The 72,089-nt window shown below is 39.1% G+C and overlaps 1 protein-coding gene and 1 long non-coding RNA gene across 2 annotated transcripts; one reads left to right on the top strand and one right to left on the bottom strand.

Annotated features, from left to right (window-relative positions):
* Nucleotides 1–10,380: 10,380 nt before the first annotated feature.
* On the bottom strand, nt 10,381–53,921 carry LRIG3 (leucine rich repeats and immunoglobulin like domains 3). Its single transcript, XM_064142237.1, has 19 exons — nt 53,644–53,921; nt 46,481–46,552; nt 46,106–46,180; nt 31,053–31,187; nt 30,266–30,409; nt 27,928–28,071; nt 27,477–27,620; nt 26,934–27,077; nt 25,518–25,598; nt 24,808–24,879; nt 24,353–24,424; nt 21,749–21,912; nt 18,086–18,406; nt 17,059–17,340; nt 16,030–16,482; nt 15,662–15,820; nt 14,453–14,596; nt 14,084–14,365; nt 10,381–12,515 (listed from the first exon to the last, which is right to left on the bottom strand). Exons 1-19 carry the CDS (start codon nt 53,814–53,816, stop codon nt 12,271–12,273), a joined length of 3,306 nt encoding a protein of 1,101 aa, XP_063998307.1. The 5' UTR covers nt 53,817–53,921; the 3' UTR covers nt 10,381–12,270.
* A 516-nt stretch (nt 53,922–54,437) lies between these two features.
* LOC135175095 (uncharacterized) lies at nt 54,438–56,402 on the top strand. The gene is made up of 3 exons (XR_010302233.1): nt 54,438–54,544; nt 54,627–55,032; nt 56,260–56,402. It is a non-coding gene; the product is annotated as an uncharacterized LOC135175095 (long non-coding RNA).
* Nucleotides 56,403–72,089: the final 15,687 nt, after the last annotated feature.

The following is a 72,089-nucleotide window of genomic DNA, read 5'->3' on the forward strand; positions in this document are numbered from 1 at the left end:
TAAGTATCTATTGAGCAAATGTAGGTTAATCTGGCAGCTTCAGAGAAAAGCCATCCACTCTATTTGTGAAATCATGACAAGTTGGAGGAAAACAGGAAAAAAAGAAGTATCTTGTGCACAAAGTTTGACCTGAGTGGTGAAATGACCTGGAACTAAGGAATAATACTCTGCAGGCAGCTCTGAAGTTGCCTTTGTTTGCCAAAGGAATGACCTTTTCAAAGAAGAACCTGCTTTTGCTTGCTTGGCCTTAGCTGCACGTCAGAGCACAGACTGAGGCAGAGAGGCATTTAATAAATACCTGAACATGGCAGCATGGCAACCATTTCCATTTGAGGTTTGTAATTCAGGCTCAGAGAAAAGATCAGGTTTCTTACATGTGCATCTCAATTGAAAACCAAAGGGAGAGAAGAAAAACAAGACCACTCCATTTTGAAGGGACTTCAACTCTGTGGAAATACATTGAGAAAAACAACCTTTTCTGCCAAACACACCTGGGATTCAGACTAATGCATATGTCAGGCCACATGTGGTCAGTGCTAACTTCGTGGCATTTTCAGCCATCTACCACTTGTTTTGGGATTCATTTCAGTCAACTTTACCATCTAGCAGTTACCTATATGCTCCCTATGACCATGGAGGCTCTCTGTGAAGGCAGGAAAACTGATTAGCCCAATCTCCTTCTGGAAATGCCAGCTGTAGGAAAGACCCAGAGGAGCGTCACTCCCATTTCTTACCATTGTCGCTAAGGAAATGCAATAGAAGTGCCATGAGGCAAATTTCAATGGCATGCAAGTCTAGGGTAAAAATCCAGTCATACACTGCTTGTCTAAAGACAAAGTTTCCTGAACCTCTGCACAGTCTGCAGGTGAAATGCTTTCCTGCACTCTTCAACTTAGACCCAGGAGCTAGACCACCTCTCCTACGAAGATAGGCTGGAAGAATTGGGGATGCTAGGCCTGGAGAAGAGTAGATTCAGTGGAGACTTTGTAGCTACATTTCAATGTCTGAAGGGGACCTAGAAGAAGTTTGGAGAAGGACTGTTTAGAAGGGTATGTGGTGATAGTGTAGTAATCATTTGCCTGTCCTGAGCAAATCTTAGGCTGAAAACCAGACACTCCTACCTTTGTGAGCAAGCAGGCTTTAGGAGACTTTTCTACATGTATTGGAGAAGAAAAGCCCAGACAGCTTCTTCAGAGGAATATTTTCTGCAATAATTGTTGTATTAGTAATATTGGCAAAATGGACTGAACTCTTGACTATCCATAGTCCTCCTGTCCACCACCCCTATTATGAGCATTTTAAGTCAGCAGAAAAGAGTACATTAAAGATATTAGCTTCAGCATCAGTCACACCACAGCTTACACTTATAAAACTATTGTGTTTTATGCAGATTTTATAAACCCATTTGGGGCTTTCCAAACTCAGATGTTGGTGTGTTGGTTTTTGTTTCTTGGGTTTGTTTCTTCTCATTCCTAGTGAGGAACAAATCTTGTTACAGTACAAGGCTTACTCACCAACCCTTACATGGCTAAATGTTAGTTAGGCTTTTAGCTAAATCTGGTTGTCTAAGGTTGTCACTAGAAGTGTGGGCATCCTTGAACAACAGTGAAGCTCCTTCTCAGGTGATTTCCAAGAAAAGCATGGAGAAATATCTCCTGATATGCCACTTAGTTTGAAGGAAAACAAGACAGTTACCAGAGGCTACAATTCCAACTTACCATCAGCTAAAATGACGGAGGAAGAACCCAAGCCATAACTACTACTTATACCCACTTGTATGAGTTAAAACCTCCACCAAAGTCACCAGATTGAGCAGCATGAGCCCCTCGTGGTGCAAGTAAACATATAAGCATGTCTTCAAGGTTTGTGGGTTGGATGGTACTAGTACAAGGCAGTGAAAGTTCGTAATGAACCATGGCACGCCAACGTCCAGCCTACACAGACAGCTGCTGGGTTGTCTGGACTTTCTCAGGGCTACCTAGGAAATTATCATCTCTATATAATCTTCCAGTTGAATTTACTGAAATAGTCTCCACATTTTTGAAGTCTAACAGTCCTTGTCAGTCGATGATCCTGTTGTATATAAATAGCAGACTACTAGAAATAAGTTTAAGTGAAAATACAACATTACCATGCTTAAGAAATTGTGTATTTTCAAGCAGCTAAAGGCAGAAAGAGCACAAAGATGCTGATTATGCCAAACACTCATTTTTACCATTCTTTTAATGCCAGCTTTATGTGCAGCTGAATGGTAGTCACTGTATCTGTGGACTGTATTATTGTGTACGGTAACTTGGTATTTTGTTCTAAATCACATTTCTCTAATGAGGATTGAAGCAATAGCTAAGAAAGTAGTTCTTAGGCTGAGCTCATTACTTGGTTCTTTAGCAGTAATAATTCCCAGCATTGATTATAAGAAGAGGCAATATTCATAAAAGCAGTGTTCCAAGAGCCCAACTTTCCTTTCAGTAGTTCAGCAGAACCAGCTCATTAAATTCTCTCTAAGATACCTCTAAATGTTTTGCCCTCAGCTGTTGTGTGGCAATTCCTGACTAGTCCTACATTCATGGATTCAAAGGGAGCAACCAGAAACTATATATTTTTCTGGAGAAGGGTGGTCTAAGTCCTTATCAGGCTCAGCACATGTTCAGGCAAAGTCCAGTTCCTTCAGGGCAGGTAGAAGGATCATCATGGCCAGGCAGGCTGGATGGGGGCAAGCTTGTCAGCATGGACCTTCCAGTCAGATTTGCTGTATTTCTAAATATGGCCATATCTTTAAATGACCTAGGCACAAGAGAAAAAGTGAAATATCTAAATGTTTTGCCTCTTGTAACTGGTTCCACAAAGAAACACAAATGCAAAGGTGCTGGGATGAGGCGCCTTTCTATTCTTGCCTAGTGCACACCACAGCATTCCAGCTCACTGCTGATTTCTCTTGAAGACAATGTGCAGCTTGCCTTAACCTTCTGAGAAGCAGAAACTCATAGTGGGTAAGTGAAATGGCATTCATTGTTATCTGAAGTGCTGGTGTGAAGTTTGGCATGGCTCACAGGGCTGGCTTGTAGTTGCAGAAGCAGCAGCCTATTTGCTTCAATTTGAATGCACACATGCTTTCTCTAAAGCTGTTTTAGAGAGGTTATTTTGATTTTAATGAGGCTTTTTGGATTTTTTTATTTGTTCAAGTAGCTGAATTAAATCATGAAAGTTGTGAACCACCTAGGCAACTGTTCAGGAAGAATAAGCACATGCTGCCTCTAGTCCCCACTCGCTATGCACACATATGTTCATGTGCTCACATATTCGCATTCATCATTTATGACTTTGTTTCCACCTGCACTCACATGGCTGGGAATTTACAACAGCACTGAAAAAGTTACAAGCAGTATCTCAGAAATTCCACATTTTACTGAGCAGTGTTATTATGGTACATTTGTCAGGTAGCCAAGTGCTATGTCAGACCTGTAATTGATTTACAGCAACATCTGCAAGGATATTTGGAGGAGGAAAAAACCAATGTTCACTTTTGAATCCAGTGCTTCAAATAAACTAATGGTAGTGGGAGATTTGCAACCAGAAAACACAGAAACAAACAACGTGTTTAAAGGCTGTATGTTTTATATATGCTACAAAGGAGGGGGGGAGTGCACTACTTTTCACACAGAAGAATAACAATAGCCTTTCCAGGCATGTTTTAAATTGACTATATAAAACACCTGGCCCTAAAAAAGCAGACCTCTTTCTTTCTTCTTTTCTTTTTTCTTTCTCTTTTTCTTCCTGAGGAAAGCATGAAGCTTAAACAGGAAGCCCACATAAGCTCAAAACCCCTTTGTGAAAGACCCCATTATTAAAAAGCCAAACCAAAACAACCCCCAAAAAAATCCCAAACAAGAAAACTCCAAAGAGCAGATGTATATAAGAGTTACTTTTTAATTACTATGAACCATATGAGCAAATCTCTATTCTTTAAGAATGTTTTGTGAAGAGCAAAGAGATCCAACACTGTGAAAAAGTTGGAAAGGTTTTAGTGAAGAAAAGAGGTAGGAATACCTTTCTCAGGTCTGTCTCATCATCTTCTGCATACACACTTGCTTTTCTGCTTGCTTATCAAGCATTTCCTTGAAAGACATTAAGATGTCAAAGAAAGCAGGGAAGATAGCTGATGAGATTTGGGGATGCTGAACATGATTTCCATCATCCAACATTCCAACATTCAACACAGTACTGTTTACATTAATGGGCTTTTTTCAAAAGTTTACTTGGTTGGTCAAACATTATCAACTTTAAGAGGTTCCCTCAGCTGCCTTGTTTGAGAGATGATTATGTAATGTAGCCTTTTATTTGCGCTTCAGTTAACTTGGAGTGATGATTTGGGCAGTGCTCACACAGTATGGAATTTGAGGCTCTGTCTGAAAACATTTGGGCCCAGTAGTTAGCAATGATGAGGTTTGTGAGACAGCAGTAGAAAAAAAAGGCCTCAGTTTTATCTAAAAGGTGATTAACCAGGCTGCAGTCTGCTCTAGGTGAGCCCACTTTAGCAGGGCAGTTGGATGATATCCAGAGGTCACTTCCAACTGCCACCGTTCTGATTCTGTAGACTTGAGGAGAGAAGGAGTTTAGAAAGGGTTATGGAGGTTAGTCCTTCACATCTATGTGAGCAGAAATCTGCTGGAGCAGGGCATCTCTGTTGTGGCAGTCACCATGAGAGTGGGGCTGTCAGTGCAGTTCCTCTGCCTGCACTGCACACAAGGGCACCCCTACAGAGTCCACGCAGTGCTTGTTCAGAAGCAAACCACCTTTGGTTATGCAGAAAGTGCAGCTTCCTATAATTCTCAAAGTGCAGCAAGAACAGAATATTTCAGATTACACAGAAAAGTACAGAGCCTGACTCTATGACTACAGAAACTTGAGTCAAAACTGCCAGGAGAAATATACTCTGGCAGCAAAGAGAATCAATCTGCAGGGACCTGTCAAATGATGAAGTGGATTTTGGGAAGGGAGATGTGTGGTGGTGAGACAACAAGCCCAGCTTTGCCCACACCATCCTCTGAAACTGGTCTGTGTTGCCCTGATAACCCAAAGCACTCTGCAGTCTGTATTCTGGATTGAACCAGGCTCTTCTTGGTGATGCCCAATGACAGAAAAAGGGGCAATGGGTGGATGTTGAGGCATAGGAAGTTCCAAGTGTGAGCTGGAATAGGTGATCCTGCTCTGGCAAGGAGGTTGGACTAGATGCTGTTTCAGGGTCCCTTCCAGCCTGTAACATTCTGTGATTCTGTGGTTCTGTTTCTGAATGGAATAATGAGAATTTTAAAATGGAAATGAAAATATATTTGAAACTAAAAGCAATATAAAGGTAAAAAAGTAAAACATTTCCATATTTTCAGATTTTTTTTTGTGTATTCTAAGCAGATGAGTAAAATGAATTCATTGGCTCAGCATCACAGAGCTTCTTTCTGATTTTTTTTTTTTCCATTTAGACCTACTTTGAGAGAAAATGCCATTTCAGATGAAGCTGCTATAATGTGCCAGTAGGTGAAATGACACAGTTGTTACAACCTAGAGAACAATAAACAAACACCTTTTTAAAATGAGGCACTTAAGACCTTCCATTTACATTTAAAGCATGAATTTATTCATTAGGTTAAGACAGCTTTCTGATTAGTCATATTTTCCATCATCACCATCAGTTTACTACTTTACCTACCGTGTGGTCACAGTTATATGAGACTTAATTCATTCTTAGTATTTTACACATAGCTTTTGTCCCTGTGCCAAAAGCAGATTAACTTTTCCCTGCTTACAGCAAACACCTACAAGGCTGCTGTGAGTGCCCCTGACACTTTCCATTCTTTAGTTTACATGGGAGGCTGTGTAAGCTAATTACGATGGGGCCATGTTTCCCCTCACCCGAGGGAAGGTTAACGGAGAAAGAAGTTTGTGCTACTAAAGAACAAGATCAGCATGTGGCAGAAGCCAGGCTCTGGGCAGTTGGCTGCTGTAGCACTGATGCTCTCTTAATGCTTACTGGCATACATGCCCACAGCAGGTAGGAGAGCAAGTACAGTTTAATTTAAGTCAAGAGAGTAGCTAGCTTCAGTTATATGAACCCTCTTATTTATGAGTGTCTTCTGCTACTTTAACTCAAATAGCAGGTTCTTCTTTGCTCTGCTAGTAAGCCACAAACTCAACTACTGAACAAAAGCCTCATTTGGAGATGGGTTAGTTATTATGTGGTACCAGTGGATCGCATATTATTGTGTGTGAACTCTTAGGTTTTCAACTGTGTCAGGCAATAGTCTGCAAAAATCTCACTGCATGTAGCACGGCAGGACATGAGGTTGTAGTCAGGTGGGGGTTGGTCTCTTCTCCTAGGCAACCAGCAACAGTACAAGGGGACACAGTCTCAAGTTGTGCTGGGGGAAGTATAGGCTGGATGTTAGGAGGAAGTTGTTGCCAGAGACAGTGATTTGCCATTGGAATGGGCTGCCCAGGGAGGTGGTGGAGTCGCTGTCCCTGGAGGTGTTCAAGAAAAGCCTGGATGAGGCACTTAGTGCCATGGTCTAGTTGATTGGATAGGGCTGGGTGCTAGGTAGGACTGGATGATCTTGGAGGTCTCTTCCAACCTGGTTGGTTCTATGATTCTATGAGCAGAGGGAAGGAACTCCTGATGCTAAATGGAGGATCAAGTCTTTCTGCTTATTTCTACAGTAACAATGAAAGTTGTTTCACTCAGCAAACATTTCTGGGGAAAATGAGCTTATCTCTTCAGATGTAATTCTCCCTAGCACTTGAAGAGCTCTTTGTCAATAACATGTCTGCTATATGTGGACTGAGAATCAGACAAGTATCTCACCACGTATCTCCAGCTGAAATGTACTCTGCATCCTGCAGAAAATAGCACAGTTGCCCCAGTCAACGACTGATAAAGTGGCAGTTCTAACACCTTGATTTGCTTATTGAACTGCAGAGATGGGCTTCTGCAAAAGTCATATGATTCAATAAGGCCAAGTAAAAGATCTTGCACATGGGTAGGGCAATCTCCAATATCAATACTGGATGAAGGGATTGAGAGCAGCCCTGTGGCGAAGGACTTGAGGATACTGGTGGATGAAAAGCTGCACACAAGCCAACAAGGTGCACTTGCAGGCTATAATCTGGGCTGCATCAAAAGAACCATGGCCAGCAGGTTGAGGAAGGTGATTCTGATGCTTTGCTCTGGTGAGACCTGGTCTAGTGTCCAGATCTGGAGTTCTCAGCACAGGAAATATACTACTTGTTCGAGTGGGTTCAGAGGGATGACCAAATGATCAGAGGGATGGAATAGCTCTCTTATGAGGAAAGCATGAGATAGTTGGCATTGTTTAGCCTAGAGATGGCTCCAAGATGACCTTACTGCAGCCTTTCAATATTTAAAGGGGAGTTAAAAGACATAGACTTGTTACTAGGGTCTGTTATTAAGGCCTGGACAAAAGATCTTCTCACCTTGGTCAACCAAATAAAACCTTATTTCCAATACCATGAGATTTCACAATTCCAAGGTTTAAAATTAGGCAGAATTCAGTTCAGGATGTAGCATGTAGAGATGTTCAAACTGGAAACTCATGCATTCCATTCCTTGGTCAACAGCCCATGATCAATAATCAACCTGAACAAGTATAAGAAAGTCACTTGAAAGGCACTGTAGTGATGATTAAGGAAGAGTTATCAATTGAAGTTATAAGAGTAGTTCATAATTGTGAGTCATCTATGCTTCTGTTCTGTTGCATGGAAAATAAAATCCTGGACCCAAGTCACAGAGCCTGCATTTTTTGTTTACAAGCAGTGAACCTAAATTACTACCAACTTCACTCTTAGGTCCTGTTGTCCCATGGCATTGTTCAGTCACATTGATCACAGGCATTCTGACACATGTGGACCCCATGGACCACACGACTGGGAAACTATGCACTGCACCAGCAGTATTTAGTCTTGAACTGTACAAACACGGAATAACAAATGTTTCTTGTGTACCAGAAGAAGAGATTTTTAGATGCAGTAAGACACAACTCTCCAGCTGACATGCTCTTTGGTGCATAGCTGCTTTTGGCATTTTAGTGCACAGAGGATAAGTGGAATGAAACATATTAAAATGTGAGAAGTACGCATGTATTTTCTTCTATTTTCTCTCTCTCCTCAGTTATGCATTTACTGTATATCCATATCAAGAGCTTCAAGCTGTGACTAGACAGTCTCCACACACTTGCACCCTCCTCCAGCACATGACCACTACTGACTTCTTGCTTTCAACTACAGCGTGCTCTGCGTACTGAATGCATTTATTCTAGCCTGCAACCACATGGATAGGGCAAGCAAAGAAACCAACAGAGTATTGTGGGTTATCAAAGAGGGTCTCTAAAGGACATGTGAGTAGTACTGAACCATGAGAAAAAGCAGCATGAGAAAGGGGAAAGGCCTCCTGTGCCTTTTGGGTGATAGATAGGATGTACACATTATTTCAGTAGAACCACTGACTCCTCATACTTAGGCACAACAACCATGAGCAGCACGTTTCTGCCACATAAGGGATCAGACTCTATGGCTTTTATTCCTTGATGTAACACTTCTCTAAAATATAATAAAAGAAGGCATCTGGAAAGCTCTTATCTAAGTAACATCCTTTGTGCACCTTGTTACACATCGCTTTCCACTCCTTGCTCTTATTAATAATTTCACACAGCTGCTAAACTAGCATCCAACTAATCAGGCATTTTCTATGACAAAGCAGTACACAAAGTGAAAAAATAAGGGAGACTTAACTGAGAAAATGTAATTCTCTGTGATCTGTCACATCTGCGGTAAGAAGTCTTGCAAGCAGCAAGAGAAATTCCTGCTTGCATTTATACTAGGAGAAGAAACACAATCCCCTAATTATGGTCCTGCCTTGGCAGGATAAATCTCTGTTGAGTTTAATACTCTTGAATCTTAAGTCTTAGCTTAAAGCCTCTTCGAAGCAGTTCAAAGAGTAAGACCTAGGGTGTTCAAGAGTCTCCTAGACTGCAGTAAGAAAAAAAGAGGTGACACTAATGAGTCCTCAGTTAGAAAGATAGTCATACTCTACTGCAGAAACTTTGGGCCTGACTCTTTGCCATTGTGGCACTGTCAAGATCCATTTCCAATTAAGAATTCTGAACTACAGCATTCGGTCCCAAAATACTGTAGTGCTCCTAAGGTTTTGTGTGCTTGAAATAATAACAGCTTTCAATTAGGAAACTATGCAGGTACCCCCCAATGTCATCTGAAGACACACATTGAGGTTATTCAGTTAGGAAATGCTCTTTGAGATTCTGATATATGCTAACTCCATTTGTCTGTCAAAAACCAATAAAAATATTATTCAGAGCTTGCAAAAACTGTACCTCAGCAATGGTTTGTATGAGTTCATTGGGTAAAACATTTTGTTGTGTGAATCTTTAAGAAAATACTGCTTTTAAATTACATTTTACAAGTTTCAGATGAGCTCATGACAAGATTCCAGCTGCTACTGGTCATAAAACTGCAAAATCTCTCTTCTGGCATTCAGCAACACTTGTGTCTCATTCTAAGACTCTGCAGGGTAAGCTTTACCCAGTCTTAGCGGCAATTTATTTCCCCATCAGATCGACTCATGATTTAGCTTTCAGTTGTGTAAATACCAAACTACTAGCTCCTCAACCTCTGAATCTTCAGAGGGAAAAGAGGGACAGGGAAAAAAAAAACAAGGCAAGTTAACTTGCAAGCCTGTAAAACAGATGTTTGGTTACTTTTGTGGTCTTAAAAAAAAAAAGCTATTAAGATACTGCATTACAGATTGCTACTGTTTTTAAGTACAATCAACTTACTACATGAAAACTCACAGGCTGAAAAGAGAACTGAGGAGCACTCATTTCCATTTCTGGATATTTAAAGCATCAAATCAATTTTTAAGTCATCTGTATTTTTAGGAATGCTAAATGAAACTTGATGGGAAGCACTTAAAATTCAGTCATTGATCCTGTACTTGAGTACAGAGATCCATGGCCTTGGAAGATTAGGATCTTCATACTCTTCAACAGTGAATCAAAAAAAAAAGTACTTAAAGGGATAAGATGAAAAAGGAACAAAATTACATTGCCACCATTCCCAAACTTCCCCCACTACAGAAAATAAATTTAAAGCTTGTTTTTCATGATGGACCTCCTTTAATATGTGAGTTTTAAGGATAAATATTAGTTCTGAAATGAAAGATGTGCTTTTTTAACTTTGGGGCTTTTGGTCAAAAACCACTGTGCAGTTCCAAACGCAAGCTATCACAGCCTCAAACTCTTCTTCCTCTAAAATCATCAAGGTCACTTGGAAGGGGGGAGGGAAGAAAAAGGAGAGGTATTGAGTGAATCAAATTTATTACTTCTTGTCTTACTGACTTACAGCTTTGTGCTTAACCCTGGAAAAACATTAATCTCTTTCAAAATGTAGTTAATTATAATCAAATGCCCATATCAATGTCTGTCACCACATGAGCACATCTGGCAGCAATACAGACAAATTAACAGTGAGAGTCAGAAAATCTGGCAATATGATCAACTAAAGCATGCAAAATCCATTCTCTACACTTAGACCACCAGTGACTAAGAATGGATTAACTTCCTGTCTAATACTGGTGCCTAAATTAAAGGGAAATTGCATCGCAATCTGGGTACCAGGTTTCTGGCTACAAACAACAAAAAGCCCTTAGCTCAGCTACACCAGGCAGTGAAACCATTGCTCTACCTTTAGCCATGATGTCTGTGATGGCCTATTCTAACAGCTGCTTTTAATTTAGTTTAAAAGAAGCAATTTGGCAACATGTAAGCTTGCACCTTCAAAGTAAGCAGATTTTAAAAGCTGATGTCCTGTAATATTAACTATTTTGGAGTCTTGCTGTTTTAGTGCAGTGATGGCGACAGGATTCACACTTTTCTAGAATAGCAGGCATCTGTATTTAGAAAAACAAAGTAGAATGTTTTCACTTAGTTTTAATTACCATTTTATAGTATGCAACCCTCATTCTCTAACTTACTATAGTTAAAGGCATTTGGTTCATTACTGCAAATTTACTCCAGCAAGAACTTACAAATTGTTCAACTTGACTGAGCAGCTGAATAAAGCACAGATCTCATGTATAACCAGAAAAGCACAGCCGAGTAAGGAGCAGAAGCATGAGTTAAAGCAAATAGAACATCATGTACTTGGATTACCCTCTCATGTTGTGTGTGAAGTGGCTGCAAAGAAGGAAAAAGAAAAAAGAGAGGGAGAAAGGGTATGGACTTGGGTATGGACTGCATATTTGGAAAACACTTAACACTAAGGCACTTGGAAAAGAGTGGTGCTACCAGGCAAGATATCCAGTACTTACTTTCTTCTACTAAATAGCTTAAATAGTTTGATGTGGATTTTGCACTTGCTGTGCATATTCGCCACCAGAAGCATACATACTATTTGCACACAGGCAGGGGCAGACTGTTGGTAATACAGCCCTGTGTGCATGGAAGCAGAATGCATGCATCTGACGGTAGGCACCTGCAAAGTCAAAGATTTGCATACTGACTTTGGCACAAATAGCATCAATTCACTTTACCACTGGTCGTGGCAGAACCACACCCACTCTTGGTAGTTGAACTTACTTAACACAGTAAATCTAAAGATAAAAGTTTTAGCTAAATAAAAGTGCAAACATAACAGAAGGCATCCACATATGTAACACTATCTACTAAAAGAATCCACACTTTTCATTCCTCATACACTAATGTTGGTCTGAGACCACAAGGCAGCTTATTTTATTAAAAGTAATGTGCAAATAAGATGCATGATACCTGCAAACAGCAAGGAGTTGCCATTTGTGAAAAGGTACAAGTAACAGTACAAAATTAGAATGTTTTTACTACTCATTTCAATAAAATGAAGTCTGACGTAGAAAATACATATGCTGTATTATTTACACCATTAATTTACAAAAGATATTATTTGCATAAAACAAAGCTATAAAATAATTAGAAATAGAGCATTATTATATGGAATGTTCTCCCTGTATTAAAACATAAGAGTGTTTTGGCAATCATGTTTTATATGAATTAAAAAAAAATAATTCCTTTGTTTGTTCTGAATTCCTAGCATCATGTGCTTGCTTTCTTCCCCTCTTCTTCTCCTTAACCACTGTTTAAATAAAATTCCACGCTGAGGTAGTAGTATGCAAAGTGTTTCTTTGGTTCCAGCAATCAATGGCAGGTCCAAAAGCAGCTATGTATCCAAATCACAGGATTGGAAAGCAGAAGTCCTAAAGTTTTCAAATGATTGTTTGTAAGTATAAATGCAATCTTCTCCTTTAGAAACTGTCCTTTCTCTTCTATCTTCGTCTGCTTCTGCACTGAAGATCAGTGAGGCATGGGGATTATTATAGGATGTTTTTGGTTGGTGGTTTCCTGGCTGTCTACGGCTTGAAAGTGAGTCCAGCCGAGGCCTCCATAAAGGCTTCCCAAATGTTCCTGAAAGACAGTAAATGTACAGAAATACTTATGCTGACTGTTTTGCCTCACTCAGGGCTGCACACTAACAGGCAAGCCAAGCATCAACACAGGCAAAAGTTCACAGAATCATTAAAGCTGGAAAAGACCTGCAAGATCATCAAGTCCAACTGTGAACCCAGCACCACTATGCTCACTAAATCGTGTCCCAGAGTGCCATACCTACACATTTTTTTTAACACTTCCAGGGATGATGACACCACCTCCCTGGGCAGCCTGTTCCAGTATCTGACTGCTCTTTCATTAAAGAAATGTTGTCTACTATCCAATCTAAACCTCTCCTGGCATAACTTCAGCCACTTCCTCTCACCTTACTGCTGGTTACTTTGGACAAGAGACTGGCCCTCACCTCACTAGAACTTGTTTTCAGGTAGCTGTAGAGAGCAGTAAGTCTCCCCTCAGCCTCCTCTTCTCCAGACTAAACAATTCAAACTCCCGCAGCCTCTCCTCATAAGACTTGTTTCCAGTATGTGGGTTTGTATGTGTTCTACTCAAAACCATCAAACTAACACACAACTTTTAGGAAGTGTCAAAGGTGAAGCAATTCTCTTTTCCTTTCCCCTACCTCTCCCTGTAGTCTGGATCAAAATTCTAATGCCTCAATTAAACTTCAGCAATAATTTTGTCAGCTGTCTCAGCCTGTCTTTGTAGGAGAGGTGCTCTGGCCCTCTGATCATTTCTGTCGCCCTTCTCTGGACACACTCCATCAGGTCTATTTACTTCTGTCTGTCAGGCCTGCATGTTCTTTGTAACTGAGACATTAAAATCTCCAGGTGATCTAAATATGCTCATCATGTAGTTTTACTGTAATCACTTTTCTGTTCCTGAACTTCAAATATTTGGGATGTTGTATCTAATGGTTTTTAGAAGTCAGGATTCCTGAGAAGCAGAAGAGTGCTCACAGTTATACGTGGAGGTGGACCATCTCAACGGACTGACACAACTGACCTCAGAACAACGTTGATGTATGTCAGTTCTGCTTGTGACCAACCTCAAGATGCTCCCTTTGTAACAAAGGATAGAGCCTGTCTCTTGGCTAACTCCCAATAGGACCCAGAGGGCACCCTGAGTTCTGGGGTATCCAGCTGTCCTCATGCACTACAGTGAAGAGACAGCAAGCCTATGTGTACAGTTCAGCTGTGTGATACTGCAGTATTGCAAATTAGAGAGAAGAGAAGGGAAGAAAGCAAAAAGACAAGAATACAGGTAAATGTCAAGGACAACATAAACAGCCTTTCCTCTGCTACTTTCTGTCTCTCCTCTCCTTGTTTCTAAGGTATTTGTATTCCACATCCTACATTATCTTACTAAATTAACAGACACTTGCAAAAAGAAGCTCATGCAACATTGCACAAAATATTTTTTTTCACAACTCTATCTCTATGAGCATCTAAAAACTACTACAGAATTACCTATTCTAAGAGTGGGAAATAAAAAGCTGACAAATCAGTTTTGCTTAGCACTGGGAGTAGAAAATGAGAGAGTAAGGATACCAGAAGATTGAATAAAAGCCAACAGCCAGAACATACCCATGAAAGTGCTGTTACTGATAACAGATGAGGGTTCCAAACATCTGTTTAATTCAAATGTGTCTGAGTTTGGACTTTTGCTTTTTAGTCCAGTTCCTTCATTCTGAGTATAAACGGAGTTAATCAATTTGCTACTTGCTGCCTGCATCCCAATAATGCCAACACACTGGTCAAAGGGATCTTCCAGTGGAGGTGAGTATTGATAGCACTCCTTTTTCTTTAAATATCCAGACTCATAAGGGTCCAGGCATACTGTTCTTTGTTCTTGGTCAGGGCTGCAACCTGAAGAAAATGAAAAATGGTTTTTATATACATTCATGATATAGCACAAGATCAAATAATGAATTCCCCATCCCACCCTCTACTTACCTGCACTGTATGCTTCAAAAGCCTCAGAGCCATATGTGTTTCCTTTTAAGTACAAAGTCCCTGAAGTCCCCAGATAGTGGCAGAGGAATGGATCTGCAACACCATCCAAGTCTGTTTCACTTCCATTATCTAGATGGCAAATGCCTTAAAAATAAAACTGACATGTCAGTGTATGGGCTTTCCTTAAACTTCACCTTATAGTTTCTTGCGTAAGTTTTGTTCTTTTAAGAACCTCATCTGTTCCAATGAAATTTCATAGTGTACTTAGAGTTTAGTTAAGTTTAACTTAACCTTTTGATGAAGATTCTAATTCTAGCAAGTGTTCCGTTAATTAGCTTGACAGAGAATGAGTCACACTGCTTCATTATACAGTCTCCAGCATACAGAACAAACTCAATCCCATCAACTTCCTCTAAAGCACTGGAAGCTAGGCTTATGCTCTGCCACAGAGCCATCTTTTGGAGCACTGAGTGCTAACAAGTGGAAAATTCTGAGGGAATTACTGGTTGCTCTAACAGCTATACTTACGTTCTCCTCAATAGTTATTGAAAGCTGTGGACATGGTCTGTGGTGCTTGCTTCACAAAGAAGCTGTTCCTCACTACTCTGCAAGGCAGAATTATCTCACCAACTGCTCCATTCTCACCTGCTCCAACTCCTGACAGCACCTCAATCACAATTCCTTCCCAGAGCAATAGGCCTTTTCCCACATAATGTAAGAATGTTCTGGATTTTCAGGGTCTAAATGTATAAATATTAAATACTGAAGCTTTCTAACTTAAATCCTTAACTGACTCTGATCCTAATGACTCTTCTAACAGGACAACTTAATTAGTTGTATTATACTAAAGCTGAACTAGTGATATCACTCATTACTACATTCTATTAAAAGCATCCTTTTCAAGTTCTAACAGAGGAAGATATGCTATTGTAATTCCTTTTGGATACTCTTGTTCTAGAAATGTGATCATCAGTTTAAATTTATCCTCGAGAGTAAAGAAGATCTTTACGATTTAAACAAAGCCATAATGTCATTTGAGTGAACAGAACCAAGTTCCCATTACTATCTTGTTGAAGCAATAACTTTAACATCCTCTTTTAAACTTTGCTGAAGACATTTCTTTAGTGTGATTTCTGAGTCAGAAAGATAATAGCCACACTGTGGCTACTCAACCAACATGGAAAATCTGCTTAATATTTTTACACATACCATTACTGTCCCTCTGCTGCAAAAAATATCCTCCCATGGAAGATGTGAGGAACTGATGATGACTGCCATTTTCAGATGAACCACATCCATCCTGCCTTTCAGCCAGTGTCCCCTGGGATGACAGGTAACTTGGGATGTCAGCAGGCAAATTTGTTTCATCTGCGGGGACCCAAAACAAGCACAAATGCCATCAGCACACCTTAGAGCTTGTAGAAGAATTTTTTTCACTTGTCAGCAAACTGCAGAAGGTAACAAACAGTTCATCCTTCAGACTCTTAAGTGAAAGCACACAAATGTTCCCATGATAAAATAGGCATCCTAAACCTTTTCTTTTTTTACTTTCCAAGGTAAACCTAACATTTACACACCTGTATTTGTGATGCTGCAATCTTCATTTCTCCTTCTGGTGTGGTAGATGATGACCACCCACACCAAGGAAGTGCCCACCACACAGCAAACTACAGCTATGATCACAATGCCAACTGTGGCCCATCCATCATCATCAAGTGATGGGGCAATGTTTTGAGGAGAATCACAAGTGGTAGCAGGAATTACATTAAGGCGGATGTTGCCTCGCTCCGTTCCAAGGGTATTAGACATTTCACAAGTGTATTTTCCAGCATCTTCTATGTCTGTATCCACAATAATGAGTAACTGATTGCCTGCAGCAAAGAAATGCCTTTCTGTTACCACAAGAGAGCTGTCATCCTTAGTCCAGTTCAGTCGGGGTGGTGGACTACCACCAGCAATACACTGCAAGACTGCAGTTTCACCCTTTGTTACAGTTCGATCCAGTAATGGCCGCAAAAACGACGGTGTTTCTGAAAGAAAACATAAACTTTATATTTTAAATAACCCTGCAGGAATGGGAACACATCCTTTTCCTTCACAGCTCAAGAAGAAAATTAAATGCATCAGTAAAGCCTAACGAAGCTTACTCGCATTCTCAGAAAAACACATTCAAGGAATTTGAACTTAGAGCCTACTGTTTACTTGTCAATTGATCAGACATAGATTCTTCATTACCTTAGAAGGTAAAAAGGCCAAATCACAGCTCAAGATTGCAGAGAATTAAATAAAAAGGGTTAACAAAATGCCAGGAAATTAGTAGTTAAAAATCTCCTGTCTCTAAGCAAAACTAGCAGCCCCTTTTCCCACTCTCACACATCAGATACTGTGTATGCACTGTGAAACACAATTAACTTTTATTGGTTTGCATCACAATAATGATATTTTCAACCTGTAACTATGTGCCAGTACAAATTATTTCAGAATATTTTCATTTCTGCACTACACTCTCATAACATTGTTATTTTTAGCAGCTCATCATTTTACAAGTTCTCAACAAATAGTTCTGCTCAAGGAGATTATGCCATTAAGAGTGGCCAGCATCTTACCTAGTACTGTTAACGTTGCGTTAGCTGAAATGCTCCCAGCAGTGTTTTGAGCTGTGCAGCTATAAACACCTGTGTCCTCAATCTTTACATCAACAATAAAGAATACATCATCTTCAGGCATGACGTGCATGCGCCTCTTGCGTGCTGCAGGAAAATCTGTTCCACCATCTTTCTGCCAAGCAATCTGTGGGACAGGATGCCCAACTGCAGCACATTCCAAACGTGCCATTGCTCCAGCACGGATGGTTAAGTCCATGGGAATCTTTGTAAATGAAGGTAGCACTAAAAAAAAAAAATGGTGATACCAAAATGAGTAAGTGAAACACACGTCTTTCTTTTTTTTTCCCCAACATTTTCTGGACATTAGGAAAAAAAAATTCACAGAAAGACTGGTCAGGCTTTGGAATGGGCTGCCCGGGGAGGTGGTTGAGTCGCCAACTCTGGAGGTGTTTAAAGGTCATTTGGTGCCTGGGGATATGGTTTAGGGGTGAACCTTGTAGATTTAGGGCTACTGGTTAGACTTGGTGATCCCAAGGGTCTTTTCCAACCTCAATGTTTTTATGATTGTGTGATTAACATTCTTTTTGGGCCTAAAACTCCTGGTGAAGCATACAACCTAAATTTATCAGTAACCAACAAAGAGGCAGCTGTGAAGTAAGAGAGACTGCGTGGGTCAAAACCTCATTTCTGCTAACCACCTCCTGCATGACCCTTCATAATACCTTGAAGCACAATATTCCTCTTAATTCCTATGAAGAGAACATTGTTTTTCCATCATTACATAGACTGTCAGATTTGTTACAAATTTGGTCTGTTTGGTTTTTTCTTATACTGTGTTTCAGCACAATGAGGCCAGATGTAAAACTGACTGGTAATCTTGGAAACAGATATATTTTAAGAAGTAATCTCAGTTTATTAAGGGATCTTCTGAAAGACACAAATGATAAGAATAGAAAAAAACTATGTTTATACATCTTGATTAAAATCATTCTACTTTGAGTTCACAAGCAAAAATTAGAATACTTACTGTTTACTGTAAGTTTGGCTTTGACAGAGTAGGATGAACCAAAATGATTTGAAATAACACATTGGTATTTCCCTTCATTACTGAACTCAACATTGCGCAGCCAAAGGATGGTAGTGTATTCCATCACTTCACCCCCCTGTGCCCGGAGGTGGGCATAATTCTCCATTTCAGCATCTTGCAGCAATTCATTGTCCTTCTTCCATGCAAAAGTCATTGGGGAATCACTGCTGCTGGCTGCCGAACACACAAAGCTCAAATTTGAGCCTTTGATTGCTGCCTGGGTTTCTGGCTGGACAGTGATCTGTGGTTTAGGAAAATCATCTGCACAGATGGGAGAAAAAGTAACACAGACAAAAAGAAAAAAATATGTGAGGCTCAAGGAGTCTTTTTAGAAAGAGTTTGTAAGCCTTGCTTTATCTGACTTCTTGCAGATACATAAGTATTTACATAATGGATATGCAATGCTTTTGTTTAAATTTCTTTAGTCTTGAGGCTATCAGTTTATTGTATCACGTCATCTCTTACTGAAAAGCAAGCACAGGTAAAAGCAGACTGTGTGTACATTTTCTTCAACAGCAGCACTAGGGAGGAGAGATCCAACCCCTGACATCCACAAGAACTGGTGTGAATGTCAGTCATGAAACCTACCGTTCACCCTTACAACACCTCAGGCTGCTCTGAGTTCTTTATAGAGAGAACAGTTCTTCTGCCATCAGAAAGTACAAGGTAAAGTCGAGGGGTTTCCCCAAACCCACACGAAACAGTGATATACAAAAGTTACTGCTTCAGTAATCTGAGGCTCTTTGGTCCACCTTACAAAACCAGCAGTGCTAAAAATCCCTTATGCAGGGGAGTACACAAGAATTTCAAAAGATGCATGCCTTTACTATGGGAAAGTTATCTCCAAAGTGCCATATTGTGAATTAGCTGCCTTCTGAACTATTAATTCTGTCAATTGCATGTACATTGCATGCACAAAGAAGTGGCTAAGTGCTTAGTTTCCAAGAAGGAAAAGTTTTAGTGTATTCCCAGGTTTAAAGATGTCCTGTAACTCCTGACAAAGACATGTGCCCAAACTTCATAGAGACTAAGGGAAAAGCCCTGGGCCCCAAATACTTCTTACTTCAGATCCTACCTGCACTACGAAGAGTCAGGTTTTACGTAGCCACTTAGCCTCCCTACATTTCAATTGTGTAGGAGCAACATCCCAAGGTCAAAGTGTTATTTCTTTGAAGAACCTCCAGAAGAAAAAATACCAAAACAGGCAGATAGCCTAAACTACTTAGAAGAAAGAAACTGAGGTGCTGGAGTGTGTCCAGTAAAGAGCAACAAAGCTGCTACAGGGCCTAGAGCTCAAGTCTTTTGAAGAGCGGCTAAGAGAACTGGGCCTGGAGAAAAGGAAGCTGAGAGAAGACCATCTTGCTCTCTACAACTACCTGAAAGGAGATTATGGGGAGGTAAGGATCAGTCTTTTCTCCCTAGTAACAAGTTATAGGAGAAGAGGAAATGTCCTCAATGTGCACCAAGGGAGGTTTACTTTGGATATTAGGAAACATTTCTCCACTGACAGGGTTGACAAGCATTGGAACAGGCTGTTCAGGGAACTGTGTGAGCCACCATCCTTGAAAGGATTTAAGAGACGTGTAGGTATGGTGTTGAAGGACATGGTTTAGTGGTGGACTTTTCTGTGTTAGGTTAACAGTTGGGCTAAATGATCTTAAAGGTCTTTTCCAACATAAACAACTCTATGCTTCTTCTATGTAACAGAAAATAAGCTATTAATCACTTAGATGGTACTCTTCAATGTGTCAACTTGAAGTAATTAATACATGTCAAAAAAGCATCTGTTCTCTTTTCTTCCACTGTTATCTTCAGTCTAGAAATGTCTCATTTGTTTCAACTTGAAAGACATGATGTTAGAAAGCACAATTTACAAAGCTTTTGTGTATTTCTAGTTGCACACACAAGGAATTCCTGCCTAACACATGCTTTGCTTTAACACATTTAGGATAAATCCCTCCCATCTCCAAGGTGCTTTCGAATATGCATTTTGGCACAATATAAACCTCATAGTTTAATTAATATCAGACAAGACTTCAGCTCATCTTAAAAAATGCTGTAAAGCTGGCTATTGTAAACTTGTAAGGCAAGGCTGTGTACACTCCAATGTCTAGTGATGGCATACTTTAACAATTCATTAAACAGTGAAACACTCATTGATTGTATTAACAGACTACAGCTACTTCTGCGTGACAATTACTTTACATATTAAATGTAACAACTTAGTACATCCCTTTGTGCTAATATAACCTAAAGTCTTTGAAATTATTAATTAAAAATGGCATTCAGCAACTAAAAGATTACAATCCCCTGTGGTTTAACAAATAAGAGATATACCTTTAAATACCTCAATTTAATTTCTTGCCAGAATGAGCTTCTTGTAAATAAGGCTGTATATTTCATACATACTCCATTGGCTACCAAGTAATTTGTGCTTCCTGCACTGTCAGCTTCTCTTTTTCAGCAGTAGCTAGATTATGTACTATCTACTCATTAGGTAATATTAACATATTAAACATTAGATTGCTGATAGGAAGGGAGAAACCAACATTTTTGTAACTATTTTATATTCCGTGCCTGCTTTCCCACTGAAAAAAGTGTATGAATGGCAACAGTAAAAATTAAGTAGTCATATCTGGTATGTGAGGGAAGTTACTGAGAAAACAAGTATGACTACTGTTTTGTCTCCCAAAAATATAAAGTTTGAAGTTTCTTTAGTAGGAAAAAATATGTATAAAACAAAAATAGATAAAATCCAGTTAGCTTTTAATTTCTTGGTATTTTCAAAGTTCTCACAACTCATCAGAGCACTCAAACATACATCTTTGCTCTGAATGCTTATCTTCACTTTTTTTATAAATGGAAGACAACACATATAGGTGATAAGGAATGCCACTAAATAAATGTACAGACATTTCATTTTTAAGGGGGATGCTATCACCTCAAATTCTTGAGTCTCAGAGTACAAATATTTTACTAGCATTTAATTTCTGGCGCATTCAAATACAAAGTATCAGTAGCATTAAGTATAGTAAACAGGTATTTTAAAAGACAGCTTGCAGAGAGGTAAAAACCTCCATGGTCCAAATAGTTTTTAAAGTGTACAAGGACACATATAAAAAGGTCAGAGCTCAGGCCAGTATGGCTATTTCACCTTCAAAATTTCTCAGCTCTGCAATAACCTCAAGAGTGATGAAGTATGAAAATTATTTACAAAATAATCAAGAACAAAAACTGTATCCTACATTTGCCAAAGTAAGTCTCACTTAAAAATTATAGTTATCTAAACAATGTCCATCTTTTACATCTAGAGGCATACATTTTTACCACCACAAACTATGGAGCTCTCTCCTGCATGCTGTGCTAGGCACTATAAAAGCAAGATCTATGTGAAATAGAAGTCAGAAAAACATCACTCTCCATGCCGAATACAGCCACACGCTTTAAGCATGTATACCACAGTTTGGGAAGAGAAAAGGTCAATGTTAACAAATATTAAATCCTTAGCTTTTTGTAATCAGAACATTTCAAAGAAATAATAACAAAAAACAAAGCATTCAGTAAGATTTGTTCAATGGAATGCAGAAGAAAGGCTATACTTACCACAAACAAACCCATCTAGGCTGACAGCAAAAATACTTTTCCCTTTTAACAGCTGAGGATGGGCACAACTGGCATTGACGAGGTTCTGAAAGTTGTTCTCTGACATCCACTGTGGAAGCCATTTCAACTGGCAGTCACATAAGAGACTGGATGTGTTTAAGTGCCTAAGAAAAAGCAATTATGTTCAAAGCCTGCTTGCAATATAGATCTATATGAATATCTCAGTAACAAATCTGAATTTGTAGGTTAATATACATATCATGAGAGAAAGAACCTAGTATTACTTAGCTCAGATGTGGTGATGTATTGTTGATTCTGACACTACAAAGCAGACACTTTATCCTGGCCACTCAGCTTCTTCTATGAGTCCAAGCTTTTAGGCATATTCATAGCATTTTGGGTAAAACATTATGATCAGAAAGAAGGTACTCTAAAAGCTAATATCAAAAAAAGTTCAGAGACAGTTTCATTCCTTCATTTCCATGCCAGTTGGAATTTATCTTGAGGAAGATATTTAAAAAGGGATTTGGGGAGATGAAAAACAGTCAAGTGCTGAAATAACCAACATGATTATCAGCTTACCTAACTTACATGAATAGCTACATTCATGAAGGGAAAAAAAAGCAAACAAAAGCCCAAAGCCAACAACAAAGCAAAGGGATATTCTGTGAAGCATCTACAATGAGAAGCTGAAGTAGAAAGAGTTCTCAGTTTGGCTGAAAACTCAGAATAAACTTTTTTTTATTAATTGCATTAATGAAACAGAGTCACTAATGAATTTCCTCCTCAAATCTTACCTGTTCCTGGAAGTAAAACACACTTTATGGATCCAGGGAGAGAAAAAGTTTTCAAGATAAGTGAAGACATACCAACTCCTGATTTTTTTTCTCAAAGGAAATAAAGAGTGTCTCTGTGCTCTTTTTTTCTACACTAAAACTGCATGGATGAAAGCTAAGGATGCCAGCTCACCAGTTCACATTGAGATGAAATAGGTCATCTTTCACTGAACTTGTAAGGGCATTCTTGTTATTCTTAGGAGGCAGAGAAACCACAGCAATTTTTTTGCTATCCTGACACAACAAGTATCTATTCTATTATTTTCAAGAGGCCTCAAAATAAAATTACTAGATGAGAATTTATACTAAATAAGCTAACTTTTAGAAAGGTACTTTTTACCATCTCCCTACTTCTTCCTCAAACATAATGAGTGTCTACTTGGTAAAAAAAAAAATCTTGAACTGTTATTTCAGAGTGTTCAGAGTTTGCTATCTTGTAGCTCCTGGAGCAGTTAAACCTGTCATTCTATCACAATTGAGCACTCTAAAATCATCTTTATCAATCCCTAATATAGTCAGCACTGTGCTACTATTGCTTCTCTCGTGCCAGATCTAGCAACTGCTCTGCAGTTGGCTGAATGAGTTCAGCAAACTAATTAAGTAATACAACCAGATCAAGAAAGAAGAAAGGCAGAAAATCCTTAAGGCTAGAAGCACAGCTGCTGCTACACCAGCATATGGGTAACATCAAACTGAGCTTTGAGTGAACAAAATGTGGTCTAGATATAAGAAATATTTCACAGTGCAAATAATATGGTGGAGCAACCTCCCTAGAGACATGTTGGTGTACCCAGCACTGAAAACTGTCAAGACACAATTGGACAGGGTGCTAGAAAACCTCATCTAGACTCTCTCTTCCATGACAGTTTGTACCAGATGACCGTTAGAGGTCTCTTCCAACCTGGTCCGTTCTATGATTCCATGAAATACACAAGGATACTCATTACTTTATGGCACCCAACATGGAGTAATGCCATGAGATGAAGTAGACAGCCAGCTGCTAGGGTGGTATTTAAAAGGAGTCTGGAGAACAACAAATGAAAAGCCATTGAGCAATACTCTGGCAGTTTCTATTCATAATGAGAGCAGCTTCTTTTATCTATTCTTTAGTTTGTTGACAGGTTATCCACAGAGCAGCTCAGGACAACAGATGTGACTAGAAAAGGTTCATAGGAATAGAGCAGACATTGCAAGAGGAAAAATGTGTTCAAAACACAGGGAACAGTGGTGGTGTCTTTCTGCATTGATCAACTGAGTATGACGGAAAAAAAACACTAGAAAAACACGTTCATCTCAGTGACTGCTTCACGACTTCTCTGAAGATCTGCCCCTTTGCTACTACAGGACAAATAGAAGGACTCAATTACAAGCACTGACAACTAGGTCTTTACAGAAGAATTACAGCAGTGCATTTCAATGGTCCAATGGGCTTTACCTCAGTGATAGCACTGCTGATCTTACAGGACATTACATCAAAGTCTCTCTTATCTAATACCTATTAGAGATCAGCCATTTTAAAATAAAGACTCTGGACACCAAATGCAGCAGAAAATGAACACCTCCTATCCTACATTATCTCACTTAAACACAGCCATCACATACAAATTAAAAAACCTTGAAACACTGACATACCCTTTTCACATGACTTCAGAGAGAGGGATTATAATGAGTTTATCGCTGCCATCAGGCAGCATCTCACAAGGCTCTTATTTATGTTCATATAGAGATATGTATTTAATAGAGATGATGTCTTTAGGTTGAAACTTACAATTCTTTGAGTTTCTTCATTTGTGAAAATGCATTTCCTTGAACCGACATAATTGCATTGTTACTTAGATCTCTAAGGAAAAAAATGAAAAGTAACATTAGAGGAAGAATGAGTAACTCATGAAATTTAATGGACTGCTGATGTATTAACTAAATTTAAAGATTCAAGGAACAGTTTGCTCCTTTAGTGGTATACAAAGAATCCCCTGGCTCAAAAACTAAAGGATTAAGTAATTTTATAGAATGCTTAACATGTAAGAATTTCTGCATTAATTCCAAGACTCATATTCAGCATACCTCTAAAATAAAACAATGTTCTCAGTATCACAGTGGTGACCACTTTAAATGCATTTTATTCAAAGTCATAAGAAGTCTTACTTCAATTAGTATTAGTATCAAAAGTATTGTTTTCCAATGTTTGGTTAAACATGAATGCTAAATATTTCTGCTACTTACAGGTGTTCAAGTGCATCTAAGCCAGAAAATGCTTTCTTTGTAATGGATCTAATCCTGTTTCCTTGGAGTATCCTGGAAAATATAAGTACATGATGCAAAACAATTAATAAAATCAAAGCCATTTTTTAGCTGAACAATTGCATTTTTGGTAATTTCTAAACTGTTAGTAATATTTCAGTTTTCCCCAATGTATCAAAATGTCTCACCTCTAAAAGATACTCATTTATTCCCTTTGACTAAACACCTAGATTTTACACTTACTTTAGATGATGTTTAATGTGTACAGTTTAATGTGTACGGTTCTGATATGGATTATCCTACATGTATACACATACAGTTCTTTTTATTTCATAACTGTGCAATTGCAAATGCTACTGTAGTGAAGCCACTTCCATTGGAAGTTGCACTATATTATCACAGACTACTCCTGTCACTACACCTTTGTCAAAGACTGTAGTTATTACTCCCTATTATGGGAAACTCTCATTTTTTTGATAAATGCTTGCATAACTACTATTTATAATATTTCAGATTAGTTAAGACTTGAATAATCTGGAATTTCTTTTACAGAGAACAAAACAGTAAGGGAGGAAAAAAACCATCTCAGCTACGGAAAACATATCATCAATAAATGTTAGGCTTGTCTCTTGAAATACACATAATCTAATTTTTTGAAGGTATGAAATATTTGTGTTGTTGGCAATACTCACAGCTTCCTAAGTTTATCTAGGCCAGAGAAGGCACCACTCATATCTTCAATAGTCCAAGATATTTCATTATTTTTCAGATCCCTATTTAAAGGGTGGTGAGAGAGGGAAAGGAAAATCAAATGACAAGAAGTATTAAAAAAAACAAGGTAGACATTTCTTCAAAAGCATGTATTATTTAAAACAATTTCTAAGATATCTTTCTGGTAGGTTTTGCTTGTTTGGCTTTCATTTTGGTTGATTTTAAAAATAAGACTATTAGTACTTTTTCCCACTGATAATTAGAAGGATCACAAATCCTAGAATTTTAAGAATCTTTAGGAAAACAAACCCCTATTTCCCTACAGGGGCATTGAGATGTAAGACTATCGTAAGAGAAGCAGTGTCACAGGAAGGGATCAGCTGATGCCACTTCAAAACAAAGCACATGTCCTTCTAAGTTCATAACTAACACACAGAGAACACGAGAGGTTTATTAAGTAATATTTACCTACAACAACACCCCACAACACTAGCTTAATTATCTGTGAAGCATATTGGAGACTTGTGAGAGAAACAGTACGTCAGCAAAGAATCAACAGGGCAGAGCTGCTGGAGGAAAACTATCTAGGGGATTAAACCTAACAGTTCATAGACACTCTGTCTTATCATAAAATCACAGAATCAACCAGGTTGGAAGAGACCTCCATGATCATCCAGTCCAACGAAGCACCCAGCACTATCCAGTCAACTAGACCATGGCACTAAGTGCCCCATATCCCTCTGAACTGGGTCTTTGCAAGATGGCCAAAGCATGAGTACGTGAGAGTAAACTGAAAGTAAAGTGTTTGCAACCTTTTCAAAGTCTAGATGGGAAGGCAACCATTTCATTCATCTGGTTAACAGATGGGTTAATGATATGCAACTGGAAGATTTCAAATAAGAGCACAGTGAAATTATTTTAGCATCTTTCTTCCCCTTCTTTTAAGAAATATTTTCAAAAATGCTCAAATGCTTAAAGCAATTGCCTAGTCATGACAAGCATCAGCATCCATAGTAATAAGTTTTGAGTTCTGTCTTCTTATTTCTACCATGAGGGAAATGTTGATTAAGACACAAGTAGGATCCAGATCCCTAAAGCTGTTGGCAGCAGTGCTGTTTGCTGCCTTCAAATGGAGACATGTCTTTGCCATAATAACGCTGCTGGAAGTTCATATCATAATTACCACTATTCATTATGCATAACCTTAATCAAAGAGCAAATCCTCCCTCTCTGAACTACTCTGAAAAAAAAAACCAGCTGTACTGCACGAAAAACATGCTGACCTGGAAAAGTTAACAACACTTTCTTGCATATTTCATGGAAAAAAATGAATATATATAAACACATTGGGTTTTCCTTAAGATTTTTGACCTTAAAAATTCGATCTGTCAACTTACAAAGTCTGCAGACTGGAAAGCCCCCGGAAGGCACAATCAGCGATGTAATTTACTTTGTTGTTTCCGATGTACAGTCCAATCAGCACACTTAAGCCAACGAAGCTTGAATCATCTAACCTCGCTAAGTGATTAAACGTCAAATCTCTGCAAATTCAAAGCAAAAATATTTTAATGCTTATGTCGATGTGCTTATTACTCAGCTCAATCCAGGTGAATTTCAAGGGAGGGAGAAAGTTTTTTGCCTTACAACTATCACAAAACCTACTGCATTGCAGTTTATCATACAGTTTATGTATTGTTTCCAACAGTTCACAAATTACTGCAGAATTAATTTCCTTCATTTGAAAATGACTGTGTACAGCTTTAGTACAACTGCCACAGTGAAATGAAGCAGTCGGCATTGGCTTCAGCTTCTTTCATATACAAAAAAATTGCTGCCACATTAGAAAGTTTGTTATGAAAAATTCACAGATAAGTGGTAAGAAGTTCATGCTTTGGCATGTACCTGGTATTCAAAACTGGAATAGAATAGAAACTACTCACAGCTCAGTGAGTTTTTGGCAAAACTCCCAGGCATCAGGACTGATCCTGCTGATGGCATTTTGGCTGAGATGGAGCTGCTGTAGCATGAGCAAACCGTAAAGCCAGCCTTTGGTTACCTCTGTTAAGTTGTTATGGTCCAGCTGCCTATAAACACATATGAACAGATAAAAGACATAAGGATCAGAAACTTGGCAGCATGCATGCTTTGCCATAGGCCCACACTGGATACCAGCTGGATAGCTCTAGCCTCTATTTACATTTACAATTGTATACACACATTCAGAATGTGCTGTCCCACACACTGGACTGTGACTGCTTGCTGCTTTTCAAACTACACTGGACCAATTCAACTGAAAAACATCTTTATGTTTTACAAAGCAATTCTACTCATTTTGTGCAATTCTACTTCACTTCTGTTAGCATAATCTTTCAGAAAAAAGTCAGTACTTACAAGACTTCCATGTTGGTCAATCCCCAGAAAGCACCATCCATGAGCCTAGTAACCCCATTTCTCTGCAGTTTTAATGATTTCAAAGCTGGAAGCCCTTGGAAAGTAAGTCCATCTATTTTTTTAATTTTATTGCGACTCAGCTCCCTGCATCAATAAAATTTACAGTTACAGTATAGTAAGTTCACCTACATGACAAACAAAGTGTTATTTCAATGCATTTCTTGCACATAAAACAACAGGGACAAGATGCAATGAAAAAAATCAAACACTGTACAGTAACGCATTATGTTTAACTATACTAATACTGGTTTTTGATACTGAGGACAGTACTTGGTAGTTTCTTGATTTTCAGAGATTGCACCCAAGAATATTATGGTTAATGCTGTTTGCAAATTCTAAATTGAAAGCAAGGTCTTTGTGTTTATCCAGCAGCAGAGTTGTCCATGTTAGCTTGTAATATCAAGCACTATTCAGTCAGAAAGAAAAAAAAAATAGTTGTGCTAACAAGGCAAAATTAAACATTCTAGATAGAATCACAGAATCACAGAATCAACCAGGTTGGAAGAGACCTCCAAGATCATCCAGTCCAACCTATCCCCCAGCCCTATCCAGTCAACTAGACCATGGCACCAAGTGCCTCATCCAGTCTCTTCTTGAAGATCTCCAGGGATGGGATGATCTCCTTCCTTCTTAATGTGGGACCAAGCATTCGCTATGCACTGCTCATTCATTCTCTACAACTCGTTATAAAGAGTTCCTTCCCTCTTGCTCAAGTAGTCCTTGCACTCACTTTTCTACCACTACACCCATTACTGGGTCAGAAACTGGGACCTATATGTATCCTAGAAAGGAGTTACAAGGCGTAACTCGTTGGCGGGCAAGCTGCAGGGATGCTAGTACTCAGTATTTTCTATTTTCCTGCTCTCTACCTAACCTTTTTTGGCTTGAGCAACTTTTAACTCCAAACTCTGCACCAACTCCAAGTAGCTTTCCAAATTTCTGAGCTAGGTGAAAAGGGAGGTGTACCAGGCCAAACAATGTTAACTGGTTTTAACTCTGAATTTTCAACTAGCCACCATTTGCTAAATTAACAATTTATGTACCAACTGTTTCTAATAAAAAGAGACAGACAATTCTAGGAAAAGGCCTACATAAAAGTGATCATCTGTCCCTTCAATAAAGTCTTAGACGTATCAACCCACCAAACCAGGATGAATCCCTCCCTTCAAAAATTTACTTCCTCATGGGAAGTAAAAGCTTTCTCATAGCTATACCACAATTATTTTTAAGAGTCTCAGCCTTGTAAGAATTCAGTTTTCCTCTCCTGCAGCCTGATACAAACCCTAGCTGACAAGGGATAACTGACAGAGAACCCTACTGTTCCTCCTATGTCTAAATATGCACAACCAGTGAAGAACATTCATTAAGAACAGCCTTCAGGTTCTTTCACACTTCTCATCCAAATACTTATTTGAGGTGGTAACACAAATATTACATCTTCATTACAGATTAACTGGGCCTACAGATTAAATTTGGAACAGAATTGTTCTAGTCAAGAATTTCACCAATTTCTAAAATACACCTGAATCACAGGATCAGAAAGTCTGTTAAGCTCATGAACAAACAATGTCTTGTTAGCTTTAGCAGGAATGTTCTCACACTCTTCCACTGAGGCTACTTCCTGCATCTGCATACAGAAAAGACAGTCACCGTTTTCACATGTCAAGCATCCCAACAATTCATTGTTCCTATGACCTTTCTCTCTCAAGGTTAACCTAAATGAGTCCATTATTTTTCACTCTTGGCAATCTAATATGGAAATAATTATTCTGGATTTGACAAAAGTGCAACCCTAGCCCATCCTCTTGTCAATTTCTCGCGTTCTAAGGAAGGAGAGGAAGGCTGAAATCAATGGAGGTCTATTTACTCAAGCATACTACTTGTTGTAATACTTGAAAGCGAATTAATTCCCTCAATTTTGCCATGAAAGAACAAAATAAATAAGAGACTGCTGTAGTGAGCTATGTGTGTGTTTACTTCATTTAGTATTTTTTCAATGGTTTCTTACAGGAATACTGCTATTATACCTTCCCCAGCCTTACCTTTTTTTTTTCCCCTTTAATAAGCAAACATGATTTTAAACACAAAGACTATTCACATCTCACCCATATATAAGACTAGTTTTGTTCACTACAAAGCTGCAGTTAGCAAGGGCTGCAGTAATACGGGTTTTTTATCTGTCTCACTCTGCCTCTGGTTAAATTAAAGGCTAAAGTTCAAGCACTGCCAGTGCTTTGGAAAACCTGAAAACAATTAGTCAATTGTAGGTTGCACTTACAGGTGCTGCAGATGGGAGAGTTTAAACATCTTTTGAGGGATTGCTGAAATTTTGTTCCTGTTCAGCTTCAATATTTGAAGTGTGGTAGACAAATTGTCAAAGGTACCAGGCTCCATGGAGGTTATTCGGTTACTGTTAATGTACCTGTTAAAGCAATGTCCAGAAGGTTAAATTTACAGTTATTTAATAAATTCTTAATACCAAGTAGTGAAACACAAAGCTCTTGCTGCCTACTCCTTCATAAACTGAATTCCATTTATCATATTAATAAGAGCTTCTGACAGCTCAGTCCATAGTCAAATATTATTTCACCACCAGCGTTTTGCTCTGCTTTGCCTAAGTGTATCATTGGCAGAAGACAGCACATTGCAAGCCCATTACTTTATCTTTAGTCAGGTTGCAGCTCTGGTATTGCAGTACTAGTGAGTAAGGATTAAGGCAGATTCAAAGAAGTCCACCAAACATCACGTAACTCAAGATCAGCCTCTCCATGAGAAACTTGTTACTTTCGCTATATAACTGTAACACAACAAGCACATCCATTTGCTTCTTCTCAAGATACCAACCTTCACTTTTTATGAACCAAAACATCTCATTGCAACAACTCGTATTTGAGTTATCAAGAGTCTATGTTAAGCACAACAGATGAAAACTAGGAATTAATATTTAATGTCTGCCTAATCAAAAGATTATTTAGCACGCTAACAAACAGCTGCCAGTCTGAGATCTACAGTGCATTTTTTGAAAGCAACCTGGAAAAAAGGAGGTAATATTAAGTTTTACTTACAAATACTTGAGCTGTAATGATGGAAACGATGATACTCTTAGCTCTGATATGTTGTTGTTGCTCAAGTCCAAAGTCTCCAGACTCTGAAACGGCTTTAGGTGTTCAGAAAAAATGCTGGCAATCTTGTTATTGGTCCTGAAATTTAAGGACAGTAGTCAAGATTGTCACTTCCAGAGTAAGCACTTGTCCACAACATATGATTCTGATGGAAGTTATTTCATAATTTCCACACCTGAAAATAATTTCCTTTTAAAGAAAACCATAAAGTACACTCTCTGGACATAACATTCATTTCTAGCCACTCCAAATCACAAATTGGAATACTATAAAACGCATTGATCAACAATTCTTAAAAAACATTCCCAAATAAGATGGAAAAAAAAATGCATTAAAACAAGTCATAAAACTCAGTGCTTATGTAATAGTGAACAGTAGAAATACTTGGTATTTTCATACAACAGTGTGTCACAATAATGTAGTAGAATGAGATTGGAGTTGTTCTCCTAGCAGTTAGACATTTCCATTTTTTGAAAATCTCTATAGCATGAAAATTAGACAATTTCCAGAAAAACAGAGCTATATTACAAAAAGTCAGTGACAACATGCCCCATCAGAAAGATATTCTATAATTCTGCAATTAGATCTAGTATGTCACCCCACAGATTTTTCTCATGACTTAGCAAAGAATAAAATTTCTGCTTATTACAGAGGTTTGGGACTTCATGTTTGGTAAAATTTCAGCTAAGCTTCACACCAGTTCCTTTGCAACTGTTTAAAGACATGAGTATCCTAGTCTATTATAAGAAACACTCCTTTCTCTTCCAGTGAAATGTATTTTTTTCTGAAATCTTATTTCATGCTAATATCCACCAACCCAGCAGGCTTTTTCCATCCCGTTTGCATCATGTACAGAATCACACACACAAATCAGCAATATTAATGGGATTGTTTGGAGCTAGTGGTATGTAGAGGAAAACAGATCACAAACAATTAAATGAACATAACCCAAAAACACTCTTGTTATCTTGGGAAGTTTCAGTCACTTCTGGCTGTAGTACATGCCGTACCTAGTGTGATGGATAAACAAAATATAGAAACTCTTTCCAGCTCCTAGAAATTGCATCCAAAGGCAATTTGAGTAGAACTATCAACAAAAATGTCAGTTCTGGAAGGTGTTTGCTTTTATTGGAAATACTTGCTCTTACTATCAAATAGTAAGACACACATTTAGGATATCATGGACAATCTTTCACGTATTCAATGGGCGTAGAAAGATTACTGCTCAGGAGAAAAAAAGTCCTGACTCAAAACCTAAACCAGAAGTTAGATTAATGGACCTTCTGACCACATACAGAAATGGGTAAGTGATCCTGCAGCCCCTCCAATGCTGCACTTGTATCATGTTTCATTTCTCAGGCTGCCTGGTAGAGGTGCACACCATTTTTTTAACTCTTAGCTTAAAGTATTTATAATAAATGGAAACAAATTAATAAAAAACAACAAACATCACCACCAAGTGTCAGTTCCACTGGTCAAATAAGACTGTGAGTTAGATAATAGGTCACAGAGCCTTGCCTTTATGCATTAGTTTGTTTATAAGGTAATTACTAACAAGGTATTAAAACTGCCAATTACTTGAGTGACGAATAAAATTTTCCTTGCAGTAAAAGTGTGTTCCAGCCGAAGCCAGCAATTTCCTGAACTGCACGCCTCCTAAATTGCAGTGTGAAAGTGCTCAGTTATAGAGACAGCTTGCACAGTGCTGTCTTTGTGTCAGCACTGCTCCATAAAACAGAAATTCTTCACAACTGGCAGGATAATAGCCTCTGTATTACAAAGTTTAGTTGGACTTAATGGAACAGAATAGAACTCTTATATAGCCTTCAGATTAGCACTTAAACTATCTGGCGAATTACTTGACACAGACCAAGTTACAACAAAAACAAACAAACAAAAAACACAGCTTTTTTGCTGCAGAGAACATACTTTCCTTTTTGGAGATGGTATGGTCATATTGTGGGGGGAAAGCAACTTCTTTTGTTCACTGAAACAGAACTACATATCCAAGTCCTGCCTTCAATGCAACTTTTCATTTAGTCATATTTGTAGTGGCTGCTCAAATGCAAAATATCCAAATGGCTCACTCCTTATTGCTCCAATGTTCTAGTCCAGTTTTGTCTTAAAAAAATCAAGTACTATAATTCACATCTGGAAGTTTATCCCTGGCTGAATATACACAAATAATTGTACTTCAAGTCTCAATTTTAGTTAAAATGTGAAACTTGAATTCTAATTTGATTTTTCTTCACAGTCATCATTTAAGCAAATCAATTAAAAACAATGCATCAGATTTCTCATTACTGCCAAATCACCATCAAAATTAGTCAAGAAGGATGAGACTGAAAATGCAAGACTATCAAATTGTCAAAGCAGAACCAAACAGTATACTTTGTGTCAGCATGACGTCATATAAATTTGTTCACTGTGAAAAATAAAACAAACAACAAACCAAACAAAAAATCCAAATCAGATTTAAAGAAAACAAACACACCTGCCTCCCAGTTTTCTAGCAAAGTGCTCTTATTACTGTTCTCAGACAAAAGCAGCTGCACACACCATACTGTTTCCATTTCAGAGACGCTCAAGGGGAGAGCAGAGATCACCCACAACAAGAAAACCAGTGCATCAAGTTCTCACAGAAGTGGACCTGCAGCAATTGGATCACAAATTTATTCAACTGCTACAGACTGTAGCCTCCTTAAATTTCTCCTGTTACAGCTAAAGCAGCAGGTAGAGCTCTGAAAAACACAGATCAAACCACCAAAAATACCTGCATGAATCTGAATATGCTTTTCGCAATTTCAGTGCCTAAAGTTTGACTCGCAGCAAAAGAAAAACCCAACAGCCCAAGAGTGCCAGCAGGCTGATTTATTTTCTTTCACATAACCTCTCTAAATATCAGCTTAAGAAAGAATATCAGCTTTTCGTTACGGACATGAGACATCTTAGCCTTCCCTCTCATCATTCATGATTTTAACCTCACCACCAGGCCAAAACATCTGTGATAGTCCCATCAACCATGACCAAAAGATTCACTCTATAAACAGTATCTATAACGTATCTGACATACTGACTTGTATTTTCCTTGCTTCTGGAGAGACATAAAGCAGGATAGCAACTTCCACATCCATTTTGTTCAAGATCTACTTCTTGCATACTGAAAAAGGCCAGTTTTTAAATATCTGAGATAGTATCTCTTCCTAAATATTGTCAATTATCATGTTTTCCACCTAAGAGAATAGTTTATACAAGCTCCATTGTTCTGATCCTAAAACATGGAAACCCCAACGCAAACAGATTAAGACACAAAGTTTTGGTTTTACTCAAAATCTCAGCACAAAAATACACTCTTGTGCTTCCTTCTCCAACGTAGTTCTTTCTTTCAGGTAGATCCTGCTCTACCGTATTTTAAAAACCTCTTAGTCGTATATTACACCATGATCCTAAGAAGGAACAAGAGTAGAAGCCTGGAGGTGGAGCTACCTGGTGAAAAACAAGTTGCCTAAAAAGACAGTTTTGAAGAACTGTGTCTCTGCAACCTGTTCTCCAAAGCTGTTAGACACTAAACATTTCAACATCTGTGTGATTCCAGACTAACAGGTTATTTCCTATCCCTCAACTAAGCCCTGAGAAGCAGGATATACTGCCTTATAAAACCACAAACAAAATTCCAGTGTCTTGCTGGAGACTAAGAGGAGATGTAAAGAGGAAAAAAGCCTTCTGCTAGCTACGGTCTTGATATAGCTTTATGAGCAGCACTGAAGCCAGGATGCCGGCACTCACACGTGTTTTGTTGGATCACCCTGGATCTGTTTACCCAGCTTCCAAATTTGAGCTGTCTTGAAGGCAGCCATAGAATCATAGAATCAACCAGGTTGGAAGAGACCTCCAAGATCATCGAGTCCAACCTAGCACCCAGCCCTAGCCAGTCAACTAGACCATAGCACTAAGTGCCTCATCCAGGCTTTTCTTGAACACCTCCAGGGACGGTGCCTCCACCACCTCCCTGGGCAGCCCATTCCAATGGGAAATCACTCTCTCTGTGAAGAACTGCCCCCTAACATCCAGCCTATACCTACCCTGGCACAACTTGAGACTGTGTCCCCTTGTTCTATTGCTGGTTGCCTGGGAGAAGAGGCCACCCCCCACCTGGCTACAATGCCCCTTCAGGTAGTTGTAGACAGTAATAAGATCACCCCTGAGCCTCCTCTTCTCCAGGCTAAACAGGCCCAGCTCCCTCAACCTCTTCTCATAGGATTTGTGCTCCAGGCCCCTCACCAGCTTTGTTGCCCTTCTCTGGACATGTTCCAGCACCTCAACATCTTTCTTGAATTGAGTGGCCCAGAACTGGACACAGTACTCAAGGTGTGGCCTGACCATATTGCAGCAAAGCAAAGCAGATGTGACTGCTCACATCCAAGCACATATCAAGTGGTCTCCAGTACATGTCGCTGTATCTCTTGGCCTCCTTTTTTTCACATTTCCTCAAATTTTTGTGGTTCCTTCACCTATTCTTCTCTCCACTCACTCACGGATATCATGTGACTCCTGGCATATCTTGCACTCCCTCAGTCCTGCCCTCACAAAGTCCTTTGGACTTTTAAGAAAAAATGACATCAAGGCACTGAGTGGAAGAAAATTTAAGCAAACACCTGCTCTCCCTAAAAAAAAAAGACCACAAAACAAAAAAAACAACCCCTGAAAAAAGATGAACCGTAATAAACTTCCTTAGAAAGTGGTGGAAGACACATACTTTGTGGCTTTTAGGATAAGGTTGGACAACTTTAAAAGGCACATATAGAATCACAGAATCAACCAGGTTGGAAGAGACCTCCAAGATCATCCAGTCCAACCTAACACCCAGCCCAATCCAGACAACTAGACCATGGCATTAAATGCCTCATCCAGTCTTTTCTTGAACATCTCCACGGACTGTGACTCCACCACCTCCCTGGGCAGCCCATTCCAATGGCAAATCACTCTTTCTGTCAAGAACATCCTCCTAACATCCAGCCTACACATCCCCTAGCACAACTTGAGACTGTGTCCCCTTGTTCTCTTGCTGGTTGCCTGGGGGAAGAGATCAACCCCCACCTGGCTACAATCACCCTTCAGGTAGGTGTAGACAGCAATGAGCCTCCTCTTCTCCAAGCTAAACAACCCCAGCTCCCTCAGCCTCTCCTCATAGGGTTTCTGTTCCAGGCCTTTCACCAGCTTTCTCACCCTTCTCTGGACACATTCCAGCACCTCAACATCTCTCTTGAACTGAATGGCCCAGAACTGGACACAGTACTCAGTAACTCCTACAAGGAGAGAAAGAACAAGGTTTTCAGGGTTTTTTTTTTCTTCCATTTTCTATTAAACTAATAAAATTATCCAGACTGTAATGAACAATTACATTATTTAAAATATTGCAATAATGGTCTCAAGCTGAACACTACTCTTACAACAAAAATCCCCTAAAATCATAGAATCATAGAATTAACCAGGTTGGAAGAGACCTCGAAGAAATGAATGGGACTATGCACTCTTCTGACTATTAGATATCCAGCTTTTTTCATTTTGCAACCATTAGATACAGAAACATTTCAAATTAAATATTTTTTTTCTACAAGATGAAGTTATTAGATATAGAGCCAGGATTCTGCCTCACGTGCAGTCCTACTAGTAGATCTATAAGTCTGATACCTCCTTCACACATAGGCATCTCATGTTCTTTGTGGCAAGAAGTTGCCACTCTTTTGAAGATTTCCTTCATTCTATGATCCATGTCTGTCACTGCTCTTGCAAGCCAGACGCCAGCAAGTTTCTGCTCTTATTTTTTGTGCTTCTTGTGGTATACAGGCGCAAAGCAGAAAATAAAAAATTAAGAAAGTCAGAACTCTGTCAGCTACTGATATGCTGCCCAAAACTTGAGACCAAAGATCCCAAATCAAACATAAGTGGGAAAAGGGGAAAAGAAAGATGCATAATGAAACAACTCTGGGATCAGACTCGTTTTCATCAGTAAGAAGACAGGCCAAATCCAAACTTTCAAACACATACCTCCATAGCAATTCTCTCCTGAGTCAAATCATAGTATGCAATATTTAATTAAGATGCAATTAATTAACCTTTCCTTCCAAACTCTTCTTGACATCTTGGAGTCTGCTTCCCAATTCACTTTCTGGCCTTTCCAAAATAATCACAAGTTACACAGCATGTGACAGCCAAGTGAACATGTAAGTTCATCACTGTACTTGAATGGCAGTAAAGCTAAAGTGATGCAGGCAGTGCTATTTTGGCATGTGCTGACAACAGGAATAACTTACTGCAGACTTGGTGCACTAGTGACTGTTGGTTAATGCTAAAATTTCAAAAAATTATAGGTATGACCAAGATTAAACCCAGCTCAGTACCCTCCAGTGTTAAAAACCATTTTAAAAAAATTATATATGGACTCATGAAGTACAAAGATCTATCCCTCACTGTTACAGAGCCAAGTCTCCCTTTGGGGCCAAAGTCTAGGCACTTCAAATTGCAAAGACCCACTCCAATGTTAATTGTTAGTACAAGTTGAGGCATGTTCTTCTGTTCACTTTTACTTCACTCAAGACACTGAGTCATTACACTTCACTGCTCTATCACATTAACCACCTATGACTTCCTTAAATTATAATACAAATACTGACCTCTAAACTTCATTCTAATTTCCCCAATTATTTGTACTGTATGCTCTACAACTTGGCACCTCCTCCCTGGTAGAATTTTTTACCATTCTTCCACTTTGACACACAGGAAGAATGCTCTTCATTCTTCTGAGCCATTATTATTCTAATTCATCTTCTTTCTTAAACACTGTTGATCAAAAGATCATGTCATTTTCCCCTCTGCAAATAGTCCATAACATTTGCATTCTTTTCCATTCTCATTGCAAAAGCATTAATCCAGTCTTTCATTACTTTCATTTCTACATGGTTCTTCCCTTTCCCATCATTCAGAATAAATTGCTGCCATAAAAATCTAGTTTCCATGTCTGCAAGTCTGACTAAAACAGGTTACTTTTCAAATTCTTTCATTTACTTTCTCTTAGTCTCCACAACAAATGTCAAAGACTGCAAGAACTAATTCCAGTATGTTTCTTTGCTCCAGCTTTTTGCTCACAACTTCAGCCCAAGTCACACATGGCTTACCACTACTCTAATTTTTGGGACTTTTTCCAAGCAGCTTGAAGCCTGAAGCCCAGTCTGGCATTCCTCAACCCTTTCTTTCAATCCTTCTTCAAAACAAACTCTTCCAGTATCCAAATCTTAATCCTTCCCATAATAAAGTGGTAGCTGAAGAGATGACAAGGATGTAAAATATTTGACCAACATTTTCTTAATATTGGGAGCCAGACTTCAGTTTAGTACGCTAGCTTTATAAACACACAATACCACTTTCTCTGGCAAGCACAGAAGGGAAAGGCATCCATTCCTAGTGAATGTTAAGCTTTCGTTTTCAGTTGTGTCTAAACTTCTTTCTTCTGACTATAGATTTCTAAATGCAAACTTATTCTTCTGGATTTTACACATGGCCTCCACTTCCAGCCTGCTCTGAGATGACAAAGAGGCAGATTTCTCATACCTATTCCTATTTTAAATAATCTGGCAAAAAAGGATTATGAAAGCAAAAACTTCTATCTTTACAGATCTTTTGCAAGGGCTTTCCTTATTATGATACTGCCATAGAGTGCAAACTATCTGCATTGCCTGCTGGCATAAATGTATTACCTATTTTGCACGTTTGCTTCAATTAGCTGAGTTTTACTTCTCAGTATAACTGTCTGGAATATGATCTAGAATTGCAGTTATCACTGAACATTTTTAAATGTACTTTCCCACATTTAAAATAGAAATGGTCATACAGTACTAAAATAGAATCCCTTCTAAATAGTACAACAGGTTAACCACCACTTCTCTTTCAGTAACTACATCTGTGCATTAAGTTAAATAGACATTTAAGCTGCATGTTTGTTGGTTTATCAAAGCTAGGATGTGAAGATACCTTTTAGGCAACAAAGTTGGTGTATTTTTAATGCAGAATGAGAATCAGTGACCAGTACATGCTCTATTATTCCCTCACAAAGAAAGAAGGTTGGACTATTTTGATATTCATGGTAAGGAAAATAAAAAACAGCATAAAGCTACCGAAAATATAGATGAATCCACAAATCTTTAGTCATAAGCTCTGTACATTATTTACCAAAGATCTACAGATAAACCACTTCAACTTAGGAGTTAGTTTACTTAGTTTTAAGAGCTATGAAGAAAATCCTTTCTCAGATTACACATTTAAATTAGGTAGCATGAACAATCCCATTCACTCTTTAAGCCCTATCAGTAAAGATATTTGCACTGCGGTACAGTAAACTCCACTTATTAAAGGTTTGTGTTAGATTGGAGTTAGCTCTGTCTTTGCTGCCTTAGAGCACAATGCTATACCCATCTAAGAAACAACCACGTTGTAACACAGTCTTTCATCAACAGGATTTCATTCAGATTGGAGCAAATCATGCTGAAGAAATTTTACTAATTACTGAAATAATCTGCAGTAAAATTAGTGAATTACTGAAATAAGATAGCAGGAATGATGATAGGAAGACACCAAGCTAAATCTGGGCTCTTCTGACAAAGTTTCACATCTTATTTATGAAGCCTAGGTATACTAAAACTTGCAGATCTTACACTCCAACAAATTTCCTGCTGCAGTTGCATGGATTAGATGAGCAACATGTAGAGCCTTTTATCCAGAGCACAGATTACTACCTGGACCTTAAAAAAAAACTTCTTAAACATCCTCTGTGGTTTTATTCGGTTTGAGTGATTTTTTTTTAATCTTTGTTGATGGGTTAGGTAATTCTGTTCCTTTTTTGTGTTGTTTTTTTTTTTTTTTTGCTTTGAAGAGGATGATTTTGTACTTTTTCAGCAGTTCACTTCTAAAATGCAAACCTAAAAGCTAGCAGTGCTGACTGGACACAGAAGGCCTGAAACAATAATTAAGTAATTGTGACCAAGTGATTGCAGTCATTTTATAGTGACTGATTAGAAATTTACATTTAACATTGAGAAGAAACATTTATGCTTGCTATGAAAACTTGTTCATTCACCTTCTTTAAACATCCAGAAACAATGTGTGCCTTCAAAGGCAATGCATTTTAACTCAGCATATACTGACAGGAAGACATTACAAACCAAATGCCGTAAAAAGCCTTCAGAAAAGTGACATGTGGATTCAGTCCAGCACCTAACAAACAAGTAGGCACATTACAAGAAACCTCTACAACATTGGCAATGGCAATTTCTTGTTTTAACTGCCTTAAAAGCTTCCTACACAGATGGAGTTGGAGGGTCTCCTCAGCGTAGCAGAGAAAAACCTGTAGTATGTTCCATATTCTGTATGTCTCTTATGAAGATATTTCATATTCTGAAAGAAGTGAAAAACCTAATGCAAGCCACATACTAATATAAAACTTGAGAATCATTATTGTATTGTGAATCATCTGTTTCTTTTATTTCCACACCATGAACTTCACATTTTCGACTCTGGCTTTAGTAAGACCAAGAGGTTTTTCTGCATTCTAGACTAACATGATCAGTCTATACAACATAAACTACTAGGATATTTTCATCTAAATAGTCTGCAACATATAGAACCATAAAATGGTTTAGGTTGGAAGGGACCTCAAATATCATCTAATTCGAATCTCCTTACTGGTGCTTTTAAATAAAATAATTCCTAGCCAGTAAAACATAGAATCATAGGTTTATTTAAAACATTTCATCAGTCAAAACTAGCCTAATGTTACTTTATGTACCACAGACTTTGGTATGTACAGTTTTTTCTAGTCACTACAGACAAATAAGATGACTACCATGTAACATATCCTGCATGCGGGTAATAAGAAACCTTTAATATTAGTTCTAGTTCAACATAGACGTTTTTACAAGAGCAGTTAAAATTTAGGTGGGAAGGCAAAGTACTTTAATATTCAGAGCTGTCTGTCTTTCTTCTTCACAGCACTCAAGCATACAGTGCACTGATGATGTGTCTCCAGTTAAGTGTTTTCTAAAATTCCGCAAGTCAAGCAGCATTGGTTTCTTATTTAATTTGCATATCCTTAAACAAAATCCTAAATAACTCTGCAGCATTTGCAAATTGGTGTCTTTCTTCCTTACAAAGCACTAATCACACTAAAATTTGTTGACATTTTCTAAAGTGTTTTTAAGTAAAAGCCCAATGTAAATAATAGTTGGCAGTTAACACCATGTAGCACTTCAATGCCAAAGTACTGTAGTCACATTACCTGGTTTTAAATGTATTTCTGGATTCAATCTAGGTACAAAACTTCACAGCAGTGACCTAAAAGGTAGTATTTGTTTTCGTCTTATGTACCAACATCAGAGATTCTAGAAGATTTTCAAGATAATAGGAACAGACTGGTACATATTGGATAACAAATGCCATTGGAATGGGAATCAAATTCAGAACCTTTGTTCTCCGGATCAAGAGCATTAGTGTGCATTTCTCTACTCAACACAAAAGTGCTCCATCTACCCAGAAGCAAGGATAAGTAACTTGTTTGTTCTTCCACAACTGAAGGATTATCTACCACAACAATTTAAATTAATTGTGTTAATTTAACTGTTTTTTCATGCACTTTGAGAATGTGAATCAAGAAACTCCTAACTTTTTCTACATCTATGGATAGATAAATATACCTCCACTACTACTGTGTTAACATCTGCACGTTATTTATTTACAGAAATCAGTACTTAAATCTAGTATTCTCCCCAGAATTGTTGTCCAGCACTTGGGGAATTCTGGCCTCCTGACTAGAGCTACCATGTTGACTGGAGACCTGGCAGTCTCTGACAAATGGCTGAATTTCTTCATCTCCACCTTGGCACACTGCTCTCTTCCTGCCTTCTCCAACAGAAGACAGACAAACTGGGTAGCTATGCGAAAAAAAAAAACCAAACCCACACCCTGCAGTTTCAAGAAATTGACTTAAAATGGACAAACATGCTGAAAGATGCAATCAGATCTTTGCAAGTATCATCACTGTAAGACAAGCATGCCCAACCACATTGCCTAGATGTTTTGAAAAGAATCTAACTTTAGACATCTAAAAGTTTAAAATAGACAACCTAGGTGCACTTCAGGAGGAAACCAAACTAAAGTATTTTTCTACTCTCCACTGAAGCTTCTTTTACTCCACTCATCCTGATGAGGATTTACACTTAGTAACTCATAATTATGATGTCAAACTTTCAAGAATTTAGGGTAGGGAAGAAGAATCCTACTCTTCACTGTGTCCAGTAAATATATTGTCTGTTAGTGTCAAGTAAGCCATCAGAACTTCACAACCTAAGGCCTCCTGACCAGCTGTCACCCAAAGAACTACCCATTTAGTCTACAGCAGCCTCCAGATTCCCTGAAGGCTCAGAAGCTCTCCTATGCCCCGTGACAAGATACATTTGCATCACATGAATAAATTCATAGCTGCATCTCCAGTCATGTACGTGTAGATGCATGGGCTTGCATACTCCTTCATACAGCTATCAGCTCTACCCAAAGAGGTGGGATGCGTAAGCCTGCCTGATCCTTTTCTCTCCCATGGTGCTCAGACCTCAACTGGATCCATAAAACCAAAATGTTAGGATTTCATTTTCATGTTACAGATAGACAATTAATTCAGACTGAAAACATTTACTACTTTGAGTACATTTACATTGCATATGTCAACAGTATGTAAATATGTAATGTAGATAAATATCAGTTAGCCAGAAAAGAGATCGCTCCAGAATCAAAACTACACTAACATGATAATCCGCTCATGCTTGTTTACACTGCTCAAAGAACTCAGACATACAGTGCTGTATGGAGAAACTGTAGACACATCAACAGTGCAATTTCCTTTGTAGAATGAGAAAATTCTTGCAGAACAGGTAAAATTCTAAGGTTGCACTGCTGAGTGACAAGTACTACAAAGGGAAAAAAAAATCCTTCAACATAATTTTTTGGCAAGGAAGAGGAGGGTGCTACCTCCACAGCATTCCTTGAAATCCTTGGAAAAAACAACTGGCTTTTCAACTGACAGCAGTGAACCAACATACACGTATCTTGTAAGAAAAGTAACCAAATCAAATTTCGGAAGACTGCCACCCTGTTCTCTGACATTACTTGAAACTACGAACAAGGAAATTCAACAAGGAAACAGTGGTTTGTTTTTGAAAGGTTCCACAAGCTCCCTTCATCTAAAAGTTTAAAATCCTGAAGAAAGTCATCACATATTTCAAGTACTTACTCTTTCAACAGCAGTTCTGAGAATTATATTCTGTTTGTTGCAGGTGTGTTCTCTTCATATGACTTAGATATATTACTTGGGTTTAATAAACACCTCCAAGTAACATCCACAGCAAAAATAAGTTAACTTTTTTTTTCCCACTTATTAAAAAAATGTGTTGTTAGATTATTTGTCCATTCACACCACTGTACTGCATGCATGTTTATGCAAGACAACTGCCATATGTTCACTCCTCTTTATATATATTCTTTTCTGTAAAATGAGATTTAACATCATTACATAAATAACTTCCAATATGTAGGAAAAGAAGGCTGAAAGGAGGAGACCTTACTTCTCTCTACAGCTACTTGAATGAAGGCTGGAGCAAGGCGGTGGTCAGTCTCTTCTCCCAAGAAAGAACAACAGGACAAGAGGAAATGGTCTCAACTTGTGCCAGGAAAGGGTTAGATTGGATATTAGGAAATATTTCTTTTACCAAAAGGGTTGTGAGGTATTGAAATAGACTGCCCAGGGAAGTGTTTGAGTCACCATGCCTGGAGGGATTTAAAAGATGTGTATATGTGGTGCATAAGATGTGGTTCAGTGGTACGTTTGGCAACGGTCAGTTTATGGTTGGTCTCTATGATCTTACAGGTCTTTTCAAATCTAAACGATTCTATACTTCTATGTTTCAAATAAAAGCATTTGAAAAAGAAACAAGATACTTTTTTTTTTTTAACACTACGATACCACTCTCTAATTTTATGTTCTATGTACATTCATAAGTAAAGGTAAAACCTTTATATCCTTAAAGATTTTTTTCTACCATATTAAGCTCAAAGAATTTCTGCTATGGTCATAGAATATGTATTAATCTCAGCTGAAGCACATTATATTCGTCTACCTCCAACCACCACACAGAAGTAAATGGAAATCAGAACAAGAACAAGCTAGCACACAACCAGGCCAACTTTTGCTTAACTGGTAGTACGACAGCAGCTTTTAGAAACATCTTTTTTACTTTTCCTTTTCAGCACCAGTACCTAGAGTGCAGAACACAGATCTAACAAAGGTTTTCCCATTTTTGATCACATAAGTAGATGAATCAAGTTAGCGACCTAAAAACATGGAACAACCAGTCCAACAGTGACTGATCTTCATTTATTTTCTCAAATGAATACAAAAATCTTTGCACATCTGCAGAAGGAAGATTTTGTGTTCATATAAACTAGTTAAGTTTCCATGAGAAGTATTAGAGGAGATGCTAACACAAATACTCAATCCTGTATTCTTCACAAAGCAGGAAGATATAAACAACTTATGTTAATATTTTCAACTTTGTGGTAAAAAGAACCTTAGCAAGATAGTGGAAATTAAAAAAAAGGCCTTAAATCAATTAGATGCTGAAACTATAGAATGCTACCGTAGTATAAAATTAGTATCAATTCTAATGCACAGTAGAATATATGCTGAAACTCAACAGTTATCTGTCAGACACCATCTTTTTCTTTCATTCTTTTCTGATTCTGATCTGTAAGAAACCACATCAGTATCAAATGTCACTTAGTTCTTATTCAAACAGAGCAGTCCAGACACAGCGGCTGCACCAGCTGACTTAGCTGACCTGGGCCTAGAGCAAAAACAAACCCCTATAAATCACCAGATGTAAGCAATTGAACAGTGATCAATTTAATTAACTGAACGGCTTTCCAAAATTAACTGTATTGTTTTAACCCTTCAGTTTTCTTCAAGAAAAGTAACTTGCAATTTGTATTCAAGGGCAAGATTTGGTCAGAGGGTGACAGTAGCTTTAGACACTTTAGATTTCCACTGATAAAACACAAATCCCACACATGAAAAACGAGGTGTTTTTTTTTCAAATTAATAGAATGATAGTAACTGGGTTTGTTAACAATTTCATCAACATTTTAGAGGAAACAGATCACAAAGGGGAAGAAATCAAACTGATTCAAAGCGAAAACCTCAGGGACAAAGTTTCCTTTAGAATCAACTGTTTTGGTCACAAGCCTTATATGTCTTTTACAACTTTATACCTGTATTACAGACACCACATGAAGTAACCAAAAGTTTCTTGCAAACAAAACAATGAACATAGACATAACTGTGTGTCAGAGTCACATGTATTAACTGCAGCCATAAAAACATTATGCCATACACTAAAATTGTCTCCAAAAGACATTTTAAAGATATTGACAAAACATCTTCTAACTTAGCTACTTGTCCTGAAGCTGTGCCTCAAGGGGATTTCCCCATGTTGCCCAGTGAAATTAATGGAATTCTGCCATGATTTAACACAAGTGGGATTTCAGCCAAGATGCATAATGACAGAATGCAACTCTTGTTTTCACATTTGCATTGTACCAGTTTGTACAACGTTTACTAATGTCTGTGCAGTACCTAGCATGACAGGGCTGAGGCTTTTAGGCACTACCACAACATAATTTAATTCTAATGCAGTCTTTGTATTGGAAGGAAGCACAAAACCTACAAGGATTAAGCTCAATTATACACATTTTAAGCAACCTGCTAAATAATATGACATAATCAACTTCTTAACCACAAGCTACTCTATTTCCAATTATTCCACTTTAATCTCTGTAATGTGCATGTTTCCACAAACCCTGTAGAGTTAGTTCCACTATGGACAAGAATAAGATTTACTCACAAAGACAGGAGAGTTATATTTGCAGAGATAGGTCCCAGATCTGGAATGATCTCCAGTTCATTGTTGTTCAACTTCCTGTTAGTATTAGAAAAGGAAGAGTCAATTTTGATGTACATAAAGAAGTGCACACTTTGGACTTGATAAACTGCTCAACAGCATTACTCCAAAATTATAAAAAAACAAATCCTGGTTTATTTAACGCAGAATATTAGAATTGCAAACCATCTTTGTTATGCTCAGAGAATCAGCTATACAATTAGTATATACACACACTGGCTTTCTCTGATTCAGATTTTGGGGTTTTTGGGAGGGTTGTTTTTTGGTATGCTTTGTTTTGTTGTGTTATTTTTTTTAAATTAAGACAAATTAACTTACACTTCCTGAAGGCTATGAAGGTGATCCAAAAGACCAGTCTTGATTGAAGATAGTTTGTTGTGACTCAAGTCCCTATGAGGTTACAAAAATAAACAGCCTGTCAGTTTTGCCATAAAATATCGGGTAAAACAATACAATTTCAATCCAAAATGTGTTACCATTTGTTTCCAAGTACCCCTCCTTCCCATCCCTTCACAACAGAAGACATGGCTAAAGCAAGCTCTTGGTTACAAGGAAAATTCATAAAACAATGCTCACTGCAGTTTCATTCCTTGAGTCAATGGTAATATTTCTATTATTTACTCTTCTAATTTCCTTAAAGCAATGCACAGATTATAGATACACTATGAGGACTGCCCATAAATGGCAGTTCTGTTTTCATGCTTTCGCATAATTCTGGACTCCATTCCTACCAAACTAAATTTATTAGGGATCTTGAATATGCAATATCAGAAGAAAATTGACACATAAAGAACTAACTCCATCCTGAGTTTCAAGATGTCTGTGGTGAGACCCTGGAATGTGTTGCCTGGGGAGGCGGTTGAGGCCCCATCCCTGGAGGTGTTTAAGGCCAGGCTGGATGAGGCTCTGGCCAGTCTGATCTAGGGTAGGGTGTCCCTGCCCATGGCAGGGGGTATGGACCTAGATGATCCTTGTGGTCCCTTCCAACTCTGACTGCTTCTATGATTCTTATACTCGTTGCCTTAATGCTGCACTTAATTGAACTTGAAGAAGTAGTTTGAGCACCCAGACTGTGCCACTCCATACACAAGACCTCAAACATACACTGATACAGTTTATAAGAAAATTTTGTTAGCATCTTTGCAGTCTTTGCTACAAAACAACTCAGGATATTAAGAATGCAACACATTTCCTTACAGACACCATATATCTTTACCGTATGTCCTCTCAAACATTTCACAGCGCAATAGAGTAGCCCTAAGAAACTCTTGGTGTTGCTTCAAAAGTACTAGAAACATCACAGAAATTAAAGAATGACTATACAGTAGAAGACATAGAAGCTAATTACAGAAACTCAAACTTCAATGTCTATAGAGATCTGCCCAAGAGGTACAGATTCACAACTACTCTTGTAACCATGGCCCTGATGAAGTCTTCTGCCTTATTAGTCACCCATCACAACATGCACCTTCTTGCTTTACATACTACAGCCTGTCTCCAAACTGAGAAGTACTCACTGGATGTTATAACACTGAATTTATTCAAGTCAGCAAAGAAAAACAGCACTACTTTTAAGGAGTAATAACTCCAGTAAGAGTTTGCAACGCAGACACATTAAGAATTGCACCAGCATGCTTCAGCAGTGAGCTGCCCTACCATCAGGTAAAGGCAAAGAAATTTCTCACATTTCACAACACTTTTCTCCCTGCCAGTTAAGCACTGTAACAGTCACCCAACAAGCCTGGGGTCCTCATCAAGTCATATGGGCATGAAATGTACCTCAAGATGGATCTATGAGAAGACTGTGCTGTTCCTTACTTTTTTTGCATAATACAACTCAGCATAGTCATGTCTACTGAGCATACCAAACACAGACATGACTGTCATGGATGTGTCTACTCTCTACCTACAGTTCTGGAAGTGAAGAAACCTGATCATCACCATATCATTGCTGCACACAGACCAGGACTGGCTTAAATCAAGCAATATTCAAGGTCTGTGCTAGGTATTCTGTTCAGTGACTATGCTTTGAGCAACTTCAGTCAGGCATCTAGGTTTCTCCAAAAGAACATGGGGATGGTAAAACTCCTCTAACTATTTGGTGCTTTATGCAGCTCTTACTCGGTGTTGCCAAGACAACTTCATGATCCCTTTTGTCCTCTACTGGAGTCAGCGGTTAAAAAAAAAGAAATAATGAAAATCAAATGTTAAAAATAACCACAGGCACATAAGGGCATTACAAGGAGTACCAGCAGTACTCAGATGCAATGTGCGCTCTGAGCCAGGCAAGTGGATCAGGCTCAGCAGACCGCAGAGCTATGGCACTGGCAGCTGGCTCCCAGCCACGGGCAGGGAGGAGACAACACATGACATTTCTCAAGCCAGGGCTGCAAAGGAATTGTGCACAAGGCAAGCCCACAGGTCTGAAAGGCGTTTTCCAGTGGAAAAAAAAAAAAAAGGGTTTGATGGCTGGCAGAAGATATCTAAGGGCGTTGAGGGCTGGGGGAAGACATCTAGAAGGCAAACACCCTCCACCACCTTCAGGTGGCCACAGAGGGGATATTTTCCTCAGATTCAGCTCTGGACTCAAACACTTAATATATATGTGTGTCTTTTTCCACGTGTCTAAACACCTACAGATATTCCTCTTAAAGACGGAAAACCAATACAGTGTTAACATTTTCAAAAAGCCACAAATGTTAGTTACACCATTATGACTTGGAGTTCTTTGAGTCCTCCTGTAAATGAGGTTAACCACACTTTAACTTACAAGTTAGAGGACTGCATCTTTCACTGCTTAAAAATATAGTGCTAAAAAATTCACCTGGCCATAGACTGGATAGGAATCCCTCTGTATAGCATTTGAAGGTGTTAGCTGCATAGATCTGAAACTCTCATATTGCATTCTTAAATGTAGATGAGGGGCAGGAATCTCTGGAATCTAACTTTGTACTTTAGACAGAGTAGAGACAATTTTTACTCTTAATTCGGTGTTTGGCTTTAGTCTGCAGGGACTACAAGAACTATGCAAATAAATTGCCAAAATTCACTGAAGTTATGGCCGCTAGTGCCTAATATGTTACTACTCCTCATGCTTCAGACAAGATTTAGGAATCAGTAATTATTTCAACAAAAGTCTTTCAATGTTAGTGCTAAAAAGCTGCATTTCTTCATTTCATCTAAGAACACTGCTAAAGGTTTATTTAAAACATATTTGCCTAAAGGACCTACCAGACAGTAACAGACGTGAGTATATTTGTTCTGCTGGAGTTATAACATGTTAAGAAAAAAAAAATCTGGCAAAGTCTTTAAACTATAAAAATCCTGCAATTACAACCACTGCTGTGCATGATCACCACACTGGAGCCAGACACTTTCACTCTGAGCTCAAGCTCACATCCATCTGGAGTCTATCAAGGCAACTGTGAGTGTAACAACTTACACTAGATTTCAAACAATTTTTTTTGTGTTTGACTTCTAACACTAGAGATACCTTCAGATTTTCCACCTATCACCTACTTTAAAAAAAACATAGACAAAATCCTCATTCTTGGTTTATTTACAGCAAGTTCTCAAACACAAGTTGCAAAAAAAGGACCCAAAGTAAAACGATAAAAAATCTCAACCTTAACAGACATTACAGAATCCCTTTTTTAAACAGTTGTATTGATACTGGTCTATCAATTGTTGCATAAAATATCAATATTTTATTAGACATTATTTCAGCATATCAGTGCCATGAGAAGTGTGTAACTTGTGAGGCTTTTTTAGTTAAAGCTAAATCAATGGCTGGAAGTGAACCATGAGTTATTAAAATACTTCAGTTTTACTAATATTCTAAATTAAGCTTAGACCCATAGAAGTTACTAAAACTTGTAAGGACTAGATCTGAGACTTTTTTAAAACATAAAAATCTATCATCTATGTCACAGTGCTACATTTCAGTCCAATGCATTTCTCAACGTAACTTAAAACAAGTATTCTACCTTCACAGATGATACTTAATCATTAAAATTATTACTATGCATTTTCTTTGCCTGTTAAAACCACATTACAAGTGTGGAGAAAAATTCCTGATTACTTCTGCTACTGGAGTTTCAGAAACCATTAAAGATACAACAGTGAGTGCACTCTGAAACCTCAAAAACCTATTTATATTAAGAAATTCTTTATTACAATAAAAGCATATTTGTCTGTTTTCACCTCATACTTCTAATAGAAGCGATCAAGACTTTAAGTGGAAATGCCTCCACTAGAAAAAGCATACCAGTTTTGTGAGGCCTTTTAAGAAGCCTGCTTATGAAATAAACTATTTTCTATATTCCATTATGCTTCTATAAGCATCTTTCATAACTCACAAGTCTCTGAGATAGAAAGCTGAAATGTAAATCTGACCATCAACGTTTATGTGATAAAAAATTGAAAGGAAGATCTAATGCATTAAGGGAGAGGATGAGTCCTTCTTCACAGATTTTATATCTTTTTAGACCCTAATTTAATTTACAACACTCAGTCACAATTATCATCTTCCTCAGAGAACTCAGAAACCTGAGACCCAAGTCAAATTTTAAAATGCAAATCCAGCAACAGCTTCTTAATCAGTCCCACTGGGGCCTATAGAGCTGCTAATTCAGCAGAAATCAGGAGAGCTGAAAAACAAAAACCCAGGCTTGTAGCTGTTTTAAGACACTGATCCAAAGTGACTCATAAATCAGCTTGCTATGTTCAAGTTTTAGTCTGGAAAATATTGAAAAACAGCTGTGAAAACCATACGGCCTTTTTTCTGGCAATTCTGGTGGAGAAATAGAGAATTTATAAAATATAAACACTAAAGATGTAATACAAACACAAGTGAAAACCATCTTTCAGACTTGCCCTCCTGCCCCACCGACAGTTCCAGCATTCCTTGGTGAATCAGGCAAGTAGGACAGTAATACCACCAAGAGCTTGCACACATGGAGGACACCAGTCAAACGCTCTCTCTCCTCCCCTGCTCTGCTACACCAGTTCTAACAAAGCCACATGCTTGAAGTCTCACAGCACACATCCTGGAAGTAAATGTAAATCTAACTTCACACTTTGCACACAAAGTCATTGCAAACGTTTATCAGCTTCAGATCGCTATCATGGGTGAAGACAAGGTTACAGCAGACTGTATTTTTTGCAAAAATCACAGTAAAGCTGATAATTATAACCTGTTTGCACCCCATTTTGTGAAGCCACTTACATATGAAGCAGTAACTTCACGCTTGTCACCAAGAAGAAGGGGATGTAACTTGAGCATTCAGTCTCATTTTTTATCATCTCCCTCCTTGTCCATTCTAAGGTCACACAGTCTTTCTATATTAGACACTCTAATTCTGTTTCATATGGGGATTTAAACAGAAAAGCGATGAAAGTGTGAAATGGAGCTTCAAAATACCAACTTCATCTAACCCTTCATCTGGGCAAGTGGACAAATGGGAAGAAGGTGTAAAGCCTAATGCAGGCCTAGACCTTCATGAGCACAAGATCTTTCACTCTCTTGCTCGGAAGATCTCCACTGTCATAGATAAAGCATGCTGTCATAGATTTTGTTTTCTGCAGAGGACTGGAAAGCCTGCAATTAAAACTACTAGCCTTTGGCTATGCCCGCTATGGACTTCATGGAAAACACAGTAAACGTACAGCAATAAAATTCATAAACAGTCTCTTACAATTTGTAAGCGCACATTTTGTCGCAACAATAATCTGGTCTAGTTAAACCTTTTCTGTGTATGTAATAATGAAACACACGATAATTTCATAGATGGCGCAATCCCAGCTCCAGGTACTGGAGCTGCTGAAGTTAACAGACAATTTGCACTCTTTCTTGCTCTCTTATTAAGAGAACAAGGAAAAAAAATACTAAACTACTTCCAAGGCATTTGACACGAACAAAAGAAATATTTACACAAAAGCAGCCAGACCACATGGTTTGGTGACACCTACAAAGATGTACTTTTGTGAGTTTAAGAGCTCACACAGCTGTCCAATGAGTACTCACAGCAGGGTTTCTTACAACAGACCAAAGCTTATTTATACAAGTGGAACTTATTTTCTCACACTTTTAAAGGAATGTGAACTTACATAAGGACAATTTACACTACCAAGGCAATTCTAATTAGAAAAATCTCTCTTGTGCTAAAAAAAAAGACCCTGAAATGTGTCTTATTGTTTCTCAGTGACATAAGTGAAAAAGATAAATTTGTATTATGTTAATGCGAAATGCTTTTAAAAGCAACTCTAAAAAAATAAAGTTGTAATTTTTTCCTCTTGGTTTTTAGTATGCTGTCAGACCTGGATTTCTACAGCACTAAAGTAAGTTAAAAAAATGAACTATGAGGGTTAGCTTAGCACAAAAAAAACCAAGGCATTAGGTTTTGTCAGAAATAGTTCAAAAATACTGAAATACTTTAAAAGAACAAAAATGGTGAAATCTGATAGGAAGCAAAACCAGTTGTTGAACACAAAGCAGATCCAGTATTTGATTCGTATGCTTCAATCACGTAAGCCAAAAAAATAAAAAGGTTCTTTCCCTCACACGTTTCTGTACCACTCCTGGAAATACTCAACTCTTAGAGCCATTCCTATGTTAAATTCCATATGGTGTCAATACAGCCATCCACATTTCACGACTAAAGCAGCATGACCTCCAGACAAGGCAATTGAACAGAATTAGCCACAACTAATTGAAAGTCTTCCTGTTTACTCTAAAGTCCTTATCTCAATCTGTTTTGGAAATGTAATAGAAAATTAATACGAGTGATATAGAAGATCTTTGAGTGACAAGAGATTAAAAACAAATGTGAAAAGTCCCTCAGCTATTGCCAGGCTTTTAGAAATTCCCCGTAATTTATGCTTTGTCCGTAAGTTAGTCACTGAAAGTAAATTCTGTACAGATGGCATTTCCAGGACACGTTACTGTGGATCCAGTGAACCTATGCCATAGAACCGAAACGAGGAAAGCTCCGGTGCGAGTAAAATCATTAAAGGCAAAACTATCGGGGAATGTAGTTTAAGAAAACTCAGACCAGCTTTCTCCATACACGAATCAATATTATTAACTTAATGACTACTACTGCAAGTTCCCCAAGAAACTTTCTTCTTCCCACTCTGGAAACACTGAGCAGCGTTCCTGGGCCCGTTTCATCCCGGCCGCTTATCACTCTCCGGGGCCTCAACTCGCCCTAGGGACGCTGTCCTGCTGCGGTCGCCTCCGCCCTCGCTGACAGCTCGGCCGCCGGTCCCCGGCGCTGTCCCACATTGCCCAACGCACCTCGCCGCTGGCACCTCCCGCTTCCCTACGGAGACGAAACCCGCGCTTCCAACACAAAGCCCACCCGCTGGCGGAACCGCGGCCTCCGCCGGGCACCCCAGCCCCCAAGGGCAGAACATGGCGGACGGGCGCGGACAGACACCCCCAGTCCCTCGCCGTGCCCATCGTCCTGATTGATACTCACAACTGCACCGCCACCCGCGGCAGCCTCTCGGGCAGCCGGCTTAGATCCAGGCGGCTGCAGGCAACGAGATGCCCATCGCAGCGGCAGGGCGCGGGACAGCGGGCGGTGACAGTGAGGCCCCCCAGCAGCAGCGCCAGGAAGGCGGCGGACGCCGCGCGAAGCCGGCGGGGCATGGCGGGCTGGAAGCCGTTGCCCGCACTCCTGTTTCTGTTGTTCCCTCACTAACAGAGGCGAGTGCGGCGCAACCTCCCGCCTCTCAGCGCGGGTGGCAGCTCCTACTCATGTCCTGGAGCCGCAGCCAAGGTGGGAAGGCAGTGGGACAGATGGTGCAGAAAAAAAGTAAGGGGAGAAAGCGGCAGAAGGGGGCCCCGCAGCGCCGCCGGCCGCCAGCCACTCCACAAACTTTCCACCGCTTCAGCCCGCCCTCGCCCGGCCGGGGGAGCCCCGAGCGCCGCCCGCCCCACTGCAGCCCCCTCCCTCTGCCATGTGACAGCCGCAGCCCCCGCCCGTCCCGCCGCTGGGGGTGGCTGGCCCGGCCGTGCGGGGTTGGGCGCCGTACGATGGTGGGCAGCGGCACGCGTGGGTTCGTGTCGAATCCCGCTGCTGACAGGTCACAGCGGTGGCACCCCAGGCCCGCTGCCCGCCCTGGGTGGCAGCCGACGGCCGACCTGGCAGCGCGACAGGTACACGTGTGTGCCCTCGGCCTCTCTTGAGGTAGACGGGAGCGGGCAGCCGGTCCCGAGTGCCCTAAGTGTTGCTAATGGCAGGCAAGGCGAAGCGCGAAGGCGCCCAGGCCCTGGCTGTGCGGGATTTCCCTTCGCGCGAGTCGGGGCAATCCAGGAGCTGCTCCAGAGGCCCCAGTAGGTTCCCAGCCAAGCCTGGGGTCACTGGCATGTAAAAGGTGAGGTGAGGTTAACTCCTGCCTTCCGGGTCCTGCGCGGCTAGTCCAGACACCGTAATTAAGCCCATTACGTTCCCCACAGGATCCCAGCTCCAGAGATTCAGGGAAGTGGGCAGGGTATACGGATTCCACATCACTGAGGTAATCTATGTAATTTAAGTAAATACCTATTGTTCAAGTTCCATATGTAAGCCGGGACCCTGCAAAGGATTCAATTACCGTAGGCTTCACGCAGCCTTCCTAGGCAGCAGCAGACGTCAGACTGCTCATGGACGCTGTGCTTTCTTTCCCACCTTGATAACGTTTCACCTGCAAGTTTGTAGACGTCTTGGACACTGGGACCCTGGAGCCTCGAAAGCCTGACAGCTCCCATACAAAGGTTTGTAAGGCTGAAACTGTGTTCCTGTTGTGTTCCCGTGTCCATCTCAGAACAGATGGGTAAAGGAACAGAACTACATTTCAGTCAGAAGTCACTGCAAGACAAGCAGGTAAATCTCGTGTAACTACAAACGTTCGTGTGCAAGTGTCAGCATGACTGTGTCCAGGTGCATGGGGTGTGCAGAACTGTGTGTTTTGTCAGTTTGTCCTTCATTGATCACTGGTTCTCCTTCTGGAAGTTACTGCAGGAACACACTTTTTGTTTGTTTGTTTTTCCCACACAAAAGCAAGCAAGCAAAGAAGCAAAATACAGGATAAAAAAATAATTATCCTGTGTTTATGAGCTACCATAATATACTTCTTGTAGCTGAAAACAGTCTTGGCAGTTTGGGCATGTCGTAGTGGTTCTGTCCCTCTGCAGACTTCTTCCTTTTAAAAACATCGCACTGACATTAGATCAACAAAGTCTGTGAAACACTGAGGCATTCTAAATAGTCAGTGCCAAATCCAGATTTTCAGAGCTATCCATCATTAGCTTGTACCTATTTCCACTGAAGTCGGTGGGAAAGCTTCCTTCAGTTTCAGAAGTCCCAGCATTTGTTCTAGTTCCATTTGTTTCACAACATTATACTAGGACAAAGGGACAATTGAGCATGTTGTGTTTATACTTAAGCAAAATAGGCTGTACTTGCTACTTTTGCAAAATAATCAAAAATTCAAGAGGAAGACTTTATGTTGCTGCAATGAATTATCCACCATCTCACCAAAATTAATACGGATTTAAAGTGACTGAACCTTGTACTACAATTCCCAGAGTGCACAGCAAAGACCCTCCTGTGAAAAGTGCGCTTATCTTAAGTGTTGTTAAACGGAGTGATTCACGAGAAAGTGGCAACAGAGTTATAAAGCTGTCATATTTAACATCCAAGGGAAACAAAAACCAGAAACATTTTGAACTTATCATAGGAGTCAATAATATGCATGGTGCATGTGTGAACTATGGAACAAAAGAGAACCTGAGAAAAGAAAACAGAACATGAGAATGATATTAAAATGTTGGAAAGGGCAAGCAGTTCTGGTTTCATAATTTTGAAAGCCAGTCATGCAGTCATGCAACACTGTGCCCTCAGAAAAAGCTAATGCATATTTAGTGTTAATAATATATGAAGCTGTTTTAAATTAAGCAAGGTAAATCAATTCAGAAAATTAATCCATTTGTCTTTGCAGCTTCTTTTCTAAAAATAATAAAAACGTTTTAAAAGTCAGTATGTTGTGAATTCTAAAATACTTATATGCTGTATTTCAGAGCCCGTGACAGGAAGTCTTTCTTGCTACAGGGAAATTTGCTCTCTTCAGAAGTCCCTGGGACCGGTTCTGCACTGAAGGGCAACCCACCAGGTCCAGAGTTCTCATCATTACTTTTTCCTTGAGAGAGCACCTTTGAAACTATACATAAACAATTACAAATGTCTCCTTCACAGTTTTGGCTGGTCTATGTGTGCCCTAAGTAGACATATCAAAGTGAGAAGTCTTCTCTTCCTCTGCCTTGTTACCTCTGCATGTTGCAAGGGGTTGCTGCTGAGCCTTGTTTGGCATCAGCATGAGTGTAAATAAGTACTCAATGGGATTAAGGGACTAATTTGCCTGAAATAATAGCTCACACATCTCTGCTTAGTTCTGAGTTGTAATAATTCTCCCATCCAGATTTTCACATAGCTGCACACAGAAGAGCACTTACTCATAGTGGTTACGCAAAGACAGGCCTTTTCCATGGCAGCTTAAATATAGGTCACCCTGAGGGGATGATGCTGAGAAGGGGGAAGCACAGCTGCTGAGAAAAGTTCTTGTAAAACAAGACCCTCAAGCTCTCCCTTTGGCTAATGAGAATCCTCCACAAGACTACTGAACATAGTAGTCTGGGTGAGTTTGCTGTGGAGGAAAAGATGTTGCATAGTGAACTGTAGACCTTTCACTGGGATGTTACAGGTTAACTCTGATGGTGTAGTTTTGAATCTCTGATTATTTTAAATCAGATAAACATGATTTTTCACAATCAAGTCCAAACATATGTTGTTTAAAATATGCATTCACTTCAGACACACCCAGAAGCTAAATACGATTTTTTACATATCATTAACACATTGAAATCAGTTACTTTCAAGTAACCTAACTCCAGAAAAGGTCAACCTTAAGTCAGACTGGTTTTAGGTGATTATAAATGGTAGCTTACCTTTTGCTACATTAAGTAAAAACAAATTAAAATAGTGTACATTTTCTATTCTGAGTTAAGATTAGAACATCTTTTGTAACACTAGTAACCTTAACAATTTGATTGATCTAATTTATTTCTTTTTAGTTCTCAAAGAAGTCTCATGACACCAAAAGAAACAGTTACATATAGTTGTATATAGTTACACGTAGTTAAATCTGTAGGATTTGTCAGAAGGTGGAAAAGAGTGAACAGTTACTTCTACCCAATTATTATGTCAATTTAAGGCCACCCATAGGAATTAATAGTCTCATGTTGTCTTGGATCAGCAGGTAATCCACATCTGTGTCTAGTATTTCTTTTGAATTTTGTACTTTTCATAGGTACATAAAGTGACTTAAGTAGTGTTCAGCAGATAAATGCAGAAGCAAAGCAGAATAGCATTGCTATTCCCACACATAGCTGGCACATCCCAGTTCTGATAGAGTGAGATGGAAGTAAATGGCCCATCTGTCCACTTTCAGTAAATGGCCCTGTAGGAATACTGGCAGAATTAATGTCCTGTCTATCTATTCTTAACCTTTCTCAGTTCAATTTTATTTTTGGTTAAAAAAGATGTTTAAGACTCTGGGAGAAGCAAATGAAGAATTAATCCTCTCAAGATAATCACTCCCTATTTCAAGTTTCCCGGTATAATCCATTTTTTTTTAAATTAAAAAATCTTAAGGCTAACAAACCCTTTTCTAAAGTCACAGCTGGAAAGGATGAGATGAACCAATGATACTCACAGGATCACAGGATGTTACGGGTTGAACGAGACCCAAAGAGATCGTCGAGTCCAACCCCCCTGCCAGAGCAGGACAATACTACCTAACACAGATCACAGGGGAACACATCCAGACAAGCCTTGAAAGTCTCCAGGGAAGGAGGCCCCACAACCTCTCTGGGAAGCCTGTTCCAGTGCTCTGTGACCCTTACAGTAAAGAAGTTCCCCCTTGTGTTGAGGCAGAACCTCTTTTGCTGCAATTTACACCCATTGCTCCTTGTCCTATCACAGGGAGCAAGTGAGCAGAACCTGTCCCCCCAATCCTGGCCAGCCTGCAGATACTTATAAACATTTATCAAATCTCCTCTAAGTCTTCTCTTTTCCACACTGAAAAGCTCCAGGTCCCTCAGCCTCTCCTCATAAGCCATGCCCTCCAGTCCCCAAGTCATCCTTCTAGCCCTCCGCTGGACCTTCTCCAGCAGATCCCTGTCCCTCTTAAACAGGAGAGTCCAAAACTGAACACAGTACTCAAGATGAGGTCTCACCAGGGCAGAGTAGAGGGGGAGGAGAACTTCCCTGAACTGCTGGACACACTCTTCCTAATACACCTCAGGATCTCACTGACCTTGGCCACAAGGGCACATTGCTGTGCCATGATTAACTTGTTATCAGCCAAGACCCCCAGGTCTCTCTCCACAGGACTGCTTTCAAGCAAATCACCTCCCAGCCTGTACTGGTGGAGTTTATTATTCCTCCCCAGGTGCAGGACTCTGCACTTGTCCTTGTTGAACTTCATCTGGTTCCTCTGTGCCCAGCTTTCCGGTCTGTCCAGGTCTCTGGATGGCCACACAGCCTTCAGCTGTATCAGCTAAGCCTCCCAGCTTGGTGTCGTCAGCAAACTTGCTGAGCAGACATTCTGTGCCGTCATCAATGTCATTGATGAAGATGTTGAACAGGACTGGCCCCAGCACTGATCCCTGGGGGACACCACTAGTCACAGCTCTCCAGCTGGACCTGGCACCATTGATCACCACCCTCTGAACTCTATCTTGCAACCAGTTCCTAACCCACCTCACTGTCTCCTCTTCCATCCCACACTTCCTCAGCTTGCTCACTGAAATGTCATGGGAGACGGTGTCAGAGGCCTTGCTAAAGCCAAGGTAGACTACATGCACTGGTTTCCCTGAATCTACCCATTCTGTTATAGCATCATAAAATGCTATCAGGTTAGTTAAGCAAGAGTTCCCCTTGTTGAATCCATGCTACCTACTCCTGATAACCTTCTTCTCTTCCAAGTGCCTTGAGATGCCCTCAAGCAGGAGCCGTTCCATTATTTTTCCAGGGATGGAGGTGAGGCTGACTGGTCTATAGTTTCCTGGAACCTCTTTCTTGCCCTTTTTGAAGACTGGAGTGACATTGGCTCTCCTCCAGTCCTCAGGCACCTTTCCTGTCTGCCATGATTTAGCAAAAATGATGGAGAGTGGTAGAGCGATAATATCAGCCACTTCTCTCAGCACCCTTAGGTGCATCTCATCAGAGCCCATGGACTTTTTAATGTTTAATTTGTGTAACTGATCCCTAACCCAGTTTGCACTGACCAGTGAGGAGCATTCCCTCCTCCAGGCTTCCTCTCCTTCATCCAAGGTCTGGAGTACACAGAGGAGTTCAACCTTAGGTGTAAAGACTGAAGCAAAGAAAGCATTCAGCAACTCTTCCTTCTCTGCATCCTCAGTTCTCAAGGCTGCCTCCTCATTCATCCTGCTTGAAGCAAGAAGTAGAACAGGATGTATTTTTGTGGAGGCTTCCTGCATATACAAAATAACTTGTGATATGTAATAGAAGGTTTTGCCTTAGGTTCTTGTCTGGAATTTACCAGATTCCCATAAAAACTCCTTGGACACAGAAGACCCTTTTCACTTCTTAGCTTTGTGTGTGTAAACAAGAATCTCACCCAATCTCATGGAATATTTTTCATGGAAATAACTCAAAATATGAAGATGTTCATCCTTTTCTTTTGCCCATTTGGCAGATACTACTTTTAGTCATGGATTGAGTCAAATCTGCTACTTGTATTCCATACCATGCTGCCATCATGCCAGCTTCAAAATGAAAAATGATAGCTGGAGCAAAGTATCATGGGGCTTGAAGTTCAGATTGTAGCATGAGAAGCATCCTATGTCAGATGCTGCTTCCAGTTTCTGAGTTTGAGGTGTTGGTTTTTAATACTGGGTTGGCTTCTGTGAGATGTTTTGTCACTGGCTTTTGCTTCTTCTATTGATAAAGTAACTTTAGCATATCCCATTAAACTCTCTTTATCTCAGCCCAGAGGTTTGTTTTGGGTTTTTTGATGTTACTTTCCCTCCCATCTGAGTGTAAGGAGGGCGGCTTGTAAGAGCAGACTCTGTTAACCCAGGACTTAATGGCCATTTATTTAAATTCCTGTGATTAACCACTGCAATTTCAGTTGCATCTGAGGAAAAAAAGAAAAAATTCAAATAAATAATTTTCTAGTAATTGTGAATATTCAAATTCTGTGTCGTAAGTCCACACTGAATATCCCAAGGTACATACAAAAAAAATTTTGGTAGTAATTATACTTGACTTTATGTGATCCTACACTGAAACCATGAAAACCAAATTATGCATAATTTGATTGCACTGATTACAACCAGAAAAACCATATAAAGTCTTTCTGAAAACTTTGCCTAGGGCAGAAACTGTTCAGCTTTTATACAATTCATCCAAACAGTGAATGTTTGCCTCCATTACAAATAAACTTAAACATCCTAAGGCAATCCACGATTGTTAACGTCTTCAAGTCATGAGACTAAGTGGAAAGTTAAGTGCATGGTTGGAAGGACAATTAAACAATCAGCATCTACAATCCTCAACTTCAAAAGAGGAAAAAAAAATGTTAGGTTTATGTCATTAAGAACACTCAAGTTGAAATGTTGTGAATTTGAATAAAAGTAAGTAAATGTAATTTCAGGATGGTGCTACTGTAATAAAACACCTGCCAGGTCTATTCAACTTTATTTTGGTTTGGTGGTGGTGGATTTTTTTTTTTCTTTCTTTTTTTTTTTTTTTAATAATCTTTTAAAATAGGTAAAGGTTTTGTGGCAAGAAAAATGAATCAAATGTTCTTGGAAACCCAGTAATGGTTCTCCCAAACGGTAATGTCTCCATCTCTTCCCTCCTCTGCTTCCTTGGGATGAGGGCTTTACTGCACCTGAAACATCAACACATATTCCCATCTGCACCTGGGATGGAAATTCCTGCCCGAGGAGAGGTATGTGTTCTTGAAGGCTGTATCTGCTTAAATTGTCACAGGCAAATTTGGTAAGGTTCTTGTCAGTGTTTTGCAGCACCCGATGTTAAGTATTCACCACGTTTATGTGTGTGTAACTCTTACTGAAGTCAATGGCTAAAAGAATCTCACAGTGAGAAATCAATGGGAGTTAGGGCGTAAGTCTTTGAAGAATTTAGGTCTGATTGTTTGTTCCAGGAGAGCAACAAGATGCAGCAGGAACTGATCTTGTACAATTTTAGCAATTTTGAAATTTACTATCTATTCTAAAAGCAATTGTCTTGGCTTCTTCTGTAGTCACTATGGGAAGTCACATCCAGAGAGTGATTACTACCTTTCTGAAATAAACAATCAAGGCATTTGGATTGAATCAGCCTCTGGAGGATTTTCTCCTTCTCCACTGACTAAAAAGAGCCTTATATCTAGGCTAGACCTTGAATTTGTAGGTGATTCCCACTCAGTGCCTAGAAATATGCACATTGAATATCTAAATAGACTAACACATAAACATATATTTTTTCTGTGATACTTACTCTAAGTATTACAGGCTATGTTGTAACAGTTACAAGCAAAATTTAGCACAAATATGAAATGGTGCAGTTTTAAATTATACCTCTGTAATCAGAGAACCTTAGAATGGTTTAGGTTGGGAGGGGTGCTAGAAGATCATCTATTTCAAATCCCCTGCCATGGTAATAGTTTGCTTTGTTGTATGCTGATGTAACAAGTTGTATTAAGGATTTATTGAAAAGAAGGGGAAGTGCTGTGCTTAAGTGAAGTATTACAAATACAAAATTAGGACCCTGTGGAAAAGGATCTAATAGTGCATCACAAACCAGGTAAGTATGTGTCAACAATGGAACATCGAGAAAGACATCTGGGGACATACCAGTGGGAGATTTCTGAGAAAAGAAATAATGTTCTGTTGAGAGCTGAAATGAAGTACTAAATCCCATTTTGGGCCAGATGGAAAAGGACTGGAAAGGAACAGAATGGAGAGGAGAAAGCTGCAAAAAGTTTGTAGGAAGCTTAGGAGGACACAGGTCACAATTCTCACAAAAAGTATATCAAGTGTCACAGCTCAGCAAGTATCACTTTTGCACAAAGCTGTCCCATTGCCATCATTGGGAAAACTGTGAGTCATAGCCAGCTGTAGTGTTGTCTGGGCTTGCTCCCTTCTTTCTGCTGTCTGATACATGGATTTTTTTTTCTCAATTATTATATGAAATGAAATAAGCAAGCACTTTCCCAATAAGAAGTTGGCCAAACATACATTGCAGCACTTCTGCAGCTGCTCAGGTATTTACTTGCAATAGCCATATTTTCCAATAAATTCTGACTTCCTGAGCTGGAGCATCAAAAAGCAGGCTGGATCAAAGAGCAGCAGATGCAGCCTGCTGATCTGAATGGGCTGAGCACCAGAAGTAGCCCAGAAGGGCTTGCAACACTCACCAGCATTGTGCATCAGCTGGCCAGATTGGTGAATGATGGTCTGCAGTGTGCTCTTTGTATTGATCTTGTTAATACAGAATTAGATAAAAACTGTAAGGGGTAGTAGTCTGAATTTGGTTCACGGCTCGGATACTTTTAGAGAACTTTATACAAGAAAAACTTTTCATGGTCTTGTTTACATCTCTCATATTCAAGCAACATTGTTTGGGAAGCCTTTGAAGTGCAACTATCACCCTTTAAATAGGCCTTTAGCTGCCACCTAACACTAGAATAATGAGTTTGTCCATTCCTTAATGACCATGGCACTTCTCTTGGTCCTCAATGACTTTGTCAAGCGAGTTTTCTGCAAGGGTAAACTAAGAGAATATTTAGCACCTATTTCTGTAAAAGTTGACTGTTGTGAAGTTTTTCCATGGTTATTTTCCCTTCCAGGTTTGCAGTTTAGTAATCTCTCGGTTATTGCTCCCTTTCACTGCCCTTTCTACAGTCTCCAATCTATCAAATGAAATATTTCACAGTGCAGAGTTTCACATACTGAGTCTCAAGCCATTTTTTGGTTGTGTGCTGTCATCTCCTAACAAGAAACTTCTGTTTCAGGGACTCTTCTTGCTTCTGTGTTCTCTATTGCTTTTGCAGCTTATGGAAAGGAAATAAGTGGGACAAAATAATGCTCTACTTCAGTGTTTCTACAAGGCGAATAGCTCTTTGGACTATACTGCAGTAGAAAAAGCAGTTTTCTAGAGAGATGCTAACAACAGCATCAGCATTCTAACACATCTTAGGTAGGTAAGAGGACACAGTGCCACAATACAGATTAGTAGATACCTTGGCCCACATATACAATGTCAAGATTAAAGGCAGTACTACCACATAACTGATCACGATGGGATCAAGTCTGGCAGCAGTGATTAAGAAAACATGGCTTTCATCAAACTGCAGACACTAGATAAGTGAGGTATCCTTTGAGTAATTTATAATCAGAAAGGCCTCTATAAGGCTGGCTAAGCTATTTCTGCAGAACAAATCTCCCAATTTTTTGGGTGGAAAAAAAGACAAACCTCCCTAAGCAAACCCAAAAACTAGTCAGGAAAAGGTTTGATGATAATTTCAAACTTTGGGAAAATTCCATCATATTTAAATCAATAATAAAATAATGGGAAAAAAAATCTACCGCTAATAACCACATTATCCACATTAATATTTCTCATTCTGATTTTTGTTAGGAAAAAAAAAGCTAATGATAAACATAAAATTACCTTCCTAGAAGTTTGATTAAATCATGCACACACTTACTGAGTACCACATGTGAGTAATGTTTTAATTATCTCACTGATGTCACTGAGATGGAATTAAAAGTGCTGAAATTTTCAGTGATGGATATTTCACTGCAGCTGTGAGCAATGTGCTCCTCAGAGAATGTAATTCTCCTGGGGCAATGTTAAACCCTTGGAGTTGCATCTTATTAGAAAACCAATACAATATAAAAACAATATCAAGTGAAAAAATGTAACCTTGTATATATTTCACTTCATCTATAAATTAATCTTTTGTATTATAAATATTATGGGTTTAACACATACATATGACTGTGTGCCATGAAAAGTAAATCATGAAGTGTGTTCAAATAAAATCAACAAGAAGAGAACACTCAAAATAAAACCATAATCTCCTACATGGCTTTTAAATGTAGGTTGTTTCCTAAAAAAAAAGAGCAATACTTAAATATGAAGTGATAGATTTTATTTTTAATTATAGCATCTTGACTTCTTCTATGTCTCTTAAACTTACTCTAATGCTTTCCAAATACTTCATCCTCTCATTTACCTTCTTAAACAGATGTTTTTAGATTATATATTGAATTATAAAAAATGTTAGAGCAGCTCACACAAATGAGTAATCCTAACATAAAATCTAAAGCCTTTTGTTTTTGATGTCATTATTTAGTGGTATACACTGATATCCAGAGCTGTTTGTAAAAAGCCCTGATTCAGAAAAGCACATCAGTGTGTATTTAAGAAGGTTTGGACACAGAATGGAAAGCCCAGTGGTGTGCATGGTGAGAACCATTCCTGACCTGCCCCCCCTTCATGAACTAGGATCCAAGTATGCAGGCTTCTGGCAAAGTGGACCTGACTACAGTTGTTAGGAAAAACATTATGTAATGATTTGTAAGTGCCCCAAAACTGTCTCTAGTGCTACACTACAGCAAATCAGATATGCCTGAATAGCCTTTAGCATGTTATCTAAGGACCTTTCCATACCCATCGACAACTTTTCAGATGAGGAGGACAGAGGACTGTAGTGCCAACAGACTATCCTCCTGGATGGTTCCTCATAATTTTCTCATTCAGTGATAGCTTCAGATTTTTCCATTCAGTGCATTGCCTGCTCAGACCTTCCCCTACCACCCTTCCAATCACAGTTGCTTGTGGTGCTTTACAGGAAGCCAGGTCATGATTTTTTACATGACCTGGCTCTGTTTATTCATTTGGTTTCTCATTTGGCCCCACAAATGATGCCAGGTGCCATAATATAAAGCATGTAACACGTGGCAAGGCTTTAGGGCTCCTGGGTGCAATTCGAGCCATTGTTAACACTGAAAATAACATATCACAGAAGTCGTGGCCTGAAGGAACTCATTTAATGTAGTGATAAGTCTATTTCTTGAGCACTGAGCCTGGGATTAGAAGCATCAGAGTCCTCTGAGTTTAAAAACTCTCACTCTACCTCATGAAGAGAATGCATTTATTTTCTATAGGTATCTTTGTCCTTGAAAACTGCTGGCTCAAATGCTGTCTCCCTCCAGTGGTTTAACTTTCTGGTTGATCAGAATGGATATATCTGTAGCTCAAATAAAGCTGTCGGTAGATCCTAGAAGTATAATTAAAAATCATGCTGTCCAGTTTGGCAAAATGCAGTTGCATAATCATGCCTAATCTTGCTTCAATGTGCACTTCCATTTACTCCATGAATAATCATGGAACCTGCAATACAAGAAAAGCAAGCTCAGACATTCATATTTCCAGTAAAAAAATGTATAGGAGCTCAAAAACTGAAAAGTGGTTGAAAGCAAACCAAACGGCATGTATCAGTGCTTGTACTTTTAAGCTCTTCCTTTTCTGGTGCTGCAGAAACTTGTCTAAAGACACAAAGTTTGCATGTATACACAGCTCTTTAATGCATGATTTTCATCCCACTTTTGCATTTGGATTATGTGCAGCTAATGCTCAGACTGTCGTTTTTATATTGTACATGTAAATTCTTATATGCATACAGCTATATATATATATGCACATGCACACAAATATATTTTATATGCATTTAAACCTTCTCCAGTAATATTTAACTTCATTTACTGTATGCATTTCTGTCAGGAATACAGTAGGTTCCAAGCATAGTAGTGTAGCCTTCAGCTGGGACTACCTATAGCAGCCTCAGGGTCAACAGCCTGGCAGGAAAACCTGCAAATCCTGCTGCACCCCACAGGGTTCTGTGACTTGGAGTGCTGATAGAAACACCCTCGCTGCTGAGCCGTTAGATGTTCCCAGATGAGCAACCTTTGTGTCACTCTTTCAAATTTACCAAATTGTTATACAACTGCAATTTTGGGTCTCTTTGATGCTAATCTTGGAATGTGTATTATTGCCACACATACAGTAACTAAACGTAAACCAGTGGGGATAACACTGAAGCTAGTAGGTTTTTTAAAGAAGCTGGCATTTCTCCCCTGTAAGAAAAGTTTAGAAGGGACATCAAGATGCTTGAGCGTGTCCAGAGAAGGGCAACGAGGCCTTGAGCGCAGCCCTACGAGGAGAGGCTGAGGGAGCTGGGATTGTTTAGCCTGGAGAAGAGGAGGCTCAGGGGGGACCTTATTGCTGTCTACAACTACCTGAGGGGTGGTTGTGGCCAGGGGGATGTTGCTCTCTTCTCTCAGGTGGGCAGTGCCAGAACGAGAGGACACAGCCTCAGGCTGCGCCAGGAGAGATTTAGGCTTGAGGTGGGGAGAAAGTTCTTCACTGAGAGAGTCATTGGACACTGGAATGGGCTGCCCGGGGAGGTGGTGGAGTCGCCGTCCCTGGGGCAGTTCAAGGCAAGGTTGGACGTGGCACTTGGTGCCATGGTCTAGCCTTGACCTCTCTGGTGAAGGGTTGGACTTGATGATCTGTGAGGTCTCTTCCAACCTTGGTGATACTGTGATACTGTGAAAAGTTTGGGCATTTTCCCCATCATAAAAAGATGCTAATCTGACCCACAGTTAGTAGTACAGTGCTGTAGTGTCTAGCAGTGACCTTAAACACAGTCCTGTAGCTGCCATGGATTTTGGGAATTACTATGGGAGCATATTAGGTTCATTCTGGGAAATGCAACATGGCACTCAATGTATTGCATCACAAAGTCCAGTTTGTTTGTTTGGTTGGTTGGTTGCTTTTTAAAGTTGATAATATTTTTAGCTGGAAACTTCAGAAAAGACCAACAAAAGGACTGTAAAGACACTAGACAAAAATGTCCTGTAGGATGTCAAGTCTTGCAGTCCTTCTTTTGATTTGTGGTGTCAAAGAATTGGCTAAAATAATTGTATGTATAGTTATAATTGTTAAAAAACTCTAAACACAACAGAGGACAGCAAATAATGAATGCAACCTGGGGATACTAGAAATAGAGACAAGAGATAGTTTAGGACAATATTCTGCAAACAGAATCACACTTCGTTTTAGGAGCGGTCCAGCAGGCTATTTCTGTATCTAAAACCACACCAAGAATTGAGAGCAATGTTTTAAGAAGGAGATGAATGGTATAAAAATCAATGTATATAGTGAATTGTACTCTGAAATTTAGATTACAGCAAAGGAGAATACTTAGAGGGCGAGAAAATTAACATGGAAGTAAATGTGCAGCTGAAAGATCAGGAAATGCATTTAGGAGTTTATCACATAGCACAGACAAAAGACTTAATCCCGTGTAACCCAACAGGCCATTTGACATTTTCCTTTCATTGAATTGGTATAAAGACGTGGGTGTCACAAGCCACTTAAAAGTTAAGAAGCTTCGGTAAATAATTGTGTTTACTTGTAAGAAAGAGGCAGAGTATTCCTGGGTTACATTTAATAATTATAACTGGGCTTTTAGGAAGTTGTTTATCTGCTATTTATTTGCTTTTCGAGGTTGCCTTCGACTGAGAAATCTTAAGAAGCTTTCAGGAGCCATTTCCAATGCATAGAACTAATTGAAGCCCCAAAGAGCAGGCCTATTACCACTTACTTTCGTAGTGTGAAGCGCTTTGAGATGCTTAATGCCATCAATAACTTGCCATTCGGAGGCTTTGTGGAGCGGGTGGGGTTACAAAGTGTCTCTCGCCATCCGGGGGCGGGTAGGCTCCCGGCTGCGCTCATTTAAGTCCATGAAATGCTGCCTGCTTCTGGGAGAATTAGGAAATCCCTCAGTAAAGTGTTCAGCCAGACAGTAGAGGTAGACAGTAAATGTGTTGCTAAGAACCTTTTCCTATCTGAAAATAGTTGTATTTATACAGTTAAACACACCGGATAGTAATTGTATTTTTCAAATATCATTATCATCTACAAGCAATAAAGACATTCTCTTTACTTGGAAAGATTTAATCAAGATTTAAAAGCTGATTAATCAGCATATTAAAAGACACTAATTCTTCTAGAAAGCCCCCTGGTAATTGCTTTTTCAGCCCATCACCCGCAGCTTCGAGTTTGTTTATTCCTTTCGCCTCGGCACACCAAAGAACTTTCGGTGTTGCGAAATGTTTGCACCTCTTGGCGTTAGCTGGAAAAGGTAATAAAGACGGGCTTTAACTAAACAAATGAGACCTGTCGTTAAATCTCACGATGTTTATTACCTAAGAAGAGGGGGTGGACAATAATAAACTTTTAACACCTGTCTGTAGATGCTATTTCAAATTTAAATTAATTTCGGGTTGCGAAATACTGAAAGGAAATTAAATGAGAAAATTTGATACAGAAAATGTTGAAGTCAGTGCGGTGATTTTTTAAAGAAGTAAAAACACAGTATTTTCTTTTTTCTTTCTTAGGGACAGAGCAAAATGGAGTAAAAACAAGTATATTTGCATACTGAAGGGAGGCATGATAAAAACAATTGCATTTGAGGACTGCAAGACTTTGACTCTGGTAGGCTCAAAGGGAACTTCTAGTAAGAGTCATTGAGGAGAAAGATCATTTTGAAAACCAAACTAGTCTTTGGCTATACTGGTGGGATGTTGCCGAGGAATGTATTAATCAGATGTTTTGCTTTCTACCCTTCTATCACTAAAAGAGGAAGATCTTGTTTAGGGGAAGAAGGTTTCACATTTAAATAATGAGAAAAGAGCATGCAAAGTTTTAATAATGGGATCTTTTGACGACAACAACAACAAAACAAGCCACCAGTTCAAAATACATCCGTGGGTACCAGTTAGATACTTGCAATGTTTCAATTCACACTAGTTTATATCCTTGTTTCATGACCAAGTATCTTATTGATCAGGCAGATAATGATGCCTGGGAAACAAATAGAAAACAGGTTATACATCCCTGAGTCTGGAGGATGAATTGCAAATAGACAAATGCACATTTATTCCACAGAAGTTTTGTGAATGCTTAGACTTTTGAGAGGATGGAACTCATGGCATGCCTGAGGCATGTGTGCTTTGGAGACAGTGATCTGACAGGAATCTTATTGAAGATGAACAAAATCCCTCCATCAAATGTATTTTTTGCCTTCTTAATGAAATAAGTGAGAAAAGTAGTTCTTTTTGTTGTTTCTGAGTTTAAATTTAGTAACTGAAGCATGAGGACATTTTTTTCCTCCAAACTAAACATTCCTTATTGCTTGCAAAATAAATGTGGTAATTTTCAAGCCAAGGCAAATCAAAGGTATAAAACATCTTAAAAAAGGGCTTCATAATGGATGCAAGCCCAATTACAGATAATCTATTGCTTCTCCAGAATAAACACATAATAAAATAATAAGTAAAAAATATGTAGTAGTTACCTCATGTCTGTGTATAATAAATCAGGTATTTCAGTACAGTGATGTATAGGACAAAGTCAGTCTCAGAAAAAAAGGCAAAGAAAGTTTATCTCTGCTTTAAAATAAGCAAGTACATATTTTCTAGATTATAAACCTGGTAAATTCAACTTCTATTGAGTCACATGAAAATGGCCTTATCAAATAATTCTAGCTTATAAATCCAAACTCAGATTCCACCTCTGCCATTGACTTCAGATACACCTTTGAATAAGTGGCTCAGGCCCACTGAAGCAGTCAGGTATCATAAATTAAAAATCAGTTCCTAATCCCAGTGTTACTGTTATCAAAATCCTGCCTAGGTTTTTGATTGCGGGAATTCCCTAGTTCATATTGCACACTGCCTCCTGGAGCAGCATGCTAAGAACTTATTTTATAAGCAGTTAACTCACCAAGCAATGATTCAGAGTCTTAAAGTATATAGCTATAGACAAACATGAGCAGCCAACATTTGGATGCCTTAACCATTTTCCTGTGTCTGTCAACACTTCCTTCATTGATTTCCTTATTCAATTGCTGTAAATCTGCTTTGCTGTAATGCAAATCCTAATACATATATAAATAATTTATTTTAATATCAGGAACTCTCACACTATTTGTTTTGACCTCTGGAGAATAAGGAATAGTGTTAGCTGTCTCCAACATGACCATCAGAACTCTTTTGAGAATATCATAGACAGACCCAGAGAAAATCCTCTGTTATCACTAACACAGGGTATGAGTTCTGGATTGGAGATCTTTCCAAGATGCTGGTTTTGGAGAATGTACATCTTGATACAGACTCTTTTTTTCAGAGAAAATATAAACAATCCTATTTGCATACTGTTTATAACAACTCCACTGAGTTAGCATGAACACAGCATACACCTGTTGAACAGCTTTGCCATAAACTCTCTCCACAGCCTATGAACTAATAAAGAGTTCCAGTGATGCATCTCTACATTTGAACTGTACATGCAAGTTCCTTTAGTAATTATTGCATATTCTCTGTGAAAGCCCTTCTTGACTTGCTAAGGCCAGACATCAGCAGTGTGGAGATGTTTTAGGATGCCATCCTTTCTCTTTATGCCATCATGTCTTTTCTTTGTGCTTGTTTGGATTGTAGTTAATGTAGCCTCCAACTCATACCTTGTGTTGTTTACTGATGTTTCTTGGAAAATCTTGCTAAAACAATCAAATCAGTGTCATTGACCTTAGTTCAGATCCTGACCTTAGCCTAAGTACAGTTAGCAGCATGTCTCCGTCTTTTGCGTTCTTCTATTCTTTGAGGACTGTACTGTGATCTGCTGAACTTGAATCTTTCCATCATTATTATCCCCTACAATTTGCTACCTTTTTGTTGATGGTGGTTTTGTTGGTTTTTGGTTGTATTTTGTTGTTGTTTTGTCATTTTATTCCTCTGCTAGAGTGTGAAACAAAACCATTGTTCTTTGATGCATCCTTTTCTGAGGTTTTTCCTTGCATGGTTGATAAGAATTGCGACACTCTAGGATGTCTACCAACTCTGTCATGATTTGCTTTCAAACCACCTATTAGATGATAATTTATGCTTAAGTTCCCAATTGACACTGCACTGCCTTGTGTTCTACCACGAGCATCGAGGTTTCTTGTCTCAGCAAGTCAGAGTTGCTACATGTCTTGCAAAGAGCATAAAGAGTCTCTTTCTGAGTTTGCATGTCAGCTGAGAATCAGTGCACACAAATTGTGATAGGGAAGTGCAAAGAAGCAATAAGAAACTCTTGGTCGGTGTGGTGTTAATGTTCCCAACACAGAACAAACATCTGGCAGGGTTTATAGGCAACGTTTTTACCTGGTGCCTTAGTCTCACCATCCATTTGGCCCAATTCCTATAAAACAGAGTACTGATCAGTTGTTATCTTGTAATTTCAGTAACTTTTAACAATGAAACTATCTATTACACATCTCCTGGTTCTGTTAAATGCTGGGCTATAAATATTTTTCATAGGTCTATTCTACTGATTTAGCATTTCTGCTTGTGAAATAATTGTTCCCTCAGATCATCTTTCTCCACGTGATGAATGCATTTGTGCCAATTTCCACATATTCTGAATACTTCTACAGCTTTATCCCTGCCTTTTTAAACAAAACTCCATCTTGTAGCTTTGTCTATAGTAAGGCATTTGCTTCCTGAGGCATTTGCTCCTTGAGACATGGCTTGCTGTAAAGTGTGAACTTTTCCAGTACTTGTCATTCTCAAGGCTCTCAAAAAAGAAAGAAAGGTATTGCATTTTGCATATATTTTCTGTTTTATAGAGCTGGAAGAATACTTGTCTCCAGAAGGCATGCTTTGATGTGTATCTCTGTCAGTAGTGCTGTTAGTGAGTTGTTCCTAATCCTTGAAGCATAGCACTAGCATCTCAGT

This window comes from Pogoniulus pusillus, chromosome 4 (assembly GCF_015220805.1).
Source record: "Pogoniulus pusillus isolate bPogPus1 chromosome 4, bPogPus1.pri, whole genome shotgun sequence".
NCBI classification, from domain to species: domain Eukaryota; kingdom Metazoa; phylum Chordata; class Aves; order Piciformes; family Lybiidae; genus Pogoniulus; species Pogoniulus pusillus.

What these genes read in the sequence shown, in the direction of transcription:
- LRIG3 (XM_064142237.1), bottom strand. Translation starts at nt 53,816, where the DNA reads ATGCCCCGCCGGCTTCGCGCGGCGTCCGCCGCCTTCCTGGCGCTGCTG. An exon ending in CCGCGGGTGGCGGTGCAGTT is followed by an intron (nt 46,553 to 53,643) that starts GTGAGTATCAAT and finishes GTAACCTCATAG; the next exon opens with GGACTTGAGTCACAACAAAC. An exon ending in CGCAACGTTAACAGTACTAG is followed by an intron (nt 16,483 to 17,058) that starts GTAAGATGCTGG and finishes GTTTTCTTTCAG; the next exon opens with AAACACCGTCGTTTTTGCGG.